Genomic DNA, 72,089 nt, shown 5'->3' on the forward strand with positions numbered 1-72,089 from the left:
GAAATATCCTCAGATGAAATCTGGAAAGAAGCTTTCTGAGAAACTGCTTAGTGTTCTGTTCATTCATCTCACAGTGTTACATCTGTGTTTCGTGGATCTCTTTGCTAGCCTTATTTCTGTGGAATCTGAGAACAGATATTTCGGATCCCTTTGAAGACTATATGGTCGAAGGAAATATCATCCGATAACAAAGAGAAAGAAGCTTTCTGAGAAACTTCTTTGTGTTCTGTGAAATCATCTCACAGAGTTACAGCTTTCATCTCAAGAAGCCTTTCGCTAAGACAGTTCTTGTGGAATTGGCAAAGTGATATTTGGAAGCCCATAGAGGGCTATGGTGAAAAAGGAAATATCCTCAGATGAAATCTGGAAAGAAGCTTTCTGAGAAACTGCTCTGTGATGTGTGACTTCCACTCACAGAGTTACATCTGTATTTCGTGGATCTCTTTGCTAGCCTTATTTCTGTGGAATCTGAGAACAGATATTTCGGATCCCTTTGAAGACTATAGGGCGAAAGGAAATATCCTATGATAACAAAGAGAAAGAAGCTATCTGAGAAACTTCTTTGTGTTCTGTGAAATCATCTCACAGAGTTACAGCTTTCCCCTCAAGAAGCCTTTCGCTAAGACAGTTCTTGTGGAATTGGCAAAGTGATATTTGGAAGCCCGTAGAGGGCTATGGTGAAAAAGGAAATATCCTCAGATGAAATCTGGAAAGAAGCTTTCTGAGAAACTACTTCGTGTTCTGTTCATTCATCTCACAGAGTTACATCTGTGTTTCGTGGATCTCTTTGCTAGCCTTATTTCTGTGGAATCTGAGAACAGATATTTCGGATCCCTTTGAAGACTATAGGGCCAAAGGAATTATCCTCCGATACCAAAGAGAAAGAAGCTTTCTGAGAAACTTCTTTGTGTTCTGTGAAATCATCTCACAGAGTTACAGCTTTCCCCTCAAGAAGCCTTTCGCTAAGACAGTTCTTGTGGAATTGGCAAAGTGATATTTGGAAGCCCATAGAGGGCTATGGTGAAAAAGGAAATATCCTCAGATGAAATCTGGAAAGAAGCTTTCTGAGAAACTGCTTAGTGTTCTATTCATTCATCTCACAGAGTTACATCTGTGTTTCGTGGATCTCTTTGCTAGCCTTATTTCTGTGGAATCTGAGAACAGATATTTCGGATCCCTTTGAAGACTATAGGGCAAAAGGAAATATCCTCCGATAACAAAGAGAAAGAAGCTTTCTGAGAAACTTCTTTGTGTTCTGTGAAATCATCTCACAGAGTTACAGCTTTCCCCTCAAGAAGCCTTTCGCTAAGACAGTTCTTGTGGAATTGGCAAAGTGATATTTGGAAGCCCATAGAGGGCTATGGTGAAAAAGGAAATATCCTCAGATGAAATCTGGAAAGAAGCTTTCTGAGAAACTGCTTAGTGTTCTGTTCATTCATCTCACAGAGTTACATCGGTATTTCGTGGATCTCTTTCCTAGCCTTATTTCTGTGGAATCTGAGAACAGATATTTCGGATCCCTTTGAAGACTATAGGGCCAAAGGAAATATCCTGCGATAACAAAGAGAAAGAAGCTTTCTGAGAAACTTCTTTGTGTTCTGTGAAATCATCTCACAGAGTTACAGCTTTCCCCTCAAGAAGCCTTTCGCTAAGACAGTTCTTGTGGAATTGGCAAAGTGATATTTGGAAGCCCATAGAGGGCTATGGTGAAAATGGAAATATCCTCAGATGAAATCTGGAAAGAAGCTTTCTGAGAAACTGCTTAGTGTTCTGTTCATTCATCTCACAGAGTTACATCTGTGTTTCGTGGATCTCTTTGCTAGCCTTATTTCTGTGGAATCTGAGAACAGATATTTCGGATCCCTTTGAAGACTATATGGTCGAAGGAAATATCATCCGATAACAAAGAGAAAGAAGCTTTCTGAGAAACTTCTTTGTGTTCTGTGAAATCATCTCACAGAGTTACAGCTTTCATCTCAAGAAGCCTTTCGCTAAGACAGTTCTTGTGGAATTGGCAAAGTGATATTTGGAAGCCCATAGAGGGCTATGGTGAAAAAGGAAATATCCTCAGATGAAATCTGGAAAGAAGCTTTCTGAGAAACTGCTCTGTGATGTGTGACTTCCACTCACAGAGTTACATCTGTATTTCGTGGATCTCTTTGCTAGCCTTATTTCTGTGGAATCTGAGAACAGATATTTCGGATCCCTTTGAAGACTATAGGGCGAAAGGAAATATCCTATGATAACAAAGAGAAAGAAGCTATCTGAGAAACTTCTTTGTGTTCTGTGAAATCATCTCACAGAGTTACAGCTTTCCCCTCAAGAAGCCTTTCGCTAAGACAGTTCTTGTGGAATTGGCAAAGTGATATTTGGAAGCCCGTAGAGGGCTATGGTGAAAAAGGAAATATCCTCAGATGAAATCTGGAAAGAAGCTTTCTGAGAAACTACTTCGTGTTCTGTTCATTCATCTCACAGAGTTACATCTGTGTTTCGTGGATCTCTTTGCTAGCCTTATTTCTGTGGAATCTGAGAACAGATATTTCGGATCCCTTTGAAGACTATAGGGCCAAAGGAATTATCCTCCGATACCAAAGAGAAAGAAGCTTTCTGAGAAACTTCTTTGTGTTCTGTGAAATCATCTCACAGAGTTACAGCTTTCCCCTCAAGAAGCCTTTCGCTAAGACAGTTCTTGTGGAATTGGCAAAGTGATATTTGGAAGCCCATAGAGGGCTATGGTGAAAAAGGAAATATCCTCAGATGAAATCTGGAAAGAAGCTTTCTGAGAAACTGCTTAGTGTTCTATTCATTCATCTCACAGAGTTACATCTGTGTTTCGTGGATCTCTTTGCTAGCCTTATTTCTGTGGAATCTGAGAACAGATATTTCGGATCCCTTTGAAGACTATAGGGCAAAAGGAAATATCCTCCGATAACAAAGAGAAAGAAGCTTTCTGAGAAACTTCTTTGTGTTCTGTGAAATCATCTCACAGAGTTACAGCTTTCCCCTCAAGAAGCCTTTCGCTAAGACAGTTCTTGTGGAATTGGCAAAGTGATATTTGGAAGCCCATAGAGGGCTATGGTGAAAAAGGAAATATCCTCAGATGAAATCTGGAAAGAAGCTTTCTGAGAAACTGCTCTGTGATGTGTGACTTCCACTCACAGAGTTACATCTGTATTTCGTGGATCTCTTTGCTAGCCTTATTTCTGTGGAATCTGAGAACAGATATTTCGGATCCCTTTGAAGACTATAGGGCGAAAGGAAATATCCTATGATAACAAAGAGAAAGAAGCTATCTGAGAAACTTCTTTGTGTTCTGTGAAATCATCTCACAGAGTTACAGCTTTCCCCTCAAGAAGCCTTTCGCTAAGACAGTTCTTGTGGAATTGGCAAAGTGATATTTGGAAGCCCATAGACGGCTATGGTGAAAAAGGAAATATCCTCAGATGAAATCTGGAAAGAAGCTTTCTGAGAAACTGCTTAGTGTTCTGTTCATTCATCTCACAGAGTTACATCGGTATTTCGTGGATCTCTTTCCTAGCCTTATTTCTGTGGAATCTGAGAACAGATATTTCGGATCCCTTTGAAGACTATAGGGCCAAAGGAAATATCCTGCGATAACAAAGAGAAAGAAGCTTTCTGAGAAACTACTTCGTGTTCTGTTCATTCATCTCACAGAGTTACATCTGTGTTTCGTGGATCTCTTTGCTAGCCTTATTTCTGTGGAATCTGAGAACAGATATTTCGGATCCCTTTGAAGACTATAGGGCCAAAGGAATTATCCTCCGATACCAAAGAGAAAGAAGCTTTCTGAGAAACTTCTTTGTGTTCTGTGAAATCATCTCACAGAGTTACAGCTTTCCCCTCAAGAAGCCTTTCGCTAAGACAGTTCTTGTGGAATTGGCAAAGTGATATTTGGAAGCCCATAGAGGGCTATGGTGAAAAAGGAAATATCCTCAGATGAAATCTGGAAAGAAGCTTTCTGAGAAACTGCTTAGTGTTCTATTCATTCATCTCACAGAGTTACATCTGTGTTTCGTGGATCTCTTTGCTAGCCTTATTTCTGTGGAATCTGAGAACAGATATTTCGGATCCCTTTGAAGACTATAGGGCAAAAGGAAATATCCTCCGATAACAAAGAGAAAGAAGCTTTCTGAGAAACTTCTTTGTGTTCTGTGAAATCATCTCACAGAATTACAGCTTTCCACTCAAGAAGCCTTTCGCTAAGACAGTTCTTGTGGAATTGGCAAAGTGATATTTGGAAGCCCATAGAGGGCTATGGTGAAAAAGGAAATATCCTCAGATGAAATCTGGAAAGAAGCTTTCTGAGAAACTGCTCTGTGATGTGTGACTTCCACTCACAGAGTTACATCTGTATTTCGTGGATCTCTTTGCTAGCCTTATTTCTGTGGAATCTGAGAACAGATATTTCGGATCCCTTTGAAGACTATAGGGCGAAAGGAAATATCCTATGATAACAAAGAGAAAGAAGCTATCTGAGAAACTTCTTTGTGTTCTGTGAAATCATCTCACAGAGTTACAGCTTTCCCCTCAAGAAGCCTTTCGCTAAGACAGTTCTTGTGGAATTGGCAAAGTGATATTTGGAAGCCCATAGAGGGCTATGGTGAAAAAGGAAATATCCTCAGATGAAATCTGGAAAGAAGCTTTCTGAGAAACTGCTTAGTGTTCTATTCATTCATCTCACAGAGTTACATCTGTGTTTCGTGGATCTCTTTGCTAGCCTTATTTCTGTGGAATCTGAGAACAGATATTTCGGATCCCTTTGAAGACTACAGGGCCAAAGGAAATATCCTCCGATAACAAAGAGAAAGAAGCTTTCTGAGAAACTTCTTTGTGTTCTGTGAAATCATCTCACAGAGTTACAGCTTTCCCCTCAAGAAGCCTTTCGCTAAGACAGTTCTTGTGGAATTGGCAAAGTGATATTTGGAAGCCCATAGAGGGCTATGGTGAAAAAGGAAATATCCTCAGATGAAATGTGGAAAGAAGCTTTCTGAGAAACTGCTCTGTGATGTGTTACTTCCACTCACAGAGTTACATCTGTATTTCGTGGATCTCTTTGCTAGCCTTATTTCTGTGGAATCTGAGAACAGATATTTCGGATCCCTTTGAAGACTATAGGGCCAAAGGAAATATCCTATGATAACAAAGAGAAAGAAGCTATCTGAGAAACTTCTTTGTGTTCTGTGAAATCATCTAACAGAGTTACAGCTTTCCCCTCAAGAAGCCTTTCGCTAAGACAGTTCTTGTGGAATTGGCAAAGTGATATTTGGAAGCCCATAGACGGCTATGGTGAAAAAGGAAATATCCTCAGATGAAATCTGGAAAGAAGCTTTCTGAGAAACTGCTTAGTGTTCTGTTCATTCATCTCACAGAGTTACATCGGTATTTCGTGGATCTCTTTCCTAGCCTTATTTCTGTGGAATCTGAGAACAGATATTTCGGATCCCTTTGAAGACTATAGGGCCAAAGGAAATATCCTGCGATAACAAAGAGAAAGAAGCTTTCTGAGAAACTACTTCGTGTTCTGTTCATTCATCTCACAGAGTTACATCTGTGTTTCGTGGATCTCTTTGCTAGCCTTATTTCTGTGGAATCTGAGAACAGATATTTCGGATCCCTTTGAAGACTATAGGGCCAAAGGAATTATCCTCCGATACCAAAGAGAAAGAAGCTTTCTGAGAAACTTCTTTGTGTTCTGTGAAATCATCTCACAGAGTTACAGCTTTCCCCTCAAGCAGCCTTTCGCTAAGACAGTTCTTGTGGAATTGGCAAAGTGATATTTGGAAGCCCATAGAGGGCTATGGTGAAAAAGGAAATATCCTCAGATGAAATCTGGAAAGAAGCTTTCTGAGAAACTGCTTAGTGTTCTATTCATTCATCTCACAGATTACATCTGTGTTTCGTGGATCTCTTTGCTAGCCTTATTTCTGTGGAATCTGAGAACAGATATTTCGGATCCCTTTGAAGACTATAGGGCCAAAGGAAATATCCTGCGATAACAAAGAGAAAGAAGCTTTCTGAGAAACTTCTTTGTGTTCTGTGAAATCATCTCACAGAGTTACAGCTTTCCCCTCAAGAAGCCTTTCGCTAAGACAGTTCTTGTGGAATTGGCAAAGTGATATTTGGAAGCCCATAGAGGGCTATGGTGAAAATGGAAATATCCTCAGATGAAATCTGGAAAGAAGCTTTCTGAGAAACTGCTTAGTGTTCTGTTCATTCATCTCACAGAGTTACATCTGTGTTTCGTGGATCTCTTTGCTAGCCTTATTTCTGTGGAATCTGAGAACAGATATTTCGGATCCCTTTGAAGACTATATGGTCGAAGGAAATATCATCCGATAACAAAGAGAAAGAAGCTTTCTGAGAAACTTCTTTGTGTTCTGTGAAATCATCTCACAGAGTTACAGCTTTCATCTCAAGAAGCCTTTCGCTAAGACAGTTCTTGTGGAATTGGCAAAGTGATATTTGGAAGCCCATAGAGGGCTATGGTGAAAAAGGAAATATCCTCAGATGAAATCTGGAAAGAAGCTTTCTGAGAAACTGCTCTGTGATGTGTGACTTCAACTCACAGAGTTACATCTGTATTTCGTGGATCTCTTTGCTAGCCTTATTTCTGTGGAATCTGAGAACAGATATTTCGGATCCCTTTGAAGACTATAGGGCGAAAGGAAATGTCCTATGATAACAAAGAGAAAGAAGCTATCTGAGAAACTTCTTTGTGTTCTGTGAAATCATCTCACAGAGTTACAGCTTTCCCCTCAAGAAGCCTTTCGCTAAGACAGTTCTTGTGGAATTGGCAAAGTGATATTTGGAAGCCCGTAGAGGGCTATGGTGAAAAAGGAAATATCCTCAGATGAAATCTGGAAAGAAGCTTTCTGAGAAACTACTTCGTGTTCTGTTCATTCATCTCACAGAGTTACATCTGTGTTTCGTGGATCTCTTTGCTAGCCTTATTTCTGTGGAATCTGAGAACAGATATTTCGGATCCCTTTGAAGACTATAGGGCCAAAGGAATTATCCTCCGATACCAAAGAGAAAGAAGCTTTCTGAGAAACTTCTTTGTGTTCTGTGAAATCATCTCACAGAGTTACAGCTTTCCCCTCAAGAAGCCTTTCGCTAAGACAGTTCTTGTGGAATTGGCAAAGTGATATTTGGAAGCCCATAGAGGGCTATGGTGAAAAAGGAAATATCCTCAGATGAAATCTGGAAAGAAGCTTTCTGAGAAACTGCTTAGTGTTCTATTCATTCATCTCACAGAGTTACATCTGTGTTTCGTGGATCTCTTTGCTAGCCTTATTTCTGTGGAATCTGAGAACAGATATTTCGGATCCCTTTGAAGACTATAGGGCAAAAGGAAATATCCTCCGATAACAAAGAGAAAGAAGCTTTCTGAGAAACTTCTTTGTGTTCTGTGAAATCATCTCACAGAGTTACAGCTTTCCCCTCAAGAAGCCTTTCGCTAAGTCAGTTCTTGTGGAATTGGCAAAGTGATATTTGGAAGCCCATAGAGGGCTATGGTGAAAAAGGAAATATCCTCAGATGAAATCTGGAAAGAAGCTTTCTGAGAAACTGCTTAGTGTTCTGTTCATTCATCTCACAGAGTTACATCTGTGTTTCGTGGATCTCTTTGCTAGCCTTATTTCTGTGGAATCTGAGAACAGATATTTCGGTTCCCTTTGAAGACTACAGGGCCAAAGGAAATATCCTCCGATAACAAAGAGAAAGAAGCTTTCTGAGAAACTTCTTTGTGTTCTGTGAAATCACCTCACAGAGTTACAGCTTTCCCCTCAAGAAGCCTTTCGCTAAGACAGTTCTTGTGGAATTGGCAAAGTGATATTTGGAAGCCCATAGAGGGCTATGGTGAAAAAGGAAATATCCTCAGATGAAATCTGGAAAGAAGCTTTCTGAGAAACTGCTCTGTGATGTGTGACTTCCACTCTCAGAGTTACATCTGTATTTCGTGGATCTCTTTGCTAGCCTTATTTCTGTGGAATCTGAGAACAGATATTTCGGATCCCTTTGAAGACTATAGGGCCAAAGGAAATATCCTATGATAACAAAGAGAAAGAAGCTATCTGAGAAACTTCTTTGTGTTCTGTGAAATCATCTCACAGAGTTACAGCTTTCCCCTCAAGAAGCCTTTCGCTAAGACAGTTCTTGTGGAATTGGCAAAGTGATATTTGGAAGCCCATAGAGGGCTATGGTGAAAAAGGAAATATCCTCAGATGAAATCTGGAAAGAAGCTTTCTGAGAAACTGCTTAGTGTTCTATTCATTCATCTCACAGAGTTACATCTGTGTTTCGTGGATCTCTTTGCTAGCCTTATTTCTGTGGAATCTGAGAACAGATATTTCGGATCCCTTTGAAGACTACAGGGCCAAAGGAAATATCCTCCGATAACAAAGAGAAAGAAGCTTTCTGAGAAACTTCTTTGTGTTCTGTGAAATCACCTCACAGAGTTACAGCTTTCCCCTCAAGAAGCCTTTCGCTAAGACAGTTCTTGTGGAATTGGCAAAGTGATATTTGGAAGCCCATAGAGGGCTATGGTGAAAAAGGAAATATCCTCAGATGAAATCTGGAAAGAAGCTTTCTGAGAAACTGCTTAGTGTTCTGTTCATTCATCTCACAGAGTTACATCTGTGTTTCGTGGATCTCTTTGCTAGCCTTATTTCTGTGGAATCTGAGAACAGATATTTCGGATCCCTTTGAAGACTATATGGTCGAAGGAAATATCATCCGATAACAAAGAGAAAGAAGCTTTCTGAGAAACTTCTTTGTTTTCTGTGAAATCATCTCACAGAGTTACAGCTTTCATCTCAAGAAGCCTTTCGCTAAGACAGTTCTTGTGGAATTGGCAAAGTGATATTTGGAAGCCCATAGAGGGCTAAGGTGAAAAAGGAAATATCCTCAGATGAAATCTGGAAAGAAGCTTTCTGAGAAACTGCTCTGTGATGTGTGACTTCCACTCACAGAGTTACATCTGTATTTCGTGGATCTCTTTGCAAGCCTTATTTCTGTGGAATCTGAGAACAGATATTTCGGATCCCTTTGAAGACTATAGGGCGAAAGGAAATATCCTATGATAACAAAGAGAAAGAAGCTATCTGAGAAACTTCTTTGTGTTCTGTGAAATCATCTCACAGAGTTACAGCTTTCCCCTCAAGAAGCCTTTCGCTAAGACAGTTCTTGTGGAATTGGCAAAGTGATATTTGGAAGCCCGTAGAGGGCTATGGTGAAAAAGGAAATATCCTCAGATGAAATCTGGAAAGAAGCTTTCTGAGAAACTACTTCGTGTTCTGTTCATTCATCTCACAGAGTTACATCTGTGTTTCGTGGATCTCTTTGCTAGCCTTATTTCTGTGGAATCTGAGAACAGATATTTCGGATCCCTTTGAAGACTATAGGGCCAAAGGAATTATCCTCCGATACCAAAGAGAAAGAAGCTTTCTGAGAAACTTCTTTGTGTTCTGTGAAATCATCTCACAGAGTTACAGCTTTCCCCTCAAGAAGCCTTTCGCTAAGACAGTTCTTGTGGAATTGGCAAAGTGATATTTGGAAGCCCATAGAGGGCTATGGTGAAAAAGGAAATATCCTCAGATGAAATCTGGAAAGAAGCTTTCTGAGAAACTGCTTAGTGTTCTATTCATTCATCTCACAGAGTTACATCTGTGTTTCGTGGATCTCTTTGCTAGCCTTATTTCTGTGGAATCTGAGAACAGATATTTCGGATCCCTTTGAAGACTATAGGGCAAAAGGAAATATCCTCCGATAACAAAGAGAAAGAAGCTTTCTGAGAAACTTCTTTGTGTTCTGTGAAATCATCTCACAGAGTTACAGCTTTCCCCTCAAGAAGCCTTTCGCTAAGACAGTTCTTGTGGAATTGGCAAAGTGATATTTGGAAGCCCATAGAGGGCTATGGTGAAAAAGGAAATATCCTCAGATGAAATCTGGAAAGAAGCTTTCTGAGAAACTGCTTAGTGTTCTGTTCATTCATCTCACAGAGTTACATCGGTATTTCGTGGATCTCTTTCCTAGCCTTATTTCTGTGGAATCTGAGAACAGATATTTCCGATCCCTTTGAAGACTATAGGGCCAAAGGAAATATCCTGCGATAACAAAGAGAAAGAAGCTTTCTGAGAAACTTCTTTGTGTTCTGTGAAATCATCTCACAGAGTTACAGCTTTCCCCTCAAGAAGCCTTTCGCTAAGACAGTTCTTGTGGAATTGGCAAAGTGATATTTGGAAGCCCATAGAGGGCTATGGTGAAAATGGAAATATCCTCAGATGAAATCTGGAAAGAAGCTTTCTGAGAAACTGCTTAGTGTTCTGTTCATTCATCTCACAGAGTTACATCTGTGTTTCGTGGATCTCTTTGCTAGCCTTATTTCTGTGGAATCTGAGAACAGATATTTCGGATCCCTTTGAAGACTATATGGTCGAAGGAAATATCATCCGATAACAAAGAGAAAGAAGCTTTCTGAGAAACTTCTTTGTGTTCTGTGAAATCATCTCACAGAGTTACAGCTTTCATCTCAAGAAGCCTTTCGCTAAGACAGTTCTTGTGGAATTGGCAAAGTGATATTTGGAAGCCCATAGAGGGCTATGGTGAAAAAGGAAATATCCTCAGATGAAATCTGGAAAGAAGCTTTCTGAGAAACTGCTCTGTGATGTGTGACTTCCACTCACAGAGTTACATCTGTATTTCGTGGATCTCTTTGCTAGCCTTATTTCTGTGGAATCTGAGAACAGATATTTCGGATCCCTTTGAAGACTATAGGGCGAAAGGAAATATCCTATGATAACAAAGAGAAAGAAGCTATCTGAGAAACTTCTTTGTGTTCTGTGAAATCATCTCACAGAGTTACAGCTTTCCCCTCAAGAAGCCTTTCGCTAAGACAGTTCTTGTGGAATTGGCAAAGTGATATTTGGAAGCCCGTAGAGGGCTATGGTGAAAAAGGAAATATCCTCAGATGAAATCTGGAAAGAAGCTTTCTGAGAAACTACTTCGTGTTCTGTTCATTCATCTCACAGAGTTACATCTGTGTTTCGTGGATCTCTTTGCTAGCCTTATTTCTGTGGAATCTGAGAACAGATATTTCGGATCCCTTTGAAGACTATAGGGCCAAAGGAATTATCCTCCGATACCAAAGAGAAAGAAGCTTTCTGAGAAACTTCTTTGTGTTCTGTGAAATCATCTCACAGAGTTACAGCTTTCCCCTCAAGAAGCCTTTCGCTAAGACAGTTCTTGTGGAATTGGCAAAGTGATATTTGGAAGCCCATAGAGGGCTATGGTGAAAAAGGAAATATCCTCAGATGAAATCTGGAAAGAAGCTTTCTGAGAAACTGCTTAGTGTTCTATTCATTCATCTCACAGAGTTACATCTGTGTTTCGTGGATCTCTTTGCTAGCCTTATTTCTGTGGAATCTGAGAACAGATATTTCGGATCCCTTTGAAGACTATAGGGCAAAAGGAAATATCCTCCGATAACAAAGAGAAAGAAGCTTTCTGAGAAACTTCTTTGTGTTCTGTGAAATCATCTCACAGAGTTACAGCTTTCCCCTCAAGAAGCCTTTCGCTAAGACAGTTCTTGTGGAATTGGCAAAGTGATATTTGGAAGCCCATAGAGGGCTATGGTGAAAAAGGAAATATCCTCAGATGAAATCTGGAAAGAAGCTTTCTGAGAAACTGCTCTGTGATGTGTGACTTCCACTCACAGAGTTACATCTGTATTTCGTGGATCTCTTTGCTAGCCTTATTTCTGTGGAATCTGAGAACAGATATTTCGGATCCCTTTGAAGACTATAGGGCGAAAGGAAATATCCTATGATAACAAAGAGAAAGAAGCTATCTGAGAAACTTCTTTGTGTTCTGTGAAATCATCTCACAGAGTTACAGCTTTCCCCTCAAGAAGCCTTTCGCTAAGACAGTTCTTGTGGAATTGGCAAAGTGATATTTGGAAGCCCATAGACGGCTATGGTGAAAAAGGAAATATCCTCAGATGAAATCTGGAAAGAAGCTTTCTGAGAAACTGCTTAGTGTTCTGTTCATTCATCTCACAGAGTTACATCGGTATTTCGTGGATCTCTTTCCTAGCCTTATTTCTGTGGAATCTGAGAACAGATATTTCGGATCCCTTTGAAGACTATAGGGCCAAAGGAAATATCCTGCGATAACAAAGAGAAAGAAGCTTTCTGAGAAACTACTTCGTGTTCTGTTCATTCATCTCACAGAGTTACATCTGTGTTTCGTGGATCTCTTTGCTAGCCTTATTTCTGTGGAATCTGAGAACAGATATTTCGGATCCCTTTGAAGACTATAGGGCCAAAGGAATTATCCTCCGATACCAAAGAGAAAGAAGCTTTCTGAGAAACTTCTTTGTGTTCTGTGAAATCATCTCACAGAGTTACAGCTTTCCCCTCAAGAAGCCTTTCGCTAAGACAGTTCTTGTGGAATTGGCAAAGTGATATTTGGAAGCCCATAGAGGGCTATGGTGAAAAAGGAAATATCCTCAGATGAAATCTGGAAAGAAGCTTTCTGAGAAACTGCTTAGTGTTCTATTCATTCATCTCACAGAGTTACATCTGTGTTTCGTGGATCTCTTTGCTAGCCTTATTTCTGTGGAATCTGAGAACAGATATTTCGGATCCCTTTGAAGACTATAGGGCAAAAGGAAATATCCTCCGATAACAAAGAGAAAGAAGCTTTCTGAGAAACTTCTTTGTGTTCTGTGAAATCATCTCACAGAATTACAGCTTTCCACTCAAGAAGCCTTTCGCTAAGACAGTTCTTGTGGAATTGGCAAAGTGATATTTGGAAGCCCATAGAGGGCTATGGTGAAAAAGGAAATATCCTCAGATGAAATCTGGAAAGAAGCTTTCTGAGAAACTGCTCTGTGATGTGTGACTTCCACTCACAGAGTTACATCTGTATTTCGTGGATCTCTTTGCTAGCCTTATTTCTGTGGAATCTGAGAACAGATATTTCGGATCCCTTTGAAGACTATAGGGCGAAAGGAAATATCCTATGATAACAAAGAGAAAGAAGCTATCTGAGAAACTTCTTTGTGTTCTGTGAAATCATCTCACAGAGTTACAGCTTTCCCCTCAAGAAGCCTTTCGCTAAGACAGTTCTTGTGGAATTGGCAAAGTGATATTTGGAAGCCCATAGAGGGCTATGGTGAAAAAGGAAATATCCTCAGATGAAATCTGGAAAGAAGCTTTCTGAGAAACTGCTTAGTGTTCTATTCATTCATCTCACAGAGTTACATCTGTGTTTCGTGGATCTCTTTGCTAGCCTTATTTCTGTGGAATCTGAGAACAGATATTTCGGATCCCTTTGAAGACTACAGGGCCAAAGGAAATATCCTCCGATAACAAAGAGAAAGAAGCTTTCTGAGAAACTTCTTTGTGTTCTGTGAAATCATCTCACAGAGTTACAGCTTTCCCCTCAAGAAGCCTTTCGCTAAGACAGTTCTTGTGGAATTGGCAAAGTGATATTTGGAAGCCCATAGAGGGCTATGGTGAAAAAGGAAATATCCTCAGATGAAATGTGGAAAGAAGCTTTCTGAGAAACTGCTCTGTGATGTGTTACTTCCACTCACAGAGTTACATCTGTATTTCGTGGATCTCTTTGCTAGCCTTATTTCTGTGGAATCTGAGAACAGATATTTCGGATCCCTTTGAAGACTATAGGGCCAAAGGAAATATCCTATGATAACAAAGAGAAAGAAGCTATCTGAGAAACTTCTTTGTGTTCTGTGAAATCATCTAACAGAGTTACAGCTTTCCCCTCAAGAAGCCTTTCGCTAAGACAGTTCTTGTGGAATTGGCAAAGTGATATTTGGAAGCCCATAGACGGCTATGGTGAAAAAGGAAATATCCTCAGATGAAATCTGGAAAGAAGCTTTCTGAGAAACTGCTTAGTGTTCTGTTCATTCATCTCACAGAGTTACATCGGTATTTCGTGGATCTCTTTCCTAGCCTTATTTCTGTGGAATCTGAGAACAGATATTTCGGATCCCTTTGAAGACTATAGGGCCAAAGGAAATATCCTGCGATAACAAAGTGAAAGAAGCTTTCTGAGAAACTACTTCGTGTTCTGTTCATTCATCTCACAGAGTTACATCTGTGTTTCGTGGATCTCTTTGCTAGCCTTATTTCTGTGGAATCTGAGAACAGATATTTCGGATCCCTTTGAAGACTATAGGGCCAAAGGAATTATCCTCCGATACCAAAGAGAAAGAAGCTTTCTGAGAAACTTCTTTGTGTTCTGTGAAATCATCTCACAGAGTTACAGCTTTCCCCTCAAGCAGCCTTTCGCTAAGACAGTTCTTGTGGAATTGGCAAAGTGATATTTGGAAGCCCATAGAGGGCTATGGTGAAAAAGGAAATATCCTCAGATGAAATCTGGAAAGAAGCTTTCTGAGAAACTGCTTAGTGTTCTATTCATTCATCTCACAGATTACATCTGTGTTTCGTGGATCTCTTTGCTAGCCTTATTTCTGTGGAATCTGAGAACAGATATTTCGGATCCCTTTGAAGACTATAGGGCCAAAGGAAATATCCTGCGATAACAAAGAGAAAGAAGCTTTCTGAGAAACTTCTTTGTGTTCTGTGAAATCATCTCACAGAGTTACAGCTTTCCCCTCAAGAAGCCTTTCGCTAAGACAGTTCTTGTGGAATTGGCAAAGTGATATTTGGAAGCCCATAGAGGGCTATGGTGAAAATGGAAATATCCTCAGATGAAATCTGGAAAGAAGCTTTCTGAGAAACTGCTTAGTGTTCTGTTCATTCATCTCACAGAGTTACATCTGTGTTTCGTGGATCTCTTTGCTAGCCTTATTTCTGTGGAATCTGAGAACAGATATTTCGGATCCCTTTGAAGACTATATGGTCGAAGGAAATATCATCCGATAACAAAGAGAAAGAAGCTTTCTGAGAAACTTCTTTGTGTTCTGTGAAATCATCTCACAGAGTTACAGCTTTCATCTCAAGAAGCCTTTCGCTAAGACAGTTCTTGTGGAATTGGCAAAGTGATATTTGGAAGCCCATAGAGGGCTATGGTGAAAAAGGAAATATCCTCAGATGAAATCTGGAAAGAAGCTTTCTGAGAAACTGCTCTGTGATGTGTGACTTCAACTCACAGAGTTACATCTGTATTTCGTGGATCTCTTTGCTAGCCTTATTTCTGTGGAATCTGAGAACAGATATTTCGGATCCCTTTGAAGACTATAGGGCGAAAGGAAATGTCCTATGATAACAAAGAGAAAGAAGCTATCTGAGAAACTTCTTTGTGTTCTGTGAAATCATCTCACAGAGTTACAGCTTTCCCCTCAAGAAGCCTTTCGCTAAGACAGTTCTTGTGGAATTGGCAAAGTGATATTTGGAAGCCCGTAGAGGGCTATGGTGAAAAAGGAAATATCCTCAGATGAAATCTGGAAAGAAGCTTTCTGAGAAACTACTTCGTGTTCTGTTCATTCATCTCACAGAGTTACATCTGTGTTTCGTGGATCTCTTTGCTAGCCTTATTTCTGTGGAATCTGAGAACAGATATTTCGGATCCCTTTGAAGACTATAGGGCCAAAGGAATTATCCTCCGATACCAAAGAGAAAGAAGCTTTCTGAGAAACTTCTTTGTGTTCTGTGAAATCATCTCACAGAGTTACAGCTTTCCCCTCAAGAAGCCTTTCGCTAAGACAGTTCTTGTGGAATTGGCAAAGTGATATTTGGAAGCCCATAGAGGGCTATGGTGAAAAAGGAAATATCCTCAGATGAAATCTGGAAAGAAGCTTTCTGAGAAACTGCTTAGTGTTCTATTCATTCATCTCACAGAGTTACATCTGTGTTTCGTGGATCTCTTTGCTAGCCTTATTTCTGTGGAATCTGAGAACAGATATTTCGGATCCCTTTGAAGACTATAGGGCAAAAGGAAATATCCTCCGATAACAAAGAGAAAGAAGCTTTCTGAGAAACTTCTTTGTGTTCTGTGAAATCATCTCACAGAGTTACAGCTTTCCCCTCAAGAAGCCTTTCGCTAAGTCAGTTCTTGTGGAATTGGCAAAGTGATATTTGGAAGCCCATAGAGGGCTATGGTGAAAAAGGAAATATCCTCAGATGAAATCTGGAAAGAAGCTTTCTGAGAAACTGCTTAGTGTTCTGTTCATTCATCTCACAGAGTTACATCTGTGTTTCGTGGATCTCTTTGCTAGCCTTATTTCTGTGGAATCTGAGAACAGATATTTCGGATCCCTTTGAAGACTACAGGGCCAAAGGAAATATCCTCCGATAACAAAGAGAAAGAAGCTTTCTGAGAAACTTCTTTGTGTTCTGTGAAATCACCTCACAGAGTTACAGCTTTCCCCTCAAGAAGCCTTTCGCTAAGACAGTTCTTGTGGAATTGGCAAAGTGATATTTGGAAGCCCATAGAGGGCTATGGTGAAAAAGGAAATATCCTCAGATGAAATCTGGAAAGAAGCTTTCTGAGAAACTGCTCTGTGATGTGTGACTTCCACTCTCAGAGTTACATCTGTATTTCGTGGATCTCTTTGCTAGCCTTATTTCTGTGGAATCTGAGAACAGATATTTCGGATCCCTTTGAAGACTATAGGGCCAAAGGAAATATCCTATGATAACAAAGAGAAAGAAGCTATCTGAGAAACTTCTTTGTGTTCTGTGAAATCATCTCACAGAGTTACAGCTTTCCCCTCAAGAAGCCTTTCGCTAAGACAGTTCTTGTGGAATTGGCAAAGTGATATTTGGAAGCCCATAGAGGGCTATGGTGAAAAAGGAAATATCCTCAGATGAAATCTGGAAAGAAGCTTTCTGAGAAACTGCTTAGTGTTCTATTCATTCATCTCACAGAGTTACATCTGTGTTTCGTGGATCTCTTTGCTAGCCTTATTTCTGTGGAATCTGAGAACAGATATTTCGGATCCCTTTGAAGACTACAGGGCCAAAGGAAATATCCTCCGATAACAAAGAGAAAGAAGCTTTCTGAGAAACTTCTTTGTGTTCTGTGAAATCACCTCACAGAGTTACAGCTTTCCCCTCAAGAAGCCTTTCGCTAAGACAGTTCTTGTGGAATTGGCAAAGTGATATTTGGAAGCCCATAGAGGGCTATGGTGAAAAAGGAAATATCCTCAGATGAAATCTGGAAAGAAGCTTTCTGAGAAACTGCTCTGTGATGTGTGACTTCCACTCACAGAGTTACATCTGTATTTCGTGGATCTCTTTGCTAGCCTTATTTATGTGGAATCTGAAAACAGATATTTCGGATCCCTTTGAAGACTATAGGGCCAAAGGAAATATCCTATGATAACAAAGAGAAAGAAGCTATCTGAGAAACTTCTTTGTGTTCTGTGAAATCATCTCACAGAGTTACAGCTTTCCCCTCAAGAAGCCTTTCGCTAAGACAGTTCTTGTGGAATTGGCAAAGTGATATTTGGAAGCCCGTAGAGGGCTATGGTGAAAAAGGAAATATCCTCAGATGAAATCTGGAAAGAAGCTTTCTGAGAAACTGTTTCGTGTTCTGTTCATTCATCTCACAGAGTTACGTCTGTGTTTCGTGGATCTCTTTGCTAGCCTTATTTCTGTGGAATCTGAGAACAGATATTTCGGATCCCTTTGAAGACTATAGGGCCAAAGGAATTATCCTCCGATAACAAAGAGAAAGAAGCTTTCTGAGAAATTTCTTTGTGTTCTGTGAAATCATCTCACAGAGTTACAGCTTTCCCCTAAAGAAGCCTTTCGCTAAGACAGTTCTTGTGGAATTGGCAAAGTGATATTTGGAAGCCCATAGAGGGCTATGGTGAAAAAGGAAATATCCTCAGATGAAATCTGGAAAGAAGCTTTCTGAGAAACTGCTTAGTGTTCTGTTCATTCATCTCACAGAGTTACATCTGTATTTCGTGGATCTCTTTGCTAGCCTTATTTCTGTGGAATCTGAGAACAGATATTTCGGATCCCTTTGAAGACTATAGGGCCAAAGGAAATATCCTCTGATAACAAAGAGAAAGAAGCTTTCTGAGAAACTTCTTTGTGTTCTGTGAAATCATCTCACAGAGTTACAGCTTTCCCCTCAAGAAGCCTTTCGCTAAGACAGTTCTTGTGGAATTGGCAAAGTGATATTTGGAAGCCCATAGACGGCTATGGTGAAAAAGGAAATATCCTCAGATGAAATCTGGAAAGAAGCTTTCTGAGAAACTGCTCTGTGATGTGTGACTTCCACTCAAAGAGTTACATCTGTATTTCGTGGATCTCTTTGCTAGCCTTATTTCTGTGGAATCTGAGAACAGATACTTCGGATCCCTTTGAAGACTATAGGGCCAAAGGAAATATCCTCCGATAACAAAGAGAAAGAAGCTTTCTGAGAAACTTCTTTGTGTTCTGTGAAATCATCTCACAGAGTTACAGCTTTCCCCTCAAGAAGCCTTTCCCTAAGACAGCTCTTGTGGAATTGGCAAAGTGATATTTGGAAGCCCATAGAGGGCTATGGTGAAAAAGGAAATATCCTCATATGAAATCTGGAAAGAAGCTTTCTGAGAAATTGCTTAGTGTTCCGTTCATTCATCTCACAGAGTTACATCTGTGTTTCGTGGATCTCTTTGCTAGCCTTATTTCGGTGGAATCTGAGAACAGATATTTCGGATCCCTTTGAAGACTATAGGACCAAAGGAAATATCCTCCGATAACAAAGAGAAAGAAGCTTTCTGAGAAACTTCTTCGTGTTCTGTGAAATCATCTCACAGAGTTACAGCTTTCCCCTCAAGAAGCCTTTCGCTAAGACAGTTCTTGTGGAATTGGCAAAGTGATATTTGGAAGCCCATAGAGGGCTATGGTGAAAAAGGAAATATCCTCAGATGAAATCTGGAAAGAAGCTTTCTGAGAAACTGCTTAGTGTTCTGTTCATTCATCTCACCGAGTTACATCTGTATTTCGTGGATCTCTTTGCTAGCCTTATTTCTGTGGAATCTGAGAACAGATATTTCGGATCCCTTTGAAGACTATAGGGCCAAAGGAAATATCCTGCGATAACAAAGAGAAAGAAGCTTTCTGAGAAACTTCTTTGTGTTCTGTGAAATCATCTCATAGAGTTACAGCTTTCCCCTCAAGAAGCCTTTCGCTAAGACAGTTCTTGTGGAATTGGCAAAGTGATATTTGGAAGCCCATAGAGGGCTATGGTGAAAAAGGAAATATCCTCAGATGAAATCTGGAAAGAAGCTTTCTGAGAAACTGCTTAGTGTTCTGTTCATTCATCTCACAGAGTTACATCTGTGTTTCGTGGATCTCTTTGCTAGCCTTATTTCTGTGGAATCTGAGAACAGATATTTCGGATCCCTTTGAAGACTATATGGTCGAAGGAAATATCATCCGATAACAAAGAGAAAGAAGCTTTCTGAGAAACTTCTTTGTTTTCTGTGAAATCATCTCACAGAGTTACAGCTTTCATCTCAAGAAGCCTTTCGCTAAGACAGTTCTTGTGGAATTGGCAAAGTGATATTTGGAAGCCCATAGAGGGCTAAGGTGAAAAAGGAAATATCCTCAGATGAAATCTGGAAAGAAGCTTTCTGAGAAACTGCTCTGTGATGTGTGACTTCCACTCACAGAGTTACATCTGTATTTCGTGGATCTCTTTGCAAGCCTTATTTCTGTGGAATCTGAGAACAGATATTTCGGATCCCTTTGAAGACTATAGGGCGAAAGGAAATATCCTATGATAACAATGAGAAAGAAGCTATCTGAGAAACTTCTTTGTGTTCTGTGAAATCATCTCACAGAGTTACAGCTTTCCCCTCAAGAAGCCTTTCGCTAAGACAGTTCTTGTGGAATTGGCAAAGTGATATTTGGAAGCCCGTAGAGGGCTATGGTGAAAAAGGAAATATCCTCAGATGAAATCTGGAAAGAAGCTTTTTGAGAAACTACTTCGTGTTCTGTTCATTCATCTCACAGAGTTACATCTGTGTTTCGTGGATCTCTTTGCTAGCCTTATTTCTGTGGAATCTGAGAACAGATATTTCGGATCCCTTTGAAGAGTATAGGGCCAAAGGAATTATCCTCCGATACCAAAGAGAAAGAAGCTTTCTGAGAAACTTCTTTGTGTTCTGTGAAATCATCTCACAGAGTTACAGCTTTCAACTCAAGAAGCCTTTCGCTAAGACAGTTCTTGTGGAATTGGCAAAGTGATATTTGGAAGCCCATAGAGGGCTATGGTGAAAAAGGAAATATCCTCAGATGAAATCTGGAAAGAAGCTTTCTGAGAAACTGCTTAGTGTTCTATTCATTCATCTCACAGAGTTACATCTGTGTTTCGTGGATCTCTTTGCTAGCCTTATTTCTGTGGAATCTGAGAACAGATATTTCGGATCCCTTTGAAGACTACAGGGCCAAAGGAAATATCCTCCGATAACAAAGAGAAAGAAGCTTTCTGAGAAACTTCTTTGTGTTCTGTGAAATCATCTCACAGAGTTACAGCTTTCCCCTCAAGAAGCCTTTCGCTAAGACAGTTCTTGTGGAATTGGCAAAGTGATATTTGGAAGCCCATAGAGGGCTATGGTGAAAAAGGAAATATCCTCAGATGAAATCTGGAAAGAATCTTTCTGAGAAACTGCTTAGTGTTCTGTTCATTCATCTCACAGAGTTACATCTGTGTTTCGTGGATCTCTTTGCTAGCCTTATTTCTGTGGAATCTGAGAACAGATATTTCGGATCCCTTTGAAGACTATATGGCCAAAGGAAATATCCTCCGATAACAAAGAGAAAGAAGCTTTCTGAGAAACTTCTTTGTGTTCTGTGAAATCATCTCACAGAGTTACAGCTTTCCCCTCAAGAAGCCTTTCGCTAAGACAGTTCTTGTGGAATTGGCAAAGTGTTATTTGGAAGCCCATAGAGGGCTATGGTGAAAAAGGAAATATCCTCAGATGAAATCTGGAAAGAAGCTTTCTGAGAAACTGCTTAGTGTTCTGTTCATTTATCTCACAGAGTTACATCTGTGTTTCGTGGATCTCTTTGCTAGCCTTATTTCTGTGGAATCTGAGAACAGATATTTCGGATCCCTTTGAAGACTATAGGGACAAAGGAAATATCCTCCGATAACAAAGAGAAAGAAGCTTTCTGAGAAACTTCTTCGTGTTCTGTGAAATCATCTCACAGAGTTACAGCTTTCCCCTCAAGAAGCCTTTCGCTAAGACAGTTCTTGTGGAATTGGCAAAGTGATATTTGGAAGCCCATAGAGGGCTATGGTGAAAATGGAAATATCCTCAGATGAAATCTGGAAAGAAGCTTTCTGAGAAACTGCTTAGTGTTCTATTCATTCATCTCACAGAGTTACATCTGTGTTTCGTGGATCTATTTGCTAGCCTTATTTCTGTGGAATCTGAGAACAGATATTTCGGATCCCTTTGAAGACTATAGGGCAAAAGGAAATATCCTTCGATAAAAAAGAGAAAGAAGCTTTCTGAGAAACTTCTTTGTGTTCTGTGAAATCATCTCACAGAGTTACAGCTTTCCCCTCAAGAAGCCTTTCGCTAAGTCAGTTCTTGTGGAATTGGCCAAGTGATATTTGGAAGCCCATAGAGGGCTATGGTGAAAAAGGAAATATCCTCAGATGAAATCTGGAAAGAAGCTTTCTGAGAAACTGCTTAGTGTTCTGTTCATTCATCTCACAGAGTTACATCTGTGTTTCGTGGATCTCTTTGCTAGCCTTATTTCTGTGGAATCTGAGAACAGATATTTCGGATCCCTTTGAAGACTATATGGTCGAAGGAAATATCATCCGATAACAAAGAGAAAGAAGCTTTCTGAGAAACTTCTTTGTGTTCTGTGAAATCATCTCACAGAGTTACAGCTTTCATCTCAAGAAGCCTTTCGCTAAGACAGTTCTTGTGGAATTGGCAAAGTGATATTTGGAAGCCCATAGAGGGCTAAGGTGAAAAAGGAAATATCCTCAGATGAAATCTGGAAAGAAGCTTTCTGAGAAACTGCTCTGTGATGTGTGACTTCCACTCACAGAGTTACATCTGTATTTCGTGGATCTCTTTGCTAGCCTTATTTCTGTGGAATCTGAGAACAGATATTTCGGATCCCTTTGAAGACTATAGGGCGAAAGGAAATATCCTATGATAACAAAGAGAAAGAAGCTATCTGAGAAACTTCTTTGTGTTCTGTGAAATCATCTCACAGAGTTACAGCTTTCCCCTCATGAAGCCTTTCGCTAAGACAGTTCTTGTGGAATTGGCAAAGTGATATTTGGAAGCCCGTAGAGGGCTATGGTGAAAAAGGAAATATCCTCAGATGAAATCTGGAAAGAAGCTTTCTGAGAAACTACTTCGTGTTCTGTTCATTCATCTCACAGAGTTACATCTGTGTTTCGTGGATCTCTTTGCTAGCCTTATTTCTGTGGAATCTGAGAACAGATATTTCGGATCCCTTTGAAGACTATAGGGCCAAAGGAATTATCCTCCGATACCAAAGAGAAAGAAGCTTTCTGAGAAACTTCTTTGTGTTCTGTGAAATCATCTCACAGAGTTACAGCTTTCCCCTCAAGAAGCCTTTCGCTAAGACAGTTCTTGTGGAATTGGCAAAGTGATATTTGGAAGCCCATAGAGGGCTATGGTGAAAAAGGAAATATCCTCAGATGAAATCTGGAAAGAAGCTTTCTGAGAAACTGCTTAGTGTTCTATTCATTCATCTCACAGAGTTACATCTGTGTTTCGTGGATCTCTTTGCTAGCCTTATTTCTGTGGAATCTGAGAACAGATATTTCGGATCCCTTTGAAGACTACAGGGCCAAAGGAAATATCCTCCGATTACAAAGAGAAAGAAGCTTTCTGAGAAACTTCTTTGTGTTCTGTGAAATCATCTCACAGAGTTACAGCTTTCCCCTCAAGAAGCCTTTCGCTAAGACAGTTCTTGTGGAATTGGCAAAGTGATATTTGGAAGCCCGTAGAGGGCTATGGTGAAAAAGGAAATATCCTCAGATGAAATCTGGAAAGAAGCTTTCTGAGAAACTGCTTCGTGTTCTGTTCATTCATCTCACAGAGTTACATCTGTGTTTCGTGGATCTCTTTGCTAGCCTTATTTCTGTGGAATCTGAGAACAGATATTTCGGATCCCTTTGAAGACTATATGGTCGAAGGAAATATCATCCGATAACAAAGAGAAAGAAGCTTTCTGAGAAACTTCTTTGTTTTCTGTGAAATCATCTCACAGAGTTACAGCTTTCATCTCAAGAAGCCTTTCGCTAAGACAGTTCTTGTGGAATTGGCAAAGTGATATTTGGAAGCCCATAGAGGGCTAAGGTGAAAAAGGAAATATCCTCAGATGAAATCTGGAAAGAAGCTTTCTGAGAAACTGCTCTGTGATGTGTGACTTCCACTCACAGAGTTACATCTGTATTTCGTGGATCTCTTTGCAAGCCTTATTTCTGTGGAATCTGAGAACAGATATTTCGGATCCCTTTGAAGACTATAGGGCGAAAGGAAATATCCTATGATAACAATGAGAAAGAAGCTATCTGAGAAACTTCTTTGTGTTCTGTGAAATCATCTCACAGAGTTACAGCTTTCCCCTCAAGAAGCCTTTCGCTAAGATAGTTCTTGTGGAATTGGCAAAGTGATATTTGGAAGCCCGTAGAGGGCTATGGTGAAAAAGGAAATATCCTCAGATGAAATCTGGAAAGAAGCTTTTTGAGAAACTACTTCGTGTTCTGTTCATTCATCTCACAGAGTTACATCTGTGTTTCGTGGATCTCTTTGCTAGCCTTATTTCTGTGGAATCTGAGAACAGATATTTCGGATCCCTTTGAAGAGTATAGGGCCAAAGGAATTATCCTCCGATACCAAAGAGAAAGAAGCTTTCTGAGAAACTTCTTTGTGTTCTGTGAAATCATCTCACAGAGTTACAGCTTTCAACTCAAGAAGCCTTTCGCTAAGACAGTTCTTGTGGAATTGGCAAAGTGATATTTGGAAGCCCATAGAGGGCTATGGTGAAAAAGGAAATATCCTCAGATGAAATCTGGAAAGAAGCTTTCTGAGAAACTGCTTAGTGTTCTATTCATTCATCTCACAGAGTTACATCTGTGTTTCGTGGATCTCTTTGCTAGCCTTATTTCTGTGGAATCTGAGAACAGATATTTCGGATCCCTTTGAAGACTACAGGGCCAAAGGAAATATCCTCCGATAACAAAGAGAAAGAAGCTTTCTGAGAAACTTCTTTGTGTTCTGTGAAATCATCTCACAGAGTTACAGCTTTCCCCTCAAGAAGCCTTTCGCTAAGACAGTTCTTGTGGAATTGGCAAAGTGATATTTGGAAGCCCATAGAGGGCTATGGTGAAAAAGGAAATATCCTCAGATGAAATCTGGAAAGAATCTTTCTGAGAAACTGCTTAGTGTTCTGTTCATTCATCTCACAGAGTTACATCTGTGTTTCGTGGATCTCTTTGCTAGCCTTATTTCTGTGGAATCTGAGAACAGATATTTCGGATCCCTTTGAAGACTATATGGCCAAAGGAAATATCATCCGATAACAAAGAGAAAGAAGCTTTCTGAGAAACTTCTTTGTGTTCTGTGAAATCATCTCACAGAGTTACAGCTTTCCCCTCAAGAAGCCTTTCGCTAAGACAGTTCTTGTGGAATTGGCAAAGTGTTATTTGGAAGCCCATAGAGGGCTATGGTGAAAAAGGAAATATCCTCAGATGAAATCTGGAAAGAAGCTTTCTGAGAAACTGCTTAGTGTTCTGTTCATTTATCTCACAGAGTTACATCTGTGTTTCGTGGATCTCTTTGCTAGCCTTATTTCTGTGGAATCTGAGAACAGATATTTCGGATCCCTTTGAAGACTATAGGGACAAAGGAAATATCCTCCGATAACAAAGAGAAAGAAGCTTTCTGAGAAACTTCTTCGTGTTCTGTGAAATCATCTCACAGAGTTACAGCTTTCCCCTCAAGAAGCCTTTCGCTAAGACAGTTCTTGTGGAATTGGCAAAGTGATATTTGGAAGCCCATAGAGGGCTATGGTGAAAATGGAAATATCCTCAGATGAAATCTGGAAAGAAGCTTTCTGAGAAACTGCTTAGTGTTCTATTCATTCATCTCACAGAGTTACATCTGTGTTTCGTGGATCTATTTGCTAGCCTTATTTCTGTGGAATCTGAGAACAGATATTTCGGATCCCTTTGAAGACTATAGGGCAAAAGGAAATATCCTCCGATAAAAAAGAGAAAGAAGCTTTCTGAGAAACTTCTTTGTGTTCTGTGAAATCATCTCACAGAGTTACAGCTTTCCCCTCAAGAAGCCTTTCGCTAAGTCAGTTCTTGTGGAATTGGCCAAGTGATATTTGGAAGCCCATAGAGGGCTATGGTGAAAAAGGAAATATCCTCAGATGAAATCTGGAAAGAAGCTTTCTGAGAAACTGCTTAGTGTTCTGTTCATTCATCTCACAGAGTTACATCTGTGTTTCGTGGATCTCTTTGCTAGCCTTATTTCTGTGGAATCTGAGAACAGATATTTCGGATCCCTTTGAAGACTATATGGTCGAAGGAAATATCATCCGATAACAAAGAGAAAGAAGCTTTCTGAGAAACTTCTTTGTCTTCTGTGAAATCATCTCACAGAGTTACAGCTTTCATCTCAAGAAGCCTTTCGCTAAGACAGTTCTTGTGGAATTGGCAAAGTGATATTTGGAAGCCCATAGAGGGCTAAGGTGAAAAAGGAAATATCCTCAGATGAAATCTGGAAAGAAGCTTTCTGAGAAACTTCTCTGTGATGTGTGACTTCCACTCACAGAGTTACATCTGTATTTCGTGGATCTCTTTGCTAGCCTTATTTCTGTGGAATCTGAGAACAGATATTTCGGATCCCTTTGAAGACTATAGGGCGAAAGGAAATATCCTATGATAACAAAGAGAAAGAAGCTATCTGAGAAACTTCTTTGTGTTCTGTGAAATCATCTCACAGAGTTACAGCTTTCCCCTCATGAAGCCTTTCGCTAAGACAGTTCTTGTGGAATTGGCAAAGTGATATTTGGAAGCCCGTAGAGGGCTATGGTGAAAAAGGAAATATCCTCAGATGAAATCTGGAAAGAAGCTTTCTGAGAAACTACTTCGTGTTCTGTTCATTCATCTCACAGAGTTACATCTGTGTTTCGTGGATCTCTTTGCTAGCCTTATTTCTGTGGAATCTGAGAACAGATATTTCGGATCCCTTTGAAGACTATAGGGCCAAAGGAATTATCCTCCGATACCAAAGAGAAAGAAGCTTTCTGAGAAACTTCTTTGTGTTCTGTGAAATCATCTCACAGAGTTACAGCTTTCCCCTCAAGAAGCCTTTCGCTAAGACAGTTCTTGTGGAATTGGCAAAGTGATATTTGGAAGCCCATAGAGGGCTATGGTGAAAAAGGAAATATCCTCAGATGAAATCTGGAAAGAAGCTTTCTGAGAAACTGCTTAGTGTTCTATTCATTCATCTCACAGAGTTACATCTGTGTTTCGTGGATCTCTTTGCTAGCCTTATTTCTGTGGAATCTGAGAACAGATATTTCGGATCCCTTTGAAGACTACAGGGCCAAAGGAAATATCCTCCGATTACAAAGAGAAAGAAGCTTTCTGAGAAACTTCTTTGTGTTCTGTGAAATCATCTCACAGAGTTACAGCTTTCCCCTCAAGAAGCCTTTCGCTAAGACAGTTCTTGTGGAATTGGCAAAGTGATATTTGGAAGCCCGTAGAGGGCTATGGTGAAAAAGGAAATATCCTCAGATGAAATCTGGAAAGAAGCTTTCTGAGAAACTGCTTCGTGTTCTGTTCATTCATCTCACAGAGTTACATCTGTGTTTCGTGGATCTCTTTGCTAGCCTTATTTCTGTGGAATCTGAGAACAGATATTTCGGATCCCTTTGAAGACTATAGGGCCAAAGGAATTATCCTCCGATAACAAAGAGAAAGAAGCTTTCTGAGAAACTTCTTTGTGTTCTGTGAAATCATCTCACAGAGTTACAGCTTTCCCCTCAAGAAGCCTTTCGCTAAGACAGTTCTTGTGGAATTGGCAAAGTGATATTTGGAAGCCCATAGAGGGCTATGGTGAAAAAGGAAATATCCTCAGATGAAATCTGGAAAGAAGCTTTCTGAGAAACTGCTTAGTGTTCTGTTCATTCATCTCACAGAGTTACATCTGTATTTCGTGGATCTCTTTGCTAGCCTTATTTCTGTGGAATCTGAGAACAGATATTTCGGATCCCTTTGAAGACTATAGGGCCAAAGGAAATATCCTCTGATAACAAAGAGAAAGAAGCTTTCTGAGAAACTTCTTTGTGTTCTGTGAAATCATCTCACAGAGTTACAGCTTTCCCCTCAAGAAGCCTTTCGCTAAGACAATTCTTTTGGAATTGGCAAAGTGATATTTGGAAGCCCATAGAGGGCTATGGTGAAAAAGGAAATATCCTCAGATGAAATCTGGAAAGAAGTTTTTTGAGAAACTGCTCTGTGATATGTGACTTCCAATCACAGAGTTTTACCTGTATTTCGTGTATCTCTTTGCTAGCCTTATTTCTGTATAATCTGAGAACAGATATTTCGGATATCTTTGAAGACTATAGGGCCAAAGAAATATCATCCGATAACAAAGAGAAAGAAGCTTTCTGAGAAACTTCTTTGTGTTCTGTGAAATCATCTCACAGAGTTACAGCTTTACCCTCAAGTAGCCTTTCTCTAAGACAGTTCTTGTGGAATTGGCAAAGTGATATTTGGAAGCCCATAGAGGGCTATAGTGAAAAAGGAAATATCCTCAGATGAAATCTGGAAAGAAGCTTTCTGAGAAACTGCTCTGTGATGTTTGACTTCCACTCACAGAGTTACATCTGTATTTCGTGGATCTCTTTGCTAGCCTTATTTCTGTGGAATCTGAGAACAGATATTTCGGATCCCTTTGAAGACTATAGGGCCAAAGGAAATATCCTCTGATAACAAAGAGAAAGAAGCTTTCTGAAAAACTTCTTTGTGTTCTGTGAAATCATCTCACAGAGTTACAGCTTTCCCCTCAAGAAGCCTTTCGCTAAGACAGTTCTTGTGGAATTGGCAAAGTGATATTTGGAAGCCCTTAGAGGGCTATGGTGAAAAAGGAAATATCCTCAGATGAAATCTGGAAAGAAGCTTTCTGAGAAACTGCTTAGTGTTCTGTTCATTCATCTCACAGAGTTACATCTGTATTTCATGGATCTCTTTGCTAGCCTTATTTCTGTGGAATCTGAGAACAGATATTTCGAATCCCTTTGAAGACTATTGGGCCAAAGGAAATATCCTCTGATAACAAAGAGAAAGAAGCTTTCTGAGAAACTTCTTTGTGTTCTGTGAAATCATCTCACAGAGTTACAGCTTTCCCCTCAAGAAGCCTTTAGCTAAGACAGTTCTTGTGGAATTGGCAAAGTGATATTTGGAAGCCCATAGAGGGCTATGGTGAAAAAGGAAATATCCTCAGATGAAATCTGGAAAGAAGCTTTCTGAGACACTGCTTAGTGTTCTGTTCATTCATCTCACAGAGTTACATCTGTGTTTCGTGGATCTCTTTGCTAGCCTTATTTCTGTGGAATCTGAGAACAGATATTTCGGATCCCTTTGAAGACTATATGGCCAAAGGAAATATCCTCCGATAAAAAAGAGAAAGAAGCTTTCTGAGAAATTTCTTTGTGTTCTGTGAAATCATCTCACAGAGTTACAGCTTCCCCTCAAGAAGCCTTTCGCTAAGACAGTTCTTGTGGAATTGGCAAAGTGATATTTGGAAGCCCATAGAGTGCTATGGTGAAAAAGGAAATATCCTCAGATGAAATCTGGAAAGAAGCTTTCTGAGAAACTGCTCTGTGATGTGTGACCTCCACTCACAGAGTTCCATCTGTATGTCGTGGATCTCTTTGCTAGCCTTATTTCTGTGGAATCTGAGAACAGATATTTCGGATCCCTTTGAAGACTATAGGGCCAAAGGAAATATCCTCTGATAACAAAGAGAAAGAAGCTTTCTGAGAAACTTCTTTGTGTTCTGTGAAATCATCTCACAGAGTTACTGCTTTCCCCTCAAGAAGCCTTTCGCTAAGACAGTTCTTGTGCAATTGGCAAAGTGATATTTGGAAGCCCATAGAGGGCTATGGTGAAAAAGGAAATATCCTCAGATGAAATCTGGAAAGAAGCTTTCTGAGAAACTGCTTAGTGTTCTGTTCATTCATCTCACAGAGTTACATCTGTATTTCATTTATCTCTTTGCTAGCCTTATTTCTGTGGAATCTGAGAACAGATATTTCGAATCCCTTTGAAGACTATTGGGCCAAAGGAAATATCCTCTGATAAGAAAGAGAAAGAAGCTTTCTGAGAAACTTCTTTGTGTTCTGTGAAATCATCTCACAAAGTTACAGATTTCGCCTCAAGAAGCCTTTCGCTAAGACAGTTCTTGTGGAATTGGCAAAGTGATATTTGGAAGCCCATGGAGGGCTATGGTGAAAAAGGAAATATCCTCAGATGAAATCTGGAAAGAAGCTTTCTGAGAAACTGCTTAGTGTTCTGTTCATTCATCTCACAGAGTTACATCTGTATTTCGTGGATCTCTTTGCTAGCCTTATTTCTGTGGAATCTGAGAACAGATATTTCGGATCCCTTTGAAGACTATAGGGCAAAAGGAAATATCCTCCGATAACAAAGAGAAAGAAGCTTTCTGAGAAACTTCTTTGTGTTCTGTGAAATCATCTCACAGATTTACAGCTTTCCCCTCAAGAAGCCTTTCGCTAAGTCAGTTCTTGTGGAATTGGCAAAGTGATATTTGGAAGCCCTTAGAGGGCTATGGTGAAAAAGGAAATATCCTCAGATGAAATCTGGAAAGAAGCTTTCTGAGAAACTGCTTAGTGTTCTGTTCATTCATCTCACAGAGTTACATCTGTGTTTCGTGGATCTCTTTGCTAGCCTTATTTCTGTGGAATCTGAGAACAGATATTTCGGATCCCTTTGAAGACTATATGGCCAAAGGAAATATCATCCGATAACAAAGAGAAAGAAGCCTTCTGAGAAACTTCTTTGTGTTCTGTGAAATCATCTCACAGAGTTACAGCTTTCCCCTCAAGAAGCCTTTCGCTAAGACAGTTCTTGTGGAATTGGCAAAGTGATATTTGGAAGCCCATAGAGGGCTATGGTGAAAGAGGAAATATCCTCAGATGAAATCTGGAAAGAAGCTTTCTGAGAAACTGCTCTGTGATGTGTGACTTCCACTCAAAGAGTTACATCTGTATTTCGTGGATCTCTTTGCTAGCCTTATTTCTGTGGAATCTGAGAACAGATATTTCGGATCCCTTTGAAGACTTTAGGGCCAAAGGAAATATCCTATGATAACAAAGAGAAAGAAGCTATCTGAGAAACTTCTTTGTGTTCTGTGAAATCATCTCACAGAGTTACAGCTTTCCCCTCAAGAAGCCTTTCGCTAAGACAGTTCTTGTGGAATTGGCAAAGTGATATTTGGAAGCCCGTAGAGGGCTATGGTGAAAAAGGAAATATCCTCAGATGAAATCTGGAAAGAAGCTTTCTGAGAAACTGCTTCGTGTTCTGTTCATTCATCTCACAGAGTTACATCTATGTTTCGTGGATCTCTTTGCTAGCCTTATTTCTGTGGAATCTGAGAACAGATATTTCGGATCCCTTTGAAGACTATAGGGCCAAAGGAATTATCCTCCGATAACAAAGAGAAAGAAGCTTTCTGAGAAACTTCTTTGTGTTCCGTGAAATCATCTCACAGAGTTACAGCTTTCCCCTCAAGAAGCCTTTCGCTAAGACAGTTCTTGTGGAATTGGCAAAGTGATATTTGGAAGCCCATAGAGGGCTATGGTGAAAAAGGAAATATCCTCAGATGAAATCTGGAGAGAAGCTTTCTGAGAAACTGCTTATTGTTCTGTTCTTTCATCTCACAGAGTTACATCTGTATTTCGTGGATCTCTTTGCTAGCCTTATTTCTGTGGAATCTGAGAACAGATATTTCGGATCCCTTTGAAGACTATATGGCCAAAGGAAATATCATCCGATAACAAAGAGAAAGAAGCTTTCTGAGAAACTTCTTTGTGTTCTGTGAAATCATCTCACAGAGTTACAGCTTTCCCCTCAAGAAGCCTTTCGCTAAGACAGTTCTTGTGGAATTGGCAAAGTGATATTTGGAAGCCCATAGAGGGCTATGGTGAAAAAGGAAATATCCTCAGATGAAATCTGGAAAGAAGCTTTCTGAGAAACTGCTCTGTGATGTGTGACTTCCACTCACAGAGTTACATCTGTTTTTCGTGGATCTCTTTGCTAGCCTTATTTCTGTGGAATCTGAGAACAGATATTTCGGATTCCTTTCAAGACTATAGGGCCAAAGGAAATATCCTCTGATAACAAAGAGAAAGAAGCTTTCTGAGAAACTTCTTTGTGTTCTGTAAATCATCTCACAGAGTTACAGCTTTCCCCTCAAGAAGCCTTTCGCTAAGACAGTTCTTGTGGAATTGGCAAAGTGATATTTGGAAGCCCATAGAGGGCTATGGTGAAAAAGGAAATATCCTCAGATGAAATCTGGAAAGAAGCTTTTTGAGAAACTGCTCTGTGATATGTGACTTCCAATCACAGAGTTTTACCTGTATTTCGTGTATCTCTTTGCTAGCCTTATTTCTGTATAATCTGAGAACAGATATTTCGGATATCTTTGAAGACTATAGGGCCAAAGGAAATATCATCCGATAACAAAGAGAAAGAAGCTTTCTGAGAAACTTCTTTGTGTTCTGTGAAATCATCTCACAGAGTTACAGCTTTACCCTCAAGTAGCCTTTCTCTAAGACAGTTCTTGTGGAATTGGCAAAGTGATATTTGGAAGCCCATAGAGGGCTATAGTGAAAAAGGAAATATCCTCAGATGAAATCTGGAAAGAAGCTTTCTGAGAAACTGCTTCGTGTTCTGTTCATTCATCTCACAGAGTTACATCTGTGTTTCGTGGATCTCTTTGCTAGCCTTATTTCTGTGGAATCTGAGAACAGATATTTCGGATCCCTTTGAAGACTATAGGGCCAAAGGAATTATCCTCCGATAACAAAGAGAAAGAAGCTTTCTGAGAAACTTCTTTGTGTTCCGTGAAATCATCTCACAGAGTTACAGCTTTCCCCTCAAGAAGCCTTTCGCTAAGACAGTTCTTGTGGAATTGGCAAAGTGATATTTGGAAGCCCATACAGGGCTATGGTGAAAAAGGAAATATCCTCAGATGAAATCTGGAAAGAAGCTTTCTGAGAAACTGCTTAGTGTTCTGTTCATTCATCTCACAGAGTTACATCTGTATTTCGTGGATCTCTTTGCTAGCCTTATTTCTGTGGAATCTGAGAACAGATATTTCGGATCCCTTTGAAGACTATAGGGCCAAAGGAATTATCCTCCGATACCAAAGAGAAAGAAGCTTTCTGAGAAACTTCTTTGTGTTCTGTGAAATCATCTCACAGAGTTACAGCTTTCATCTCAAGAAGCCTTTCGCTAAGACAGTTCTTGTGGTATTGGCAAAGTGATATTTGGAAGCCCATAGAGGGCTAAGGTGAAAAAGGAAATATCCTCAGATGAAATCTGGAAAGAAGCTTTCTGAGAAACTGCTCTGTGATGTGTGACTTCCACTCACAGAGTTACATCTGTATTTCGTGGATCTCTTTGCTAGCCTTATTTCTGTGGAATCTGAGAACAGATATTTCGGATCCCTTTGAAGACTATAGGGCGAAAGGAAATATCCTATGATAACAAAGAGAAAGAAGCTATCTGAGAAACTTCTTTGTGTTCTGTGAAATCATCTCACAGAGTTACAGCTTTCCCCTCAAGAAGCCTTTCGCTAAGACAGTTCTTGTGGAATTGGCAAAGTGATATTTGGAAGCCCGTAGAGGGCTATGGTGAAAAAGGAAATATCCTCAGATGAAATCTGGAAAGAAGCTTTCTGAGAAACTACTTCGTGTTCTGTTCATTCATCTCACAGAGTTACATCTGTGTTTCGTGGATCTCTTTGCTAGCCTTATTTCTGTGGAATCTGAGAACAGATATTTCGGATCCCTTTGAAGACTATAGGGCCAAAGGAATTATCCTCCGATACCAAAGAGAAAGAAGCTTTCTGAGAAACTTCTTTGTGTTCTGTGAAATCATCTCACAGAGTTACAGCTTTCCCCTCAACAAGCCTTTCGCTAAGACAGTTCTTGTGGAATTGGCAAAGTGATATTTGGAAGCCCATAGAGGGCTATGGTGAAAAAGGAAATATCCTCAGATGAAATCTGGAAAGAAGCTTTCTGAGAAACTGCTTAGTGTTCTATTCATTCATCTCACAGAGTTACATCTGTGTTTCGTGGATCTCTTTGCTAGCCTTATTTCTGTGGAATCTGAGAACAGATATTTCGGATCCCTTTGAAGACTACAGGGCCAAAGGAAATATCCTCCGATAACAAAGAGAAAGAAGCTTTCTGAGAAACTTCTTTGTGTTCTGTGAAATCATCTAACAGAGTTACAGCTTTCCCCTCAAGAAGCCTTTCGCTAAGACAGTTCTTGTGGAATTGGCAAAGTGATATTTTGAAGCCCATAGAGGGCTATGGTGAAAAAGGAAATATCCTCAGATGAAATCTGGAAAGAAGCTTTCTGAGAAACTGCTCTGTGATGTGTGACTTCCACTCACAGAGTTACAACTGTATTTCGTGGATCTCTTTGCTAGCCTTATTTCTGTGGAATCTGAGAACAGATATTTCGAATCCCTTTGAAGACTACAGGGCCAAAGGAAATATCCTATGATAACAAAGAGAAAGAAGCTATCTGAGAAACTTCTTTGTGTTCTGTGAAATCATCTAACAGAGTTACAGCTTTCCCCTCAAGAAGCCTTTCGCTAAGACAGTTCTTGTGGAATTGGCAAAGTGATATTTGGAAGCCCGTAGAGGGCTATGGTGAAAAAGGAAATATCCTCAGATGAAATCTGGAAAGAAGCTTTCTGAGAAACTGCTTCGTGTTCTGTTCATTCATCTCACAGAGTTACATCTGTGTTTCGTGGATCTCTTTGCTAGCCTTATTTCTGTGGAATCTGAGAACAGATATTTCGGATCCCTTTGAAGACTATAGGGCCAAAGGAATTATCCTCCGATAACAAAGAGAAAGAAGCTTTCTGAGAAACTTCTTTGTGTTCTGTGAAATCATCTCACAGAGTTACAGCTTTCCCCTCAAGAAGCCTTTCGCTAAGACAGTTCTTGTGGAATTGGCAAAGTGATATTTGGAAGCCCATAGAGGGCTATGGTGAAAAAGGAAATATCCTCAGATGAAATCTGGAAAGAAGCTTTCTGAGAAACTGCTTAGTGTTCTGTTCATTCATCTCACAGAGTTACATCTGTATTTCGTGGATCTCTTTGCTAGCCTTATTTCTGTGGAATCTGAGAACAGATATTTCGGATCCCTTTGAAGACTATAGGGCCAAAGGAAATATCCTCTGATAACAAAGAGAAAGAAGCTTTCTGAGAAACTTCTTTGTGTTCTGTGAAATCATCTCACAGAGTTACAGCTTTCCCCTCAAGAAGCCTTTCGCTAAGACAATTCTTTTGGAATTGGCAAAGTGATATTTGGAAGCCCATAGAGGGCTATGGTGAAAAAGGAAATATCCTCAGATGAAATCTGGAAAGAAGCTTTTTGAGAAACTGCTCTGTGATATGTGACTTCCAATCACAGAGTTTTACCTGTATTTCGTGTATCTCTTTGCTAGCCTTATTTCTGTATAATCTGAGAACAGATATTTCGGATATCTTTGAAGACTATAGGGCCAAAGGAAATATCATCCGATAACAAAGAGAAAGAAGCTTTCTGAGAAACTTCTTTGTGTTCTGTGAAATCATCTCACAGAGTTACAGCTTTACCCTCAAGTAGCCTTTCTCTAAGACAGTTCTTGTGGAATTGGCAAAGTGATATTTGGAAGCCCATAGAGGGCTATAGTGAAAAAGGAAATATCCTCAGATGAAATCTGGAAAGAAGCTTTCTGAGAAACTGCTCTGTGATGTTTGACTTCCACTCACAGAGTTACATCTGTATTTCGTGGATCTCTTTGCTAGCCTTATTTCTGTGGAATCTGAGAACAGATATTTCGGATCCCTTTGAAGACTATAGGGCCAAAGGAAATATCCTCCGATAACAAAGAGAAAGAAGCTTTCTGAGAAACTTCTTTGTGTTCTGTGAAATCATCTCACAGAGTTACAGCTTTCCCCTCAAGAAGCCTTTCGCTAAGATAGTTCTTGTGGAATTGGCAAAGTGATATTTGGAAGCCCATAGAGGGCTATGGTGAAAAAGGAAATATCCTCATATGAAATCTGGAAAGAAGCTTTCTGAGAAACTGCTTAGTGTTCTGTTCATTCATCTCACAGAGTTACATCTGTGTTTCGTGGATCTCTTTGCTAGCCTTATTTCTGTGGAATCTGAGAACAGATATTTCGGATCCCTTTGAAGACTATAGGGCCAAAGGAAATATCCTCCGATAAAAAAGAGAAAGAAGCTTTCTGAGAAACTTCTTTGTGTTTTGTGAAATCATCTCACAGAGTTACAGCTTTCCCCTCAAGAAGCCTTTCGCTAAGACAGTTCTTGTGGAATTGGCAAAGTGATATTTGGAAGCCCATAGAGGGCTATGGTGAAAAAGGAAATATCCTCAGATGAAATCTGGAAAGAAGCTTTCTGAGAAACTGCTTAGTGTTCTGTTCATTCATCTCACAGAGTTACATCTGTGTTTCGTGGATCTCTTTGCTAGCCTTATTTCTGTGGAATCTGAGAACAGATATTTCGGATCCCTTTGAAGACTATATGGCCAAAGGAAATATCATCCGATAACAAAGAGAAAGAAGCTTTCTGAGAAACTTCTTTGTGTTCTGTGAAATCATCTCACAGAGTTACAGCATTCCCCTCAAGAAGCCTTTCGCTAAGACAGTTCTTGTGGAATTGGCAAAGTGATATTTGGAAGCCCATAGAGGGCTATGGTGAAAAAGGAAATATCCTCAGATGAAATCTGGAAAGAAGCTTTCTGAGAAACTGCTTAGTGTTCTGTTCATTCATCTCAAAGAGTTACATCTGTGTTTCGTGGATCTCTTTGCTAGCCTTCTTTCTGTGGAATCTGAGAACAGATATTTCGGATCCCTTTGAAGACTATAGGGCCAAAGGAAATATCCTCCGATAACAAAGAGAAAGAAGCTTTCTGAGAAACTTCTTTGTGTTCTGTGAAATCATCTCACAGAGTTACAGCTTTCCCCTCAAGAAGCCTTTAGCTAAGACAGTTCTTGTGGAATTGGCAAAGTGATATTTGGAAGCCCATAGAGGGCTATGGTGAAAATGGAAATATCCTCAGATGAAATCTGGAAAGAAGCTTTCTGAGAAACTGCTCTGTGATGTGTGACTTCCACTCACAGAGTTACATCTGTTTTTCGTGGATCTCTTTGCTAGCCTTATTTCTGTGGAATCTGAGAACAGATATTTCGGATCCCTTTGAAGACTATAGGGCCAAAGGAAATATCCTCTGATAAAAAAGAGAAAGAAGCTTTCTGAGAAACTTCTTTGTGTTCTGTGAAATCATCTCACAGAGTTACAGCTTTCCCCTCAAGAAGCCTTTCGCTAAGACAGTTCTTGTGGAATTGGCCAAGTGATATTTGGAAGCCCATAGAGGGCTATGGTGAAAAAGGAAATATCCTCAGATGAAATCTGGAAAGAAGCTTTTTGAGAAACTGCTCTGTGATATGTGACTTCCAATCACAGAGTTTTACCTGTATTTCGTGTATCTCTTTGCTAGCCTTATTTCTGTATAATCTGAGAACAGATATTTCGGATATCTTTGAAGACTATAGGGCCAAAGGAAATATCATCCGATAACAAAGAGAAAGAAGCTTTCTGAGAAACTTCTTTGTGTTCTGTGAAATCATCTCACAGAGTTACAGCTTTACCCTCAAGTAGCCTTTCTCTAAGACAGTTCTTGTGGAATTGGCAAAGTGATATTTGGAAGCCCATAGAGGGCTATAGTGAAAAAGGAAATATCCTCAGATGAAATCTGGAAAGAAGCTTTCTGAGAAACTGCTCTGTGATGTTTGACTTCCACTCACAGAGTTACATCTGTATTTCGTGGATCTCTTTGCTAGCCTTATTTCTGTGGAATCTGAGAACAGATATTTCGGATCCCTTTGAAGACTATAGGGCCAAAGGAAATATCCTCTGATAACAAAGAGAAAGAAGCTTTCTGAAAAACTTCTTTGTGTTCTGTGAAATCATCTCACAGAGTTACAGCTTTCCCCTCAAGAAGCCTTTCGCTAAGACAGTTCTTGTGGAATTGGCAAAGTGATATTTGGAAGCCCTTAGAGGGCTATGGTGAAAAAGGAAATATCCTCAGATGAAATCTGGAAAGAAGCTTTCTGAGAAACTGCTTAGTGTTCTGTTCATTCATCTCACAGAGTTACATCTGTATTTCATGGATCTCTTTGCTAGCCTTATTTCTGTGGAATCTGAGAACAGATATTTCGAATCCCTTTGAAGACTATTGGGCCAAAGGAAATATCCTCTGATAACAAAGAGAAAGAAGCTTTCTGAGAAACTTCTTTGTGTTCTGTGAAATCATCTCACAGAGTTACAGATTTCGCCTCAAGAAGCCTTTCGCTAAGACAGTTCTTGTTGAATTGGCAAAGTGATATTTGGAAGCCCACAGAGGGCTATGGTGAAAAAGGAAATATCCTCAGATGAAATCTGGAAAGAAGCTTTCTGAGAAACTGCTTAGTGTTCTGTTCATTCATCTCACAGAGTTACATCTGTATTTCGTGGATCTCTTTGCTAGCCTTATTTCTGTGGAATCTGAGAACAGATATTTCGGATCCCTTTGAAGGCTATAGGGCCAAAGGAAATATCCTCTGATAACAAAGAGAAAGAAGCTTTCTGAGAAACTTCTTTGTGTTCTGTGAAATCATCTCACAGAGTTACAGCTTTCCCCTCAAGAAGCCTTTCGCTAAGACAGTTCTTGTGGAATTGGCAAAGTGATATTTGGAAGCCCATAGAGGGCTATGGTGAAAAAGGAAATATCCTCAGATGAAATCTGGAAAGAAGCTTTATGAGAAACTGCTCTGTGATGTGTGACTTCCACTCAAAGAGTTACATCTGTATTTCGTGGATCTCTTTGCTAGCCTTATTTCTGTGGAATCTGAGAACAGATATTTCGGATCCCTTTGAAGACTATAGGGCCAAAGGAAATATCCTATGATAACAAAGAGAAAGAAGCTATCTGAGAAACTTCTTTGTGTTCTGTGAAATCATCTCACAGAGTTACAGCTTTCCCCTCAAGAAGCCTTTCGCTAAGACAGTTCTTGTGGAATTGGCAAAGTGATATTTGGAAGCCCGTAGAGGGCTATGGTGAAAAAGGAAATATCCTCAGATGAAATCTGGAAAGAAGCTTTCTGAGAAACTGCTTAGTGTTCTGTTCATTCATCTCACAGAGTTACATCTGTGTTTCGTGGATCTCTTTGCTAGCCTTATTTCTGTGGAATCTGAGAACAGATATTTCGGATCCCTTTGAAGACTATAGGGCCAAAGGAATTATCCTCCGATAACAAAGAGAAAGAAGCTTTCTGAGAAACTTCTTTGGGTTCTCTGAAATCATCTCACAGAGTTACAGCTTTCCCCTCAAGAAGCCTTTCGCTAAGACAGTTCTTGTGGAATTGGCAAAGTGATATTTGGAAGCCCACAGAAGGCTATGGTGAAAAAGGAAATATCCTCAGATGAAATCTGGAAAGAAGCTTTCTGAGAAACTGCTTAGTGTTCTGTTCATTCATCTCACAGAGTTACATCTGTATTTCGTGGATCTCTTTGCTAGCCTTATTTCTGTGGAATCTGAGAACAGATATTTCGGATCCCTTTGAAGACTATAGGGCCAAAGGAAATATCCTCTGATAACAAAGAGAAAGAAGCTTTCTGAGAAACTTCTTTGTGTTCTGTGAAACCATATCACAGAGTTACAGCTTTCCCCTCAAGAAGCCTTTCGCTAATACAGTTCTTGTGGAATTGCAAAGTGATACTTGGAAGCCCATAGAGGGCTATGGTGAAAAAGGAAATATCCTCAGATGAAATCTGGAAAGAAGCTTTCTGAGAAACTGCTCTGTGATGTGTGACTTCCACTCACAGTGTTACATCTGTTTTTCGTGGATCTCTTTGCTAGCCTTATTTCTGTGGAATCTGAGAACAGATATTTCGGATCCCTTTGAAGACTATAGGGCCAAAGGAAATATCCTCTGATAACAAAGAGAAAGAAGCTTTATGAGAAACTTCTTTGTGTTCTGTAAATCATCTCACAGAGTTACAGCTTTCCCCTCAAGAAGCCTTTCGCTAAGTCAGTTCTTGTGGAATTGGCAAAGTGATATTTGGAAGCCCATAGAGGGCTATGGTGAAAAAGGAAATATCCTCAGATGAAATCTGGAAAGAAGCTTTCTGAGAAACTGCTTAGTGTTCTGTTCATTCATCTCACAGAGTTACATCTGTGTTTCGTGGATCTCTTTGCTAGCCTTATTTCTGTGGAATCTGAGAACAGATATTTCGGATCCCTTTGAAGATTATATGGTCGAAGGAAATATCATCCGATAACAAAGAGAAAGAAGCTTTCTGAGAAACTTCTTTGTGTTCTGTGAAATCATCTCACAGAGTTACAGCTTTCCCCTCAAGAAGCCTTTCGCTAAGACAGTTCTTGTGGAATTGGCAAAGTGATATTTGGAAGCCCATAGAGGGCTATGGTGAAAAAGGAAATATCCTCAGATGAAATCTGGAAAGAAGCTTTCTGAGAAACTGCTTAGTGTTCTGTTCATTCATCTCACAGAGTTACATCTGTATTTCGTGGATCTCTTTGCTAGCCTTATTTCTGTGGAATCTGAGAACAGATATTTCGGATCCCTTTGAAGACTATAGGGCCAAAGGAAATATCCTCCGATTACAAAGAGAAAGAAGCTTTCTGAGAAAGTTCTTTGTGTTCTGTGAAATCATCTCACAGAGTTACAGCTTTCCCCTCAAGAAGCCTGTCGCTAAGACAGTTCTTGTGGAATTGGCAAAGTGATATTTGGAAGCCCATAGAGGGCTATGGTGAAAAAGGAAATATCCTCAGATGAAATCTGGAAAGAAGCTTTCTGAGAAACTGCTTAGTGTTCTATTCATTCATCTCACAGAGTTACATCTGTGTTTCGTGGATCTCTTTGCTAGCCTTATTTCTGTGGAATCTGAGAACAGATATTTCGGATCCCTTTGAAGACTATAGGGCAAAAGGAAATATCCTCCGATAACAAAGAGAAAGAAGCTTTCTGAGAAACTTCTTTGTGTTCTGTGAAATCATCTCACAGAGTTACAGCTTTCCCCTCATGAAGCCTTTCGCTAAGTCAGTTCTTATGGAATTGGCCAAGTGATATTTGGAAGCCCATAGAGGGCTATGGTGAAAAAGGAAATATCCTCAGATGAAATCTGGAAAGAAGCTTTCTGAGAAACTGCTTAGTGTTCTGTTCATTCATCTCACAGAGTTACATCTGTGTTTCGTGGATCTCTTTGCTAGCCTTATTTCTGTGGAATCTGAGAACAGATATTTCGGATCCCTTTGAAGATTATATGGTCGAAGGAAATATCATCCTATAACAAAGAGAAAGAAGCTTTCTGAGAAACTTCTTTGTGTTCTGTGAAATCATCTCACAGAGTTACAGCTTTCCCCTCAAGAAGCCTTTCGCTAGGACAGTTCTTGTGGAATTGGCAAAGTGATATTTGGAAGCCCATAGAGGGCTATGGTGAAAAAGGAAATATCCTCAGATGAAATCTGGAAAGAAGCTTTCTGAGAAACTGCTCTGTGATGTGTGACTTCCACTCACAGAGTTACATCTGTATTTCGTGGATCTCTTTGCTAGCCTTATTTCTGTGGAATCTGAGAACAGATATTTCGGATCCCTTTGAAGACTATAGGGCGAAAGGAAATATCCTATGATAACAAAGAGAAAGAAGCTATCTGAGAAACTTCTTTGTGTTCTGTGAAATCATCTCACAGAGTTACAGCTTTCCCCTCAAGAAGCCTTTCGCTAAGACAGTTCTTGTGGAATTGGCAAAGTGATATTTGGAAGCCCGTACAGGACTATGGTGAAAAAGGAAATATCCTCAGATGAAATCTGGAAAGAAGCTTTCTGAGAAACTACTTCGTGTTCTCTTCATTCATCTCACAGAGTTACATCTGTGTTTCGTGGATCTCTTTGCTAGCCTTATTTCTGTGGAATCTGAGAACAGATATTTCGGATCCCTTTGAAGACTATAGGGCCAAAGGAAATATCCTCCGATAACAAAGAGAAAGAAGCTTTCTGAGAAACTTCTTTGTGTTCTGTGAAATCATCTCACAGAGTTACAGCTTTCCCCTCAAGAAGCCTTTCGCTAAGTCAGTTCTTGTGGAATTGGCAAAGTGATATTTGGAAGCCCATAGAGGGCTATGGTGAAAAAGGAAATATCCTCAGATGAAATCTGGAAAGAAGCTTTCTGAGAAACTGCTTAGTGTTCTGTTCATTCATCTCACAGAGTTACATCTGTGTTTCGTGGATCTCTTTGCTAGCCTTATTTCTGTGGAATCTGAGAACAGATATTTCGGATCCCTTTGAAGACTACAGGGCCAAAGGAAATATCCTCCGATAACAAAGAGAAAGAAGCTTTCTGAGAAACTTCTTTGTGTTCTGTGAAATCATCTCACAGAGTTACAGCTTTCCCCTCAAGAAGCCTATCGCTAAGACAGTTCTTGTGGAATTGGCAAAGTGATATTTGGAAGCCCATAGAGGGCTATGGTGAAAAAGGAAATATCCTCAGATGAAATCTGGAAAGAAGCTTTCTGAGAAACTGCTCTGCGATGTGTGACTTCCACTCACAGAGTTACATCTGTATTTCGTGGATCTCTTTGCTAGCCTTATTTCTGTGGAATCTGAGAACAGATATTTCGGATCCCTTTGAAGACTATAGGGCCAAAGGAAATATCCTATGATAACAAAGAGAAAGAAGCTATCTGAGAAACTTCTTTGTGTTCTGTGAAATCATCTCACAGAGTTACAGCTTTCCCCTCAAGAAGCCTTTCGCTAAGACAGTTCTTGTGGAATTGGCAAAGTGATATTTGGAAGCCCGTACAGGACTATGGTGAAAAAGGAAATATCCTCAGATGAAATCTGGAAAGAAGCTTTCTGAGAAACTACTTCGTGTTCTCTTCATTCATCTCACAGAGTTACATCTGTGTTTCGTGGATCTCTTTGCTAGCCTTATTTCTGTGGAATCTGAGAACAGATATTTCGGATCCCTTTGAAGACTATAGGGCCAAAGGAAATATCCTCCGATAACAAAGAGAAAGAAGCTTTCTGAGAAACTTCTTTGTGTTCTGTGAAATCATCTCACAGAGTTACAGCTTTCCCCTCAAGAAGCCTTTCGCTAAGTCAGTTCTTGTGGAATTGGCAAAGTGATATTTGGAAGCCCATAGAGGGCTATGGTGAAAAAGGAAATATCCTCAGATGAAATCTGGAAAGAAGCTTTCTGAGAAACTGCTTAGTGTTCTGTTCATTCATCTCACAGAGTTACATCTGTGTTTCGTGGATCTCTTTGCTAGCCTTATTTCTGTGGAATCTGAGAACAGATATTTCGGATCCCTTTGAAGACTACAGGGCCAAAGGAAATATCCTCCGATAACAAAGAGAAAGAAGCTTTCTGAGAAACTTCTTTGTGTTCTGTGAAATCATCTCACAGAGTTACAGCTTTCCCCTCAAGAAGCCTATCGCTAAGACAGTTCTTGTGGAATTGGCAAAGTGATATTTGGAAGCCCATAGAGGGCTATGGTGAAAAAGGAAATATCCTCAGATGAAATCTGGAAAGAAGCTTTCTGAGAAACTGCTCTGCGATGTGTGACTTCCACTCACAGAGTTACATCTGTATTTCGTGGATCTCTTTGCTAGCCTTATTTCTGTGGAATCTGAGAACAGATATTTCGGATCCCTTTGAAGACTATAGGGCCAAAGGAAATATCCTATGATAACAAAGAGAAAGAAGCTATCTGAGAAACTTCTTTGTGTTCTGTGAAATCATCTCACAGAGTTACAGCTTTCCCCTCAAGAAGCCTTTCGCTAAGACAGTTCTTGTGGAATTGGCAAAGTGATATTTGGAAGCCCATAGAGGGCAATGGTGAAAAAGGAAATATCCTCAGATGAAATCTGGAAAGAAGCTTTCTGAGAAACTGCTTAGTGTTCTGTTCATTCATCTCACAGAGTTACATCTGTGTTTCCTGGATCTCTTTGCTAGCCTTATTTCTGTGGAATCTGAGAACAGATATTTCGGATCCCTTTGAAGACTACAGGGCCAAAGGAAATATCCTCCGATAACAAAGAGAAAGAAGCTTTCTGAGAAAGTTCTTTGTGTTCTGTGAAATCATCTCACAGAGTTACAGCTTTCCCCTCAAGAAGCCTTTCGCTAGGACAGTTCTTGTGGAATTGGCAAAGTGATATTTGGAAGCCCATAGAGGGCTATGGTGAAAAAGGAAATATCCTCAGATGAAATCTGGAAAGAAGCTTTCTGAGAAACTGCTCTGTGATGTGTGACTACCACTCACAGAGTTACATCTGTATTTCGTGGATCTCTTTGCTAGCCTTATTTCTGTGGAATCTGAGAACAGATATTTCGGATCCCTTTGAAGACTATAGGGCGAAAGGAAATATCCCTTGATAACAAAGAGAAAGAAGCTATCTGAGAAACTTCTTTGTGTTTTGTGAAATCATCTCACAGAGTTACAGCTTTCCCCTCAAGAAGCCTTTCGCTAAGACAGTTCTTGTGGAATTGGCAAAGTGATATTTGGAAGCCCGTAGAGGACTATGGTGAAAAAGGAAATATCCTCAGATGAAATCTGGAAAGAAGCTTTCTGAGAAACTACTTCGTGTTCTCTTCATTCATCTCACAGAGTTACATCTGTGTTTCGTGGATCTCTTTGCTAGCCTTATTTCTGTGGAATCTGAGAACAGATATTTCGGATCCCTTTGAAGACTATAGGGCAAAAGGAAATATCCTCCGATAACAAAGAGAAAGAAGCTTTCTGAGAAACTTCTTTGTGTTCTGTGAAATCATCTCACAGAGTTACAGCTTTCCCCTCAAGAAGCCTTTCGCTAAGTCAGTTCTTGTGGAATTGGCAAAGTGATATTTGGAAGCCCATAGAGGGCTATGGTGAAAAAGGAAATATCCTCAGATGAAATCTGGAAAGAAGCTTTCTGAGAAACTGCTTAGTGTTCTGTTCATTCATCTCACAGAGTTACATCTGTGTTTCGTGGATCTCTTTGCTAGCCTTATTTCTGTGGAATCTGAGAACAGATATTTCGGATCCCTTTGAAGACTACAGGGCCAAAGGAAATATCCTCCGATAACAAAGAGAAAGAAGCTTTCTGAGAAACTTCTTTGTGTTCTGTGAAATCATCTCACAGAGTTACAGCTTTCCCCTCAAGAAGCCTTTCGCTAAGACAGTTCTTGTGGAGTTGGCAAAGTGATATTTGGAAGCCCATAGAGGGCTATGGTGAAAAAGGAAATATCCTCAGATGAAATCTGGAAAGAAGCTTTCTGAGAAACTGCTCTGTGATGTGTGACTTCCACTCACAGAGTTACATCTGTATTTCGTGGATCTCTTTGCTAGCCTTATTTCTGTGGAATCTGAGAACAGATATTTCGGATCCCTTTGAAGACTATAGGGCCAAAGGAAATATCCTATGATAACAAAGAGAAAGAAGCTATCTGAGAAACTTCTTTGTGTTCTGTGAAATCATCTCACAGAGTTACAGCTTTCCCCTCAAGAAGCCTTTCGCTAAGACAGTTCTTGTGGAATTGGCAAAGTGATATTTGGAAGCCCGTAGAGGGCTATGGTGAAAAAGGAAATATCCTCAGATGAAATCTGGAAAGAAGCTTTCTGAGAAACTGCTTAGTGTTCTGTTCATTCATCTCACAGAGTTACATCTGTGTTTCGTGGATCTCTTTGCTAGCCTTATTTCTGTGGAATCTGAGAACAGATATTTCGGATCCCTTTGAAGACTATAGGGCCAAAGGAATTATCCTCCGATAACAAAGAGAAAGAAGCTTTCTGAGAAACTTCTTTGTGTTCTGTGAAATCATCTCACAGAGTTACAGCTTTCCCCTCAAGAAGCCTTTCGCTAAGACAGTTCTTGTGGAATTGGCAAAGTGATATTTGGAAGCCCATAGAGGGCTATGGTGAAAAAGGAAATATCCTCAGATGAAATCTGGAAAGAAGCTTTCTGAGAAACTGCTTAGTGTTCTGTTCATTCATCTCACCGAGTTACATCTGTATTTCGTGGATCTCTTTGCTAGCCTTATTTCTGTGGAATCTGAGAACAGATATTTCGGATCCCTTTGAAGACTATAGGGCCAAAGGAAATATCCTCTGATAACAAAGAGAAAGAAGCTTTCTGAGAAACTTCTTTGTGTTCTGTGAAATCATCTCACAGAGTAACAGCTTTCCCCTCAAGAAGCCTTTCGCTAAGACAGTTCTTGTGGAATTGGCAAAGTGATATTTGGAAGCCCATAGACGGCTATGGTGAAAAAGGAAATATCCTCAGATGAAATCTGGAAAGAAGCTTTCTGAGAAACTGCTTAGTGTTCTGTTCATTCATATCACAGAGTTACATCTGTATTTCGTGGATCTCTTTGCTAGCCTTATTTCTGTGGAAACTGAGAACTGATATTTCGGATCCCTTTGAAGACTATAGGGCCAAAGGAAATATCATCCGATAACAAAGAGAAAGAAGCTTTCTGAGAAACTTCTTTGTGTTCTTTGAAATCATCTCACAGAGTTACAGCTTTCCCCTCAAGAAGCCTTTCGCTAAGACAGTTCTTGTGGAATTGGCAAAGTGATATTTGGAAGCCCATAGAGGGCTATGGTGAAAAAGGAAATATCCTCAGATGAAATCTGGTAAGAAGCTTTCTGAGAAACTACTCTGTGATGTGTGACTTCCACTCACAGAGTTACATCTGTTTTTCGTGGATCTCTTTGCTACCCTTATTTCTGTGGAATCTGAGAACAGATAATTCGGATCCCTTTGAAGACTATAGGGCCAAAGGAAATATCCTCTGATAACAAAGAGAAAGAAGCTTCCTGAGAAACTTCTTTGTGTTCTGTGAAATCATCTCACAGAGTTACAGCTTTCCCCTCAAGAAGCCTTTCACTAAGGCAGTTCTTGTGGAATTGGCAAAGTGATATTTGGAAGCCTATAGAGGGCTACGGTGAAAAAGGAAATATCCTCAGATGAAATCTGGAAAGAAGCTTTCTGAGAAACTGCTTAGTGTTCTGTTCATTCATCTCACCGAGTTACATCTGTGTTTCGTGGATCTCTTTGCTAGCCTTATTTCTGTGGAATCTGAGAACAGATATTTCGGATCCCTTTGAAGACTATACGGCCAAAGGAAATATCCTCCGATAACAAAGAGAAAGAAGCTTTCTGAGAAACTTCTTTGTGTTCTGTGAAATCATCTCACAGAGTTACAGCTTTCCCCTCAAGAAGCCTTTCGCTAAGACAGTTCTTGTGGAATTGGCAAAGTGATATTTGGAAGCCCATAGAGGGCTATGGTGAAAAAGGAAATATCCTCAGATGAAATCTGCAAAGAAGCTTTCTGAGAAACTGCTTAGTGTTCTATTCATTCATCTCACAGAGTTACATCTGTGTTTCGTGGATCTCTTTGCTAGCCTTATTTCTGTGGAATCTGAGAACAGATATTTCGGATCCCTTTGAAGACTGTATGGCCAAAGGAAATATCATCCGATAACAAAGAGAAAGAAGCTTTCTGAGAAACTTCTTTGTGTTCTGTGAAATCATCTCACAGAGTTACAGCTTTCCCCTAAAGAAGCCTTTCGCTAAGACAGTTCTTGTGGAATTGGCAAAGTGATATTTGGAAGCCCATAGAGGGCTATGGTGAAAAAGGAAATATCCTCAGATGAAATCTGGAAAGAAGCTTTCTGAGAAACTGCTTAGTGTTCTGTTCATTCATCTCACAGAGTTACATCTGTATTTCGTGGATCTCTTTGCTAGCCTTATTTCTGTGGAATCTGAGAACAGATATTTCGGATCCCTTTGAAGACTATAGGGCCAAAGGAAATTTCCTGCGATAACAAAGAGAAAGAAGCTTTCTGAGAAACTTCTTTGTGTTCTGTGAAATCATCTCACAGAGTTACAGCTTTCCCCTCAAGAAGCCTTTCGCTAAGACAATTCTTTTGGAATTGGCAAAGTGATATTTGGAAGCCCATAGAGGGCTATGGTGAAAAAGGAAATATCCTCAGATGAAATCTGGAAAGAAGCTTTTTGAGAAACTGCTCTGTGATATGTGACTTCCAATCACAGAGTTTTACCTGTATTTCGTGTATCTCTTTGCTAGCCTTATTTCTGTATAATCTGAGAACAGATATTTCGGATATCTTTGAAGACTATAGGCCAAAGGAAATATCATCCGATAACAAAGAGAAAGAAGCTTTCTGAGAAACTTCTTTGTGTTCTGTGAAATCATCTCACAGAGTTACAGCTTTCCCATCAAGTAGCCTTTCGCTAAGACAGTTCTTGTGGAATTGGCAAAGTGATATTTGGAAGCCCATAGAGGGCTATGGTGAAAAAGGAAATATCCTCAGATGAAATCTGGAAAGAAGCTTTCTGAGAAACTGCTTAGTGTTCTGTTCATTCATCTCACAGAGTTACATCTGTGTTTCGTGGATCTCTTTGCTAGCCTTATTTCTGTGGAATCTGAGAACAGATATTTCGGATCCCATTGCAGACTATATGGCCAAAGGAAATATCATCCGATAACAAAGAGAAAGAAGCTTTCTGAGAAACTTCTTTGTGTTCTGTGAAATCATCTCACAGAGTTACAGCTTTCCCCTCAACAAGCCTTTCACTAAGACAGTTCTTGTGGAATTGGCAAAGTGATATTTGGAAGCCCATAGAGGGCTATGGTGAAAAAGAAAATATCCTCAGATGAAATCTGGAAAGAAGCTTTCTGAGAAACTGCTCTGTGATGTGTGAATTCCACTCACAGAGTTACATCTGTATTTCGTGGATCTCTTTGCTAGCCTTATTTCTGTGGAATCTGAGAGCAGATATTTCGGATCCCTTTGAAGACTATAGGGCCAAAGGAAATATCCTCCGATAACAAAGAGAAAGAAGCTTTCTGAGAAACTTCTTTGGGTTCTGTGAAATCATCTCACAGAGTTACAGCTTTCCCCTCAAGAAGCCTTTCGCTAAGACAGTTCTTGTGGAATTGGAAAAGTGATATTTGGAAGCCCTTAGAGGGCTATGGTGAAAAAGGAAATATCCTCAGATGAAATCTGGAAAGAAGCTTTCTGAGAAACTGCTCTGTGATGTGTGAATTCCACTCACAGAGTTACATCTGTATTTCGTGGATCTCTTTGCTAGCCTTATTTCTGTGGAATCTGAGAGCAGATATTTCGGATCCCTTTGAAGACTATAGGGCCAAAGGAAATATCCTCCGATAACAAAGAGAAAGAAGCTTTCTGAGAAACTTCTTTGGGTTCTGTGAAATCATCTCACAGAGTTACAGCTTTCCCCTCAAGAAGCCTTTCGCTAAGACAGTTCTTGTGGAATTGGCAAAGTGATATTTGGAAGCCCTTAGAGGGCTATGGTGAAAAAGGAAATATCCTCAGATGAAATCTGGAAAGAAGCTTTCTGAGAAACTGCTCTGTGATGTGTGACTTCCACTCACAGAGTTACATCTGTATTTCGTGGATCTCTTTGCTAGCCTTATTTCTGTGGAATCTGAGAACAGATATTTCGGATCCCTTTGAAGACTATAGGGCCAAAGGAAAAATCCTCTGATAACAAAGAGAAAGAAGCTTTCTGAGAAACTTCTTTGTGTTCTGTGAAATCATCTCACAGAGTTACAGCTTTCCCCTCAAGAAGCCTTTCGCTAAGACAGTTCTTGTGGAATTGGCAAAGTGATATTTGGAAGCCCGTAGAGGGCAATGGTGAAAAAGGAAATATCCTCAGATGAAATCTGGAAAGAAGCTTTCTGAGAAACTGCTTAGTGTTCTGTTCATTCATCTCACAGAGTTACATCTGTGTTTCGTGGATCTCTTTGCTAGCCTTATTTCTGTGGAATCTGAGAACAGATATTTCGGATCCCATTGCAGACTATATGGCCAAAGGAAATATCATCCGATAACAAAGAGAAAGAAGCTTTCTGAGAAACTTCTTTGTGTTCTGTGAAATCATCTCACAGAGTTACAGCTTTCCCCTCAAGAAGCCTTTCGCTAAGACAGTTCTTGTGGAATTGGCAAAGTGATATTTGGAAGCCCGTAGAGGGCAATGGTGAAAAAGGAAATATCCTCAGATGAAATCTGGAAAGAAGCTTTCTGAGAAACTGCTTAGTGTTCTGTTCATTCATCTCACAGAGTTACATCTGTGTTTCGTGGATCTCTTTGCTAGCCTTATTTCTGTGGAATCTGAGAACAGATATTTCGGATCCCATTGCAGACTATATGGCCAAAGGAAATATCATCCGATAACAAAGAGAAAGAAGCTTTCTGAGAAACTTCTTTGTGTTCTGTGAAATCATCTCACAGAGTTACAGCTTTCCCCTCAAGAAGCCTTTCACTAAGACAGTTCTTGTGGAATTGGCAAAGTGATATTTGGAAGCCCATAGAGGGCTATGGTGAAAAAGGAAATATCCTCAGATGAAATCTGGAAAGAAGCTTTCTGAGAAACTGCTCTGTGATGTGTGAATTCCACTCACAGAGTTACATCTGTATTTCGTGGATCTCTTTGCTAGCCTTATTTCTGTGGAATCTGAGAGCAGATATTTCGGATCCCTTTGAAGACTATAGGGCCAAAGGAAATATCCTCCGATACCAAAGAGAAAGAAGCTTTCTGAGAAACTTCTTTGGGTTCTGTGAAATCATCTCACAGAGTTACAGCTTTCCCCTCAAGAAGCCTTTCGCTAAGACAGTTCTTGTGGAATTGGAAAAGTGATATTTGGAAGCCCTTAGAGGGCTATGGTGAAAAAGGAAATATCCTCAGATGAAATCTGGAAAGAAGCTTTCTGAGAAACTGCTCTGTGATGTGTGAATTCCACTCACAGAGTTACATCTGTATTTCGTGGATCTCTTTGCTAGCCTTATTTCTGTGGAATCTGAGAGCAGATATTTCGGATCCCTTTGAAGACTATAGGGCCAAAGGAAATATCCTCCGATAACAAAGAGAAAGAAGCTTTCTGAGAAACTTCTTTGGGTTCTGTGAAATCATCTCACAGAGTTACAGCTTTCCCCTCAAGAAGCCTTTCGCTAAGACAGTTCTTGTGGAATTGGCAAAGTGATATTTGGAAGCCCTTAGAGGGCTATGGTGAAAAAGGAAATATCCTCAGATGAAATCTGGAAAGAAGCTTTCTGAGAAACTGCTCTGTGATGTGTGACTTCCACTCACAGAGTTACATCTGTATTTCGTGGATCTCTTTGCTAGCCTTATTTCTGTGGAATCTGAGAACAGATATTTCGGATCCCTTTGAAGACTATAGGGCCAAAGGAAAAATCCTCTGATAACAAAGAGAAAGAAGCTTTCTGAGAAACTTCTTTGTGTTCTGTGAAATCATCTCACAGAGTTACAGCTTTCCCCTCAAGAAGCCTTTCGCTAAGACAGTTCTTGTGGAATTGGCAAAGTGATATTTGGAAGCCCGTAGAGGGCAATGGTGAAAAAGGAAATATCCTCAGATGAAATCTGGAAAGAAGCTTTCTGAGAAACTGCTTAGTGTTCTGTTCATTCATCTCACAGAGTTACATCTGTGTTTCGTGGATCTCTTTGCTAGCCTTATTTCTGTGGAATCTGAGAACAGATATTTCGGATCCCATTGCAGACTATATGGCCAAAGGAAATATCATCCGATAACAAAGAGAAAGAAGCTTTCTGAGAAACTTCTTTGTGTTCTGTGAAATCATCTCACAGAGTTACAGCTTTCCCCTCAAGAAGCCTTTCGCTAAGACAGTTCTTGTGGAATTGGCAAAGTGATATTTGGAAGCCCGTAGAGGGCAATGGTGAAAAAGGAAATATCCTCAGATGAAATCTGGAAAGAAGCTTTCTGAGAAACTGCTTAGTGTTCTGTTCATTCATCTCACAGAGTTACATCTGTGTTTCGTGGATCTCTTTGCTAGCCTTATTTCTGTGGAATCTGAGAACAGATATTTCGGATCCCATTGCAGACTATATGGCCAAAGGAAATATCATCCGATAACAAAGAGAAAGAAGCTTTCTGAGAAACTTCTTTGTGTTCTGTGAAATCATCTCACAGAGTTACAGCTTTCCCCTCAAGAAGCCTTTCACTAAGACAGTTCTTGTGGAATTGGCAAAGTGATATTTGGAAGCCCATAGAGGGCTATGGTGAAAAAGGAAATATCCTCAGATGAAATCTGGAAAGAAGCTTTCTGAGAAACTGCTCTGTGATGTGTGAATTCCACTCACAGAGTTACATCTGTATTTCGTGGATCTCTTTGCTAGCCTTATTTCTGTGGAATCTGAGAGCAGATATTTCGGATCCCTTTGAAGACTATAGGGCCAAAGGAAATATCCTCCGATAACAAAGAGAAAGAAGCTTTCTGAGAAACTTCTTTGGGTTCTGTGAAATCATCTCACAGAGTTACAGCTTTCCCCTCAAGAAGCCTTTCGCTAAGACAGTTCTTGTGGAATTGGCAAAGTGATATTTGGAAGCCCTTAGAGGGCTATGGTGAAAAAGGAAATATCCTCAGATGAAATCTGGAAAGAAGCTTTCTGAGAAACTGCTCTGTGATGTGTGACTTCCACTCACAGAGTTACATCTGTATTTCGTGGATCTCTTTGCTAGCCTTATTTCTGTGGAATCTGAGAACAGATATTTCGGATCCCTTTGAAGACTATAGGGCCAAAGGAAAAATCCTCTGATAACAAAGATAAAGAAGCTTTCTGAGAAACTTCTTTGTGTTCTGTGAAATCATCTCACAGAGTTACAGCTTTCCCCTCAAGAAGCCTTTCGCTAAGACAGTTCTTGTGGAATTGGCAAAGTGATATTTGGAAGCCCGTAGAGGGCATTGGTGAAAAAGGAAATATCCTCAGATGAAATCTGGAAAGAAGCTTTCTGAGAAACTGCTTAGTGTTCTGTTCATTCATCTCACAGAGTTACATCTGTGTTTCGTGTATCTCTTTGCTAGCCTTATTTCTGTGGAATCTGAGAACAGATATTTCGGATCTCTTTGAAGACTATAGGGCCAAAGTAATTATCCTCCGATAACAAAGAGAAAGAAGCTTTCTGAGAAACTTCTTTGTGTTCTGTGAAATCATCTCACAGAGTTACAGCTTTCCCCTCAAGAAGCCTTTCGCTAAGACAGTTCTTGTGGAATTGGCAAAGTGATATTTGGAAGCCAATAGAGGGCTATGGTGAAAAAGGAAATATCCTCAGATGAAATCTGAAAAGAAGCTTTCTGAGAAACTGCTTAGTGTTCTGTTCATTCATCTCACAGAGTTACATCTGTGTTTCGTGGATCTCTTTGCTAGCCTTATTTCTGTGGAATCTGAGAACAGATATTTCGGATCCCATTGAAGACTATATGGCCAAAGGAAATATCATCCGATAACAAAGAGAAAGAAGCTTTCTGAGAAACTTCTTTGTGTTCTGTGAAATCACCTCACAGAGTTACAGCTTTCCCCTCAAGAAGCCTTTCGCTAAGACAGTTCTTGTGGAATTGGCAAAGTGATATTTGGAAGCCCATAGAGGGCTATGGTGAAAAAGGAAATCTCCTCAGATGAAATCTGGAAAGTAGCTTTCTGAGAAACTGCTCTGTGATGTGTGAATTCCACTCACAGAGTTACATCTGTATTTCGTGGATCTCTTTGCTAGCCTTATTTCTGTGGAATCTGAGAGCAGATATTTCGGATCCCTTTGAAGACTATAGGGCCAAAGGAAATATCCTCCGATAACAAAGAGAAAGAAGCTTTCTGAGAAACTTCTTTGGGTTCTGTGAAATCATCTCACAGAGTTACAGCTTTCCCCTCAAGAAGCCTTTCGCTAAGACAGTTCTTGTGGAATTGGCAAAGTGATATTTGGAAGCCCTTAAAGGGCTATGGTGAAAAAGGAAATATCCTCAGATGAAATCTGGAAAGAAGCTTTCTGAGAACCTGCTCTGTGATGTGTGACTTCCACTCACAGAGTTACATCTGTATTTCGTGGATCTCTTTGCTAGCCTTATTTCTGTGGAATCTGAGAACAGATATTTCGGATCCCTTTAAAGACTATAGGGCCAAAGGAAAAATCCTCTAATAACAAAGAGAAAGAAGGTTTCTGAGAAACTTCTTTGTGTTCTGTGAAATCATCTCACAGAGTTACAGCTTTCCCCTCAAGAAGCCTTTCGCTAAGACAGTTCTTGTGGAATTGGCAAAGTGATATTTGGAAGCCCGTAGAGGGCAATGGTGAAAAAGGAAATATCCTCAGATGAAATCTGGAAAGAAGCTTTCTGAGAAACTGCTTAGTGTTCTGTTCATTCATCTCACAGAGTTACATCTGTGTTTCGTGGATCTCTTTGCTAGCCTTATTTCTGTGGAATCTGAGAACAGATATTTCGGATCCCTTTGAAGACTATAGGGCCAAAGGAAATTTCCTGCGATAACAAAGAGAAAGAAGCTTTCTGAGAAACTTCTTTGTGTTCTGTGAAATCATCTCACAGAGTTACAGCTTTCCCCTCAAGAAGCCTTTCGCTAAGACAATTCTTTTGGAATTGGCAAAGTGATATTTGGAAGCCCATAGAGGGCTATGGTGAAAAAGGAAATATCCTCAGATGAAATCTGGAAAGAAGCTTTTTGAGAAACTGCTCTGTGATATGTGACTTCCAATCACAGAGTTTTACCTGTATTTCGTGTATCTCTTTGCTAGCCTTATTTCTGTATAATCTGAGAACAGATATTTCGGATATCTTTGAAGTCTATAGGCCAAAGGAAATATCATCCGATAACAAAGAGAAAGAAGCTTTCTGAGAAACTTCTTTGTGTTCTGTGAAATCATCTCACAGAGTTACAGCTTTCCCATCAAGAAGCCTTTCGCTAAGACAGTTCTTGTGGAATTGGCAAAGTGATATTTGGAAGCCCATAGAGGGCTATGGTGAAAAAGGAAATATCCTCAGATGAAATCTGGAAAGAAGCTTTCTGAGAAACTGCTCTGTGATGTTTGACTTCCACTCACAGAGTTACATCTTTATTTCGTGGATCTCTTTGCTAGCCTTATTTCTGTGGAATCTGAGAACAGATATTTCGGATCCCTTTGAAGACTATAGGGCCAAAGGAAATATCCTCTGATAACAAAGAGAAAGAAGCTTTCTGAGAAACTTCTTTGTGTTCTGTGAAATCATCTCACAGAGTTACAGCTTTCCCCTCAAGAAGCCTTTCGCTAAGACAGTTCTTGTGGAATTGGCAAAGTGATATTTGGAAGCCCATAGAGGGCTATGGTGAAAAAGGAAATATCCTCAGATGAAATCTGAAAGGAAGCTTTCTGAGAAACTGCTTAGTGTTCTGTTCATTCATCTCACAGAGTTACATCTGTGTTTCGTGGATCTCTTTGCTAGCCTTATTTCTGTGGAATCTGAGAACAGATATTTCGGATCCCATTGCAGACTATATGGCCAAAGGAAATATCATCCGATAACAAAGAGAAAGAAGCTTTCTGAGAAACTTCTTTGTGTTCTGTGAAATCATCTCACAGAGTTACAGCTTTCCCCTCAAGAAGCCTTTCACTAAGACAGTTCTTGTGGAATTGGCAAAGTGATATTTGGAAGCCCATAGAGGGCTATGGTGAAAAAGGAAATATCCTCAGATGAAATCTGGAAAGAAGCTTTCTGAGAAACTGCTCTGTGATGTGTGAATTCCACTCACAGAGTTACATCTGTATTTCGTGGATCTCTTTGCTAGCCTTATTTCTGTGGAATCTGAGAGCAGATATTTCGGATCCCTTTGAAGACTATAGGGCCAAAGGAAATATACTCCGATAACAAAGAGAAAGAAGCTTTATTAGAAACTTCTTTGGGTTCTGTGAAATCATCTCACAGAGTTACAGCTTTCCCCTCAAGAAGCCTTTCGCTAAGACAGTTCTTGTGGAATTGGCAAAGTGATATTTGGAAGCCCTTAGAGGGCTATGGTGAAAAAGGAAATATCCTCAGATGAAATCTGGAAAGAAGCTTTCTGAGAAACTGCTCTGTGATGTGTGACTTCCACTCACAGAGTTACATCTGTATTTCGTGGATCTCTTTGCTAGCCTTATTTCTGTGGAATCTGAGAACAGATATTTCGGATCCCTTTGAAGACTATAGGGCCAAAGGAAAAATCCTCTGATAACAAAGAGAAAGAAGCTTTCTGAGAAACTTCTTTGAGTTCTGTGAAATCATCTCACAGAGTTACAGCTTTCCCCTCAAGAAGCCTTTCGCTAATACAGTTCTTGTGGAATTGGCAAAGTGATATTTGGAAGCCCGTAGAGGGCAATGGTGAAAAAGGAAATATCCTCAGATGAAATCTGGAAAGAAGCTTTCTGAGAAACTGCTTAGTGTTCTGTTCATTCATCTCACAGAGTTACATCTGTGTTTCGTGGATCTCTTTGCTAGCCTTATTTCTGTGGAATCTGAGAACAGATATTTCGGATCCCATTGCAGACTATATGGCCAAAGGAAATATCATCCGATAACAAAGAGAAAGAAGCTTTCTGAGAAACTTGTTTGTGTTCTGTGAAATCATCTCACAGAGTTACAGCTTTCCCCTCAAGAAGCCTTTCACTAAGACAGTTCTTGTGGAATTGGCAAAGTGATATTTGGAAGCCCATAGAGGGCTATGGTGAAAAAGGAAATATCCTCAGATGAAATCTGGAAAGAAGCTTTCTGAGAAACTGCTCTGTGATGTGTGAATTCCACTCACAGAGTTACATCTGTATTTCGTGGATCTCTTTGCTAGCCTTATTTCTGTGGAATCTGAGGGCAGATATTTCGGATCCCTTTGAAGACTATAGGGCCAAAGGAAATATCCTCCGATAACAAAGAGAAAGAAGCTTTCTGAGAAACTTCTTTGGGTTCTGTGAAATCATCTCACAGAGTTACAGCTTTCCCCTCAAGAAGCCTTTCGCTAAGACAGTTCTTGTGGAATTGGCAAAGTGATATTTGGAAGCCCTTAGAGGGCTATGGTGAAAAAGGAAATATCCTCAGATGAAATCTGGAAAGAAGCTTTCTGAGAAACTGCTCTGTGATGTGTGACTTCCACTCACAGAGTTACATCTGTATTTCGTGGATCTCTTTGCTAGCCTTATTTCTGTGGAATCTCAGAACAGATATTTCGGATCCCTTTGAAGACTATAGGGCCAAAGGAAAAATCCTCTGATAACAAAGAGAAAGAAGCTTTCTGAGAAACTTCTTTGTGTTCTGTGAAATCATCTCACAGAATTACAGCTTTCCCCTCAAGAAGCCTTTCGCTAAGACAGTTCTTGTGGAATTGGCAAAGTGATATTTGGAAGACCGTAGAGGGCAATGGTGAAAAAGGAAATATCCTCAGATGAAATCTGGAAAGAAGCTTTCTGAGAAACTGCTTAGTGTTCTGTTCATTCATCTCACAGAGTTACATCTGTGTTTCGTGGATCTCTTTGCTAGCCTTATTTCTGTGGAATCTGAGAACAGATATTTCGGATCCCTTTGAAGACTATAGGGCCAAAGTAATTATCCTCCGATAACAAAGAGAAAGAAGCTTTCTGAGAAACTTCTTTGTGTTCTGTGAAATCATCTCACAGAGTTACAGCTTTCCCCTCAAGAAGCCTTTCGCTAAGACAGTTCTTGTGGAATTGGCAAAGTGATATTTGGAAGCCCTTAGAGGGCTATGGTGAAAAAGGAAATATCCTCAGATGAAATCTGGAAAGAAGCTTTCTGAGAAACTGCTTAGTGTTCTGTTCATTCATCTCACAGAGTTACATCTGTGTTTCGTGGATCTCTTTGCTAGCCTTATTTCTGTGGAATCTGAGAACAGATATTTCGGATCCCTTTGAAGACTATAGGGCCAAAGGAAATATCCTCTGATAACAAAGAGAAAGAAGCTTTCTGAGAAACTTCTTTGTGTTCTGTGAAATCATCTCACAGAGTTACAGCTTTCCCCTCAAGAAGCCTTTCGCTAAGACAGTTCTTGTGGAATTGGCAAAGTGATATTTGGAAGCCAATAGAGGGCTATGGTGAAAAAGGAAATATCCTCAGATGAAATCTGAAAAGAAGCTTTCTGAGAAACTGCTTAGTGTTCTGTTCATTCATCTCACAGAGTTACATCTGTGTTTCGTGGATCTCTTTGCTAGCCTTATTTCTGTGGAATCTGAGAACAGATATTTCGGATCCCATTGAAGACTATATGGCCAAAGGAAATATCATCCGATAACAAAGAGAAAGAAGCTTTCTGAGAAACTTCTTTGTGTTCTGTGAAATCACCTCACAGAGTTACAGCTTTCCCCTCAAGAAGCCTTTCGCTAAGACAGTTCTTGTGGAATTGGCAAAGTGATATTTGGAAGCCCATAGAGGGCTATGGTGAAAAAGGAAATCTCCTCAGATGAAATCTGGAAAGTAGCTTTCTGAGAAACTGCTCTGTGATGTGTGAATTCCACTCACAGAGTTACATCTGTATTTCGTGGATCTCTTTGCTAGCCTTATTTCTGTGGAATCTGAGAGCAGATATTTCGGATCCCTTTGAAGACTATAGGGCCAAAGGAAATATCCTCCAATAACAAAGAGAAAGAAGCTTTCTGAGAAACTTCTTTGTGTTCTGTGAAATCATCTCACAGAGTTACAGCTTTCCCCTCAAGAAGCCTTTCGCTAAGACAGTTCTTGTGGAATTGGCAAAGTGATATTTGGAAGCCCTTAGAGGGCTATGGTGAAAAAGGAAATATCCTCAGATGAAATCTGGAAAGAAGCTTTCTGAGAAACTGCTCTGTGATGTGTGACTTCCACTCACAGAGTTACATCTGTATTTCGTGGATCTCTTTGCTAGCCTTATTTCTGTGGAATCTGAGAACAGATATTTCGGATCCCTTTAAAGACTATAGGGCCAAAGGAAAAATCCTCTAATAACAAAGAGAAAGAAGCTTTCTGAGAAACTTCTTTGTGTTCTGTGAAATCATCTCACAGAGTTACAGCTTTCCCCTCAAGAAGCCTTTCGCTAAGACAGTTCTTGTGGAATTGGCAAAGTGATATTTGGAAGCCCGTAGAGGGCAATGGTGAAAAAGGAAATATCCTCAGATGAAATCTGGAAAGAAGCTTTCTGAGAAACTGCTTAGTGTTCTGTCCATTCATCTCACAGAGTTACATCTGTGTTTCGTGGATCTCTTTGCTAGCCTTATTTCTGTGGAATCTGAGAACAGATATTTCGGATCCCTTTGAAGACTATAGGGCCAAAGGAATTATCCTCCGATCACAAAGAGAAAGAAGCTTTCTGAGAAACTTCTTTGTGTTCTGTGAAATCATCTCACAGAGTTACAGCTTTCCCCTCAAGAAGCCTTTCGCTAAGACAGTTCTTGTGGAATTGGCAAAGTGATATTTGGAAGCCCATAGAGGGCTATGGTGAAAAAGGAAATATCCTCAGATGAAATCTGGAAAGAAGCTTTCTGAGAAACTGCTTAGTGTTCTGTTCATTCATCTCACAGAGTTACATCTGTGTTTCGTGGATCTCTTTGCTAGCCTTATTTCTGTGGAATCTGAGAACAGATATTTCGGATCCCTTTGAAGACTATATGGCCAAAGGAAATATCCTCCGATAACAAAGAGAAAGAAGCTTTCTGAGAAACTTCTTTGTGTTCTGTGAAATCATCTCACAGAGTTACAGCTTTCCATTCAAGAAGCCTTTCGCTAAGACAGTTCTTGTGGAATTGGCAAAGTGATATTTGGAAGACCATAGAGGGCTATGGTGAAAAAGGAAATATCCTCAGATGAAATCTGGAAAGAAGCTTTCTGAGAAACTGCTCTGCGATGTGTGAATTCCACTCACAGAGTTACATCTGTATTTCGTGGATCTCTTTGCTAGCCTTATTTCTGTGGAATCTGAGAACAGATATTTCGGATCCCTTTGAAGACTATAGGGCCAAAGGAAATATCCTCCGATAACAAAGAGAAAGAAGCTTTCTGAGAAACTTCTTTGTGTTCTGTGAAATCATCTCACAGAGTTACAGCTTTCCCTTCAAGAAGCCTTTCGCTAAGACAGTTCTTGTGGAATTGGCAAAGTTATATTTGGAAGCCCGTAGAGGGCTATGGTGAAAAAGGAAATATCCTCAGATGAAATCTGGAAAGAAGCTTTCTGAGAAACTGCTTAGTGTTCTGTTCATTCATCTCACAGAGTTATATCTGTGTTTCGTGGATCTCTTTGCTAGCCTTATTTCTGTGGAATCTGAGAACAGATATTTCGGATCCCTTTGAAGACTATAGGGCCAAAGGAAATATCCTCTTATAACAAAGAGAAAGAAGCTTTCTGAGAAACTTCTTTGTGTTCTGTGAAATCATCTCACAGAGTTACAGCCTTCCCCTCAAGAAGCCTTTCGCTAAGACAGTTCTTGTGGAATTGGCAAAGTGATATTTAGAAGCCCATAGAGGGCTATGGTGAAAAAGGAAATATCCTCAGATGAAATCTGGAAAGAAGCTTTCTGAGAAACTGCTTAGTGTTCTGTTCATTCATCTCACAGAGTTACATCTGTGTTTCGTGGATCTCTTTGCTAGCCTTATTTCTGTGGAATCTGAGAACAGATATTTCGGATCCCTTTGAAGACTATAAGGCCAAAGGAAATGTCCTCCGATAACAAAGAGAAAGAAGCTTTCTGAGAAACTTCTTTGTGTTCTGTGAAATCATCTCACAGAGTTACAGCTTTCCCCTAAAGAAGCCTTTCGCTAAGACAGTTCTTGTGGAATTGGCAAAGTGATATTTCGAAGCCCATAGAGGGCTATGGTGAAAAAGGAAATATCCTCAGATGAAATCTGGAAAGAAGCTTCTTGAGAACCTGCTTAGTGTTCTGTTCATTCATCTCACAGAGTTACATCTGTATTTCGTGGATCTCTTTGCTAGCCTTATTTCTGTGGAATCTGAGAACAGATATTTCGGATCCCTTTGAAGACTATAGGGCCAAAGGAAATATCCTGCGATAACAAAGAGAAAGAAGCTTTCTGAGAAACTTCTTTGTGTTCTGTGAAATCATCTCACAGAGTTACAGCTTTCCCCTCAAGAAGCCTTTCCTTAAGACAGTTCTTGTGGAATTGGCAAAGTGATATTTGGAAGCCCATAGAGGGCTACGGTGAAAAAGGAAATATCCTCAGATGAAATCTGGAAAGAAGCTTTCTGAGAAACTGCTTAGTGTTCTGTTCATTCATCTCACAGAGTTACATCTGTGTTTCGTGGATCTCTTTGCTAGCCTTATTTCTGTGGAATCTGAGAACAGATATTTCGGATCCCTTTGAAGACTATATGGCCAAAGGAAATATCATCCGATAACAAAGAGAAAGAAGCTTTCTGAGAAACTTCTTTGTGTTCTGTGAAATCATCTCACAGAGTTACAGCTTTCCCCTCAAGAAGCCTTTCGCTAAGACAGTTCTTGTGGAATTGGCAAAGTGATATTTGGAAGCCCATAGAGGGCTATGGTGAAAAAGGAAATATCCTCAGATGAAATCTGGAAAGAAGCTTTCTGAGAAACTGCTCTGTTATGTGTGACTTCCACTCACAGAGTTACATCTGTATTTCGTGGATCTCTTTGCTAGCCTTATTTCTGTGGAATCTGAGAACAGATATTTGGGATCCCTTTGAAGACTATATGGCCAAAGGAAATATCCTCCGATAACAAAGAGAAAGAAGCTTTCTGAGAAACTTCTTTGTGTTCTGTGAAATCATCTCACAGAGTTACAGCTTTCCATTCAAGAAGCCTTTCGCTAAGACAGTTCTTGTGGAATTGGCAAAGTGATATTTGGAAGACCATAGAGGGCTATGGTGAAAAAGGAAATATCCTCAGATGAAATCTGGAAAGAAGCTTTCTGAGAAACTTCTCTGTGATGTGTGACTTCCACTCACAGAGTTACATCTGTATTTCATGGATCTCTTTGCTAGCCTTATTTCTGTGGAATCTGAGAACAGATATTTTGGATCCCTTTGAAGACTATAGGGCCAAAGGAAATATCCTCTGATAACAAAGAGAAAGAAGCTTTCTGAGAAACTTCTTTGTGTTCTGTGAAATCATCTCACATAGTTACAGCCTTCCCCTCAAGAAGCCTTTCGCTAAGACAGTTCTTATGGAATTGACAAAGTGATATTTGGAAGCCCATAGAGGGCTATGGTGAAAAAGAAATATCCTCAGATGAAATCTGGAAAGAAGCTTTCTGAGAAACTGGTTAGTGTTCTGTTCATTCATCTCACAGAGTTACATCTGTGTTTCGTGGATCTCTTTGCTAGCCTTATTTCTGTGGAATCTGAGAACAGATATTTCGGATCCCTTTGAAGACTATATGGCCAAAGGAAATATCATCCGATAACAAAGAGAAAGAAGCTTTCTGAGAAACTTCTTTGTGTTCTGCGAAATCATCTCACAGAGTTACAGCTTTCCCCTCAAGAAGCCTTTCGCTAAGACAGTTCTTGTGGAATTGGCAAAGTGATATTTGGAAGCCCATAGACGGCTATGGTGAAAAAGGAAATATCCTCAGATGAAATCTGGAAAGAAGCTTTCTGAGAAACTGCTTAGTGTTCTGTTCATTCATCTCACAGAGTTACATCTGTGTTTCGTGGATCTCTTTGCTAGCCTTATTTCTGTGGAATCTGAGAACAGATATTTCGGATCCCTTTGAAGACTATAGGGCCAAAGGAATTATCCTCCGATAACAAAGAGAAAGAAGCTTTCTGAGAAACTTCTTTGTGTTCTGTGAAATCATCTCACAGAGTTACAGCTTTCCCCTCAAGAAGCCTTTCGCTATGACAGTTCTTGTGGAATTGGCAAAGTGATATTTGGAAGCCCATAGAGGGCTATGGTGAAAAAGGAAATATCCTCAGATGAAATCTGGAAAGAAGCTTTCTGAGAAACTGCTTAGTGTTCTGTTCATTCATCTCACAGAGTTACATCTGTATTTCGTGGATCTCTTTGCTAGCCTTATTTCTGTGGAATCTGAGAACAGATATTTCCAATCCCTTTGAAGACTATTGGGCCAAAGGAAATATCCTCTGATAACAAAGAGAAAGAAGCTTTCTGAGAAACTTCTTTGTGTTCTGTGAAATCATCTCACAGAGTTACAGCTTTCCCCTCAAGAAGCCTTTCGCTAAGACAGTTCTTGTGGAATTGGCAAAGTGATATTTGGAAGCCCATAGAGGGCTATGGTGAAAAAGGAAATATCCTCAGATGAAATCTGGAAAGAAGCTTTCTGAGAAACTGCTTAGTGTTCTGTTCATTCATCTCACAGAGTTACATCTGTGTTTCGTGGATCTCTTTGCTAGCCTTATTTCTGTGGAATCTGAGAACAGATATTTCGGATCCCTTTGAAGACTATAGGGCCAAAGGAAATATCCTCTGATAACAAAGAGAAAGAAGCTTTCTGAGAAACTTCTTTGTGTTCTGTGAAATCATCTCACAGAGTTACAGCTTTCCCCTCAAGAAGCCTTTCGCTAAGACAGTTCTTGTGGAATTGGCAAAGTGATATTTGGAAGCCCATAGAGGGCTATGGTGAAAAAGGAAATATCCTCAGATGAAATCTGGAAAGAAGCTTTCTGAGAAACTGCTCTGTGATGTGTGACTTCCACTCACAGAGTTACATCTGTATTTCGTGGATCTCTTTGCTAGCCTTATTTCTGTGGAATCTGAGAACAGATATTTCGGATACCTTTGAAGACTATAGGGCCAAAGGAAATATCCTCTGATAACAAAGAGAAAGAAACTTTCTGAGAAACTTCTTTGTGTTCTGTGAAATCATCTCACAGAGTTACAGCTTTCCCCTCAAGAAGCCTTTCGCTAAGACAGTTCTTGTGGAATTGGCAAAGTGATATTTGGAAGCCCATAGAGGGCTATGGTGAAAAAGAAATATCCTCAGATGAAATCTGTAAAGAAGCTTTCTGAGAAACTGCTCTGTGATGTGTGACCTCCACTCACAGAATTTCATCTCTATTTCGTGGATCTTCTTGCTAGCCTTATTTCTGTGGAATCTGAGAACAGATATTTCGGATCCCTTTGAAGACTATAGGGCCAAAGGAAATATCCTGCGATAACAAAGACAAAGAAGCTTTCTGAGAAACTTCTTTGTGTTCTGTGAAATCATCTCACAGAGTTACAGCTTTCCCCTCAAGAAGCCTTTCGCTAAGACAGTTCTTGTGGAATTGGCAAAGTGATATTTGGAAGCCCATAGAGGGCTATGGTGAAAAAGGAAATATCCTCAGATGAAATCTGGAAAGAAGCTTTCTGAGAAACAGCTTAGTGTTCTGTTCATTCACCTCACAGAGTTACATCTGTATTTCGGGGATTTCTTTGCTAGCCTTATTTCTGTGGAATCTGAGAGCAGATATTTGGGATCCCTTTGAAGACTATAGGGCCAAAGGAAATATCCTCCGATAACAAAGAGAAAGAAGCTTTCTGAGAAACTTCTTTGTGTTCTATGAAATCATCACACAGAGTTACAGCTTTCCCCTCAAGAAGCCTTTCGCTAAGACAGTTCTTGTGGAATTGACAAAGTAATATTTGGAAGCCCATAGAGGGCTATGGTGAAAAAGGAAATATCCTCAGATGAAATCTGGAAAGAAGCTTTCTGAGAAACTTCTCTGTGATGTGTGACTTCCACTCACAGAGTTACATCTGTATTTCATGGATCTCTTTGCTAGCCTTATTTCTGTGGAATCTGAGAACAGATATTTTGGATCCCTTTGAAGACTATAGGGCCAAAGGAAATATCCTCTGATAACAAAGAGAAAGAAGCTTTCTGAGAAACTTCTTTGTGTTCTGTGAAATCATCTCACATAGTTACAGCCTTCCCCTCAAGAAGCCTTTCGCTAAGACAGTTCTTATGGAATTGACAAAGTGATATTTGGAAGCCCATAGAGGGCTATGGTGAAAAAGAAATATCCTCAGATGAAATCTGGAAAGAAGCTTTCTGAGAAACTGGTTAGTGTTCTGTTCATTCATCTCACAGAGTTACATCTGTGTTTCGTGGATCTGTTTGCTAGCCTTATTTCTGTGGAATCTGAGAACAGATATTTCGGATCCCTTTGAAGACTATATGGCCAAAGGAAATATCATCCGATAACAAAGAGAAAGAAGCTTTCTGAGAAACTTCTTTGTGTTCTGTGAAATCATCTCACAGAGTTACAGCTTTCCCCTCAAGAAGCCTTTCGCTAAGTCAGTTCTTGTGGAATTGGCAAAGTGATATTTGGAAGCCCATAGAGGGCTATGGTGAAAAAGGAAATATCCTCAGATGAAATCTGGAAAGAAGCTTTCTGAGAAACTGCTCTGTGATGTGTGACTTCCACTCACAGAGTTACATCTGTATTTCGTGGATCTCTTTGCTAGCCTTATTTCTGTGGAATCTGAGAACAGATATTTCGGATCCCTTTGAAGACTATAGGGCCAAAGGAAATATCCTCTGATAACAAAGAGAAAGAAGCTTTCTGAGAAACTTCTTTGTGTTCTGTGAAATCATCTCACAGAGTTACAGCTTTCCCCTCAAGAATCCTTTCGCTAAGACAGTTCTTGTGGAATTGGCAAAGTGATATTTGGAAGCCCATAGACGGCTATGGTGAAAAAGGAAATATCCTCAGATGAAATCTGGAAAGAAGCTTTCTGAGAAACTGCTTAGTGTTCTGTTCATTCATCTCACAGAGTTACATCTGTGTTTCGTGGATCTCTTTGCTAGCCTTATTTCTGTGGAATCTGAGAACAGATATTTCGGATCCCTTTGAAGACTATAGGGCCAAAGGAATTATCCTCCGATAACAAAGAGAAAGAAGCTTTCTGAGAAACTTCTTTGTGTTCTGTGAAATCATCTCACAGAGTTACAGCTTTCCCCTCAAGAAGCCTTTCGCTATGACAGTTCTTGTGGAATTGGCAAAGTGATATTTGGAAGCCCATAGAGGGCTATGGTGAAAAAGGAAATATCCTCAGATGAAATCTGGAAAGAAGCTTTCTGAGAAACTGCTTAGTGTTCTGTTCATTCATCTCACAGAGTTACATCTGTATTTCGTGGATCTCTTTGCTAGCCTTATTTCTGTGGAATCTGAGAACAGATATTTCCAATCCCTTTGAAGACTATTGGGCCAAAGGAAATATCCTCTGATAACAAAGAGAAAGAAGCTTTCTGAGAAACTTCTTTGTGTTCTGTGAAATCATCTCACAGAGTTACAGCTTTCCCCTCAAGAAGCCTTTCGCTAAGACAGTTCTTGTGGAATTGGCAAAGTGATATTTGGAAGCCCATAGAGGGCTATGGTGAAAAAGGAAATATCCTCAGATGAAATCTGGAAAGAAGCTTTCTGAGAAACTGCTTAGTGTTCTGTTCATTCATCTCACAGAGTTACATCTGTATTTCGTGGATCTCTTTGCTAGCCTTATTTCTGTGGAATCTGAGAACAGATATTTCGGATCCCTTTGAAGACTATAGGGCCAAAGGAAATATCCTCTGATAACAAAGAGAAAGAAGCTTTCTGAGAAACTTCTTTGTGTTCTGTGAAATCATCTCACAGAGTTACAGCTTTCCCCTCAAGAAGCCTTTCGCTAAGACAGTTCTTGTGGAATTGGCAAAGTGATATTAGGAAGCCCATAGAGGGCTATGGTGAAAAAGGAAATATCCTCAGATGAAATCTGGAAAGAAGCTTTCTGAGAAACTGCTCTGTGATGTGTGACTTCCACTCACAGAGTTACATCTGTATTTCGTGGATCTCTTTGCTAGCCTTATTTCTGTGGAATCTGAGAACAGATATTTCGGATACCTTTGAAGACTATAGGGCCAAAGGAAATATCCTCTGATAACAAAGAGAAAGAAACTTTCTGAGAAACTTCTTTGTGTTCTGTGAAATCATCTCACAGAGTTACAGCTTTCCCCTCAAGAAGCCTTTCACTAAGACAGTTCTTGTGGAATTGGCAAAGTGATATTTGGAAGCCCATAGAGGGCTATGGTGAAAAAGGAAATATCCTCAGATGAAATCTGGAAAGAAGCTTTCTGAGAAACTGCTCTGTGATGTGTGACTTCCACTCACAGAGTTACATCTGTATTTCGTGGATCTCTTTGCTAGCCTTATTTCTGTGGAATCTGAGAACAGATATTTGGGATCCCTTTGAAGACTATATGGCCAAAGGAAATATCCTCCGATAACAAAGAGAAAGAAGCTTTCTGAGAAACTTCTTTGTGTTCTGTGAAATCATCTCACAGAGTTACAGCTTTCCATTCAAGAAGCCTTTCGCTAAGACAGTTCTTGTGGAATTGGCAAAGTGATATTTGGAAGACCATAGAGGGCTATGGTGAAAAAGGAAATATCCTCAGATGAAATCTGGAAAGAAGCTTTCTGAGAAACTGCTCTGCGATGTGTGAATTCCACTCACAGAGTTACATCTGTATTTCGTGGATCTCTTTGCTAGCCTTATTTCTGTGGAATCTGAGAACAGATATTTCGGATCCCTTTGAAGACTATAGGGCCAAAGGAAATATCCTCCGATAACAAAGAGAAAGAAGCTTTCTGAGAAACTTCTTTGTGTTCTGTGAAATCATCTCACAGAGTTACAGCTTTCCCCTCAAGAAGCCTTTCGCTAAGACAGTTCTTGTGGAATTGGCAAAGTTATATTTGGAAGCCCGTAGAGGGCTATGGTGAAAAAGGAAATATCCTCAGATGAAATCTGGAAAGAAGCTTTCTGAGAAACTGCTTAGTGTTCTGTTCATTCATCTCACAGAGTTATATCTGTGTTTCGTGGATCTCTTTGCTAGCCTTATTTCTGTGGAATCTGAGAACAGATATTTCGGATCCCTTTGAAGACTATAGGGCAAAAGGAAATATCCTCCGATAACAAAGAGAAAGAAGCTTTCTGAGAAACTTCTTTGTGTTCTGTGAAATCATCTCACAGAGTTACAGCTTTCGCCTCAAGAAGCCTTTCGCTAAGACAGTTCTTGTGGAATTGGCAAAGTGATATTTGGAAGCCCATAGAGGGCTATGGTGAAAAAGGAAATATCCTCAGATGAAATCTGGAAAGAAGCTTTCTGAGAAACTGCTTAGTGTTCTGTTCATTCATCTCACAGAGTTACATCTGTGTTTCGTGGATCTCTTTGCTAGCCTTATTTCTGTGGAATCTGAGAACAGATATTTCGGATCCCTTTGAAGACTATAGGGCCAAAGGAAATATCCTCCGATAACAAAGAGAAAGAAGCTTTCTGAGAAACTTCTTTGTGTTCTGTGAAATCATCTCACAGAGTTACAGCTTTCCCCTCAAGAAGCCTTTCGCTAAGACAGTTCTTGTGGAATTGGCAAAGTGATATTTGGAAGCCCATAGAGGGCTATGGTGAAAAAGGAAATATCCTCAGATGAAATCTGTAAAGAAGCTTTCTGAGAAACTGCTCTGTGATGTGTGACCTCCACTCACAGAATTTCATCTCTATTTCGTGGATCTTCTTGCTAGCCTTATTTCTGTGGAATCTGAGAACAGATATTTCGGATGCCTTTGAAGACTATAGGGCCAAAGGAAATATCCTGCGATAACAAAGACAAAGAAGCTTTCTGAGAAACTTCTTTGTGTTCTGTGAAATCATCTCACAGAGTTACAGCTTTCCCCTCAAGAAGCCTTTCGCTAAGACAGTTCTTGTGGAATTGGCAAAGTGATATTTGGAAGCCCATAGAGGGCTATGGTGAAAAAGGAAATATCCTCAGATGAAATCTGGAAAGAAGCTTTCTGAGAAACTGCTTAGTGTTCTGTTCATTCATCTCACAGAGTTACATCTGTATTTCGGGGATTTCTTTGCTAGCCTTATTTCTGTGGAATCTGAGAGCAGATATTTGGGATCCCTTTGAAGACTATAGGGCCAAAGGAAATATCCTCCGATAACAAAGAGAAAGAAGCTTTCTGAGAAACTTCTTTGTGTTCTGTGAAATCATCACACAGAGTTACAGCTTTCCCCTCAAGAAGCCTTTCGCTAAGACAGTTCTTGTGGAATTGCCAAAGTAATATTTGGAAGCCCATAGAGGGCTATGGTGAAAAAGGAAATATCCTCAGATGAAATCTGGAAAGAAGCTTTCTGAGAAACTTCTCTGTGATGTGTGACTTCCACTCACAGAGTTACATCTGTATTTCATGGATCTCTTTGCTAGCCTTATTTCTGTGGAATCTGAGAACAGATATTTTGGATCCCTTTGAAGACTATAGGGCCAAAGGAAATATCCTCTGATGACAAAGAGAAAGAAGCTTTCTGAGAAACTTCTTTGTGTTCTGTGAAATCATCTCACATAGTTACAGCCTTCCCCTCAAGAAGCCTTTCGCTAAGACAGTTCTTATGGAATTGACAAAGTGATATTTGGAAGCCCATAGAGGGCTATGGTGAAAAAGAAATATCCTCAGATGAAATCTGGAAAGAAGCTTTCTGAGAAACTGGTTAGTGTTCTGTTCATTCATCTCACAGAGTTACATCTGTGTTTCGTGGATCTCTTTGCTAGCCTTATTTCTGTGGAATCTGAGAACAGATATTTCGGATCCCTTTGAAGACTATATGGCCAAAGGAAATATCATCCGATAACAAAGAGAAAGAAGCTTTCTGAGAAACTTCTTTGTGTTCTGTGAAATCATCTCACAGAGTTACAGCTTTCCCCTCAAGAAGCCTTTCGCTAAGACAGTTCTTGTGGAATTGGCAAAGTGATATTTGGAAGCCCATAGAGGGCTATGGTGAAAAAGGAAATATCCTCAGATGAAATCTGGAAAGAAGCTTTCTGAGAAACTGCTCTGTGATGTGTGACTTCCACTCACAGAGTTACATCTGTATTTCGTGGATCTCTTTGCTAGCCTTATTTCTGTGGAATCTGAGAACAGATATTTCGGATCCCTTTGAAGACTATAGGGCCAAAGGAAATATCCTCTGATAACAAAGAGAAAGAAGCTTTCTGAGAAACTTCTTTGTGTTCTGTGATATCATCTCACAGAGTTACAGCTTTCCCCTCAAGAAGCCTTTCGCTAAGACAGTTCTTGTGGAATTGGCAAAGTGATATTTGGAAGCCCATAGAGGGCTATGGTGAAAAAGCAAATATCCTCAGATGAAATCTGGAAAGAAGCTTTCTGAGAAACTGCTTAGTGTTCTGTTCATACATCTCACAGAGTTACATCTGTGTTTCGTGGATCTCTTTGCTAGCCTTATTTCTGTGGAATCTGAGAACAGATGTTTCGGATCCCTTTGAAGACTATATGGCCAAAGGAAATATCAATCGATAACAAAGAGAAAGAAGCTTTCTGAGAAACTTCTTTGTGTTCTGTGAAATCATCTCACAGAGTTACAGCTTTCCTCTCAAGAAGCCTTTCGCTAAGACAGTTCTTGTGGAATTGGCAATGTGATATTTGGAAGCCCATAGAGGGCTATGGTGAAAAAGGAAATATCCTCAGATGAAATCTGGAAAGAAGCTTTCTGAGAAACTGCTCTGTGATGTGTGACTTCCACTCACAGAGTTACATCTGTATTTCGTGGATCTCTTTGCTAGCCTTATTTCTGTGGAATCTGAGAACAGATATTTCGGATCCCTTTGAAGACTATAGGGCCAAAGGAAATATCCTCTGATAACAAAGAGAAAGAAGCTTTCTGAGAAACTTCTTTGTGTTCTGTGAAATCATCTCACAGAGTTACAACTTTCCCCTCAAGAAGCCTTTCGCTAAGACAGTTCTTGTGGAATTGGCAAAGTGATATTTGGAAGCCCATAGAGGGCTATGGTGAAAAAGGAAATATCCTCAGATGAAATCTGGAAAGAAGCTTTCTGAGAAACTGCTCTGTGATGTGTGACTTCCACTCACAGAGTTACATGTGTATTTCGTGGATCTCTTTGCTAGCCTTATATCTGTGGAGTCTGAGAACAGATATTTCGGATCCCTTTGAAGACTATAGGGCCAAAGGAAATATCCTCTGATAACAAAGAGAAAGAAGCTTTCTGAGACACTTCTTTGTGTTCTGTGAAATCATGTCACAGAGTTACAGCTTTGCCCTCAAGAAGCCTTTCGCTATGACAGTTCTTGTGGAATTGGCAAAGTGATATTTGGAAGCCCATAGAGGGCTATGGTGAAAAAGGAAATATCCTCAGATGAAATCTGGAAAGAAGCTTTCTGAGAAACTGCTTAGTGTTCTCTTCATTCATCTCACAGAGTTACATCTGTATTTCGTAAATCTCTTTACTAGCCTTATTTCTGTGGAATCTAAGAACAGATATTTCGAATCCCTTTGAAGACTATAGGGCCAAAGGAAATATCCTCTGATAACAAAGAGAAAGAAGCTTTCTGAGAAACTTCTTTGTGTTCTGTGAAATCATCTCACAGAGTTACAGCTTTCCCCTCAAGAAGCCTTTCGCTAAGACAGTTCTTGTGGAATTGGCAAAGTGATATTTGGAAGCCCATAGAGGGCTATGGTGAAAAAGGAAATATCCTCAGATGAAATCTGGAAAGAAGCTTTCTGAGAAACTGCTTAGTGTTCTGTTCATTCATCTCACAGAGTTACATCTGTGTTTCGTAGATCTCTTTGCTAGCCTTATTTCTGTGGAATCTGAGAACAGATGTTTCGGATCCCTTTGAAGACTATATGGCCAAAGGAAATATCATCCGATAACAAAGAGAAAGAAGCTTTCTGAGAAACTTCTTTGTGTTCTGTGAAATCATCTCACAGAGTTACAGCTTTCCCCTCAAGAAGCCTTTCGCTAAGACAGTTCTTGTGGAATTGGCAAAGTGATATTTGGAAGCCCATAGAGGGCTATGGTGAAAAAGGAAATATCCTCAGATGAAATCTGGAAAGAAGCTTTCTGAGAAACTGCTCTGTGATGTGTGACTTCCACTCACAGAGTTACATCTCTATTTCGTGGATCTTCTTCCTAGCCTTATTTCTGTGGAATCTGAGAACAGATATTTCGGATGCCTTTGAAGACTATAGGGCCAAAGGAAATATCCTCTGATAACAAAGAGAAAGAAGCTTTCTGAGAAACTTCTTTGTGTTCTGTGAAATCATCTCACAGAGTTACAGCTTTCCCCTCAAGAAGCCTTTCGCTAAGACAGTTCTTGTGGAATTGGAAAAGTGATATTTGGAAGCCCATAGAGGGCTATGGTGAAAAAGGAAATATCCTCAGATGAAATCTGGAAAGAAGCTTTCTAAGAAACTGCTTAGTGCTCTGTTCATTCATCTCACAGAGTTACATCTTTATTTCGTGGATCTCTTTGCTAGCCTTATTTCTGTGGAATGTGAGAACAGATATTTCGAATCCCTTTGAAGACTATTGGGCCAAAGGAAATATCCTCCGATAACAAAGAGAAAGAAGCTTTCTGAGAAACTTCTTTGTGTTCTGTGAAATCATCTCACAGAGTTACAGCTTTCCCCTCAAGAAGCCTTTCGCTAAGACAGTTCTTGTGGAATTGGCAAAGTGATATTTCGAAGCCCATAGAGGGCTATGGTGAAAAAGGAAATATCCTCAGATGAAATCTGGAAAGAAGCTTTCTGAGAAACTGCTTAGTGTTCTGTTCATTCATCTCACAGAGTTACATCTGTGTTTCGTGGATCTCTTTGCTAGCCTTATTTCTGTGGAATCTGAGATCAGATATTTCGGATCCCTTTGAAGACTATAGGGCAAAAGGAAATATCCTCCGATAACAAAGAGAAAGAAGCTTTCTGAGAAACTTCTTTGTGTTCTGTGAAATCATCTCACAGAGTTACAGCTTTCCGCTCAAGAAGCCTTTCGCTAAGACAGTTCTTGTGGAATTGGCAAAGTGATATTTGGAAGCCCATAGAGGGCTATGGTGAAAAAGGAAATATCCTCAGATGAAATCTGGAAAGAAGCTTTCTGAGAAACTGCTCTGTGATGTGTGACTTCCACTCACAG

This window comes from Macaca fascicularis, chromosome 8 (genome assembly GCF_037993035.2).
Source record: "Macaca fascicularis isolate 582-1 chromosome 8, T2T-MFA8v1.1".
Lineage (NCBI taxonomy): Eukaryota > Metazoa > Chordata > Mammalia > Primates > Cercopithecidae > Macaca > Macaca fascicularis.